Source organism: Amia ocellicauda, chromosome 21 (genome assembly GCF_036373705.1).
Source record: "Amia ocellicauda isolate fAmiCal2 chromosome 21, fAmiCal2.hap1, whole genome shotgun sequence".
Lineage (NCBI taxonomy): Eukaryota > Metazoa > Chordata > Actinopteri > Amiiformes > Amiidae > Amia > Amia ocellicauda.
Genome location: NC_089870.1, coordinates 16,847,657 through 16,919,745, shown reverse-complemented (window position 1 = coordinate 16,919,745; position 72,089 = coordinate 16,847,657). Strand labels below are relative to the sequence as shown.

Sequence of the window (72,089 nt, the reverse complement as noted above, 5' to 3'; positions counted from 1 at the left end):
CATTCAAATATGGAATTAAAGTCAAACTTTGAATTCCTGATTTAGACTTTAGGGGCGGAGTTCTTGCTCTACAATTATAATGTATTATGTTGCAATAACTCTGTGAATTTATATAAGTCTTAGTTGACAGGTGTGAATTAGATTATGCAAATATCACTTATGACATCCAATAGAACAAACTAGGTATTTTTATACTAGGAACATAAACCTTAAAGAAGATTAAATGGATCAATGCTTGTGGTTAATATTTGTAATTGCCCACATGACTCCAGAACGCCTGTGCATTGCTTTCACTGGAGCAGCTCAGCCATGCTTCATTTGTTCTCTCACTTCATCAGACCAGCTTGTTTTCATTTGCATTTTACATAAAGGTATCTGGAATCTGCAAGCCTGTGTACTGTCTACTGTGCCAGTGAAACATTAGGAAATGTCAGGCTGCTGCCGAAGGCCTAGAGGGAAGAGATGTAAAAGCCTGAGACAAATCTGGCATCAGACTCCCAGCTCTTGTGTAAAATGACAGAATATCTTAAATTGAACTTCTGTGGGACTCGTATTGCTTATTCCTGTCACAATAATTAGGAGATGCTGCCAATTAAAAATAATTTCACCATAGCTGTGCTCTAGAAAGCTTAATCACTGATATCATGTATTCAGCATTCAGATAAAGATAAGTCTCAGACCCAAAATGTTTACTCCCTGTAGCTTATGATTCCAACCTCCTGTTTCTTTTGGCATAACTGAATTAAGATAAATCTGTGACAAAGGTTTAATAATGTTTTAAATTCTATTTATATCAGACATCTCGGCACATTGGGTTTAGAGTACAGATTCTCTCAGAATAAGATATCTGATATGTCTCACCATGAGTAATCTGACCCCGAAACCATAGAATTCAGTCATTTGCTTTGGGGTCCTAACGAAATACCATCTTGAGTGCTATCACACGGACAGTTTACAGAGCAATTTACCTAAACAGAATTTGCTTCCAAAGTAGCCTATATGGCACATATATGTATAGTAGGAATAAGAGAAATGTTAAACCAAAGGCAATACTTGTGTATTTATGTAGCTTGTACAAAGCATCACTCCTGCTTTGGATGCTCAAACAAGATGGTGGGACACCACGTTCATTTAAAATAAATTAATTGTATTCCTCACCCAACAAATAAATGTACATTGATAATAAATACAATACATACATTAAAACACCAATTTATGAAATAGTTTTTTTGCAGATTTGTAAATTCCCAATGTTTTGTGTGTCAAGTTCCTTCACTAGACTTCACTGCTTCTGGTGCATTGATCTTTTTATATGAAACAAAATAATAAAAAGTAATTTATTTGATGCTGCTTGGTCATCAAAATCAGATACACTGAGTGCTTTTATAAGTTATTGAAGTGAATCGCCTGGCGGTTGATCTTTGTATATTTTTCATAGACTCATAAAGAAGCCCTCTGGCCAGCACTTACGATTAAGGATTGCTTCCTACTTCAAAAAAGACGGATTAAATCAGGACAGCAACTTAAATTTAACTGAGTCTTCCTGGTTGGTTCTGGGGTTCAATTGAGGATAAAACAAAATGTGTATGATTTTGTTGTACCATTATTTTTCTTATATTTTAATGCATTGTAACTGTTTTAGTTTAGTTTTATTCTCTCTCACCAAACCTCTCACCAAATTAGACCAAACTAAACACGGTAGTACATTTAACTGTACACTCAGGGCTACACTGACAGGTTTGTGAATCCTTATTTCAGCATGATTCCTCAATTAAGTGTTCAGTGTCTGTATGCATACACATATACACTCCTTAACGTTGACTGACTCAGCAGGTTCGCCGTAATAAGCAGGGAAACAAAGTCCCACCTCTTTCCCTTTTTTGCAGAATTCAGTTTCAAGGTTTAATCTAATTCTCTGTGGACAGATCAGCTCTCTCAATCACAACACAACATTAATAACACCAAGGTGTTGTAGCATCAGAATTGATTACACTTCCTAAATATTCAAGATATTCAACACCTATTAGAAAGGGTCAAACCTGAAAATAAGTTTGAAAGGCACACCGCAGAGGCATATGAAATACTAAAATGCCTTTCATGGAAATAAGCCCAGAAAACGTTTTATTCGGCATCTCATATTTGTGTTTATGAGATCACTGAAAAGATCAAGGACTTGGCTACTGAAATTGGAAGTCCTCTGTGCTTCATGGGACGCAGTCTTGCGGTAGTATTTTATCACATTTTGACATCGACTTCAGGGCTGATTGTGAGAGCTTGTTTATAATATCTAGCTGCTGATGTCTGCTACATCTGAAACTACTGCAGATTAAACTAAATGGCTTTGAATCAGCAAACTTGCACACACTGTTATAAGTAGCTTATCGTATTCCTAGAGTAGATTACCCAGCTAAAGTAAAAGTCCATAGATGTTACCATTAGACCACTACAATTTTAATCTGCAGCACTAATTAAACCTCAGCATGTTCAAATTTAAAAATGTTATGACAACCCCATGTTATTTGGAGTAGGACAGTCAAAACTAGTGCTAATTGAGGTCTCTTTATCCAGTTGTAAGTGTATCAATAAGCGTATTTTGTAACAGTAATGACATGGTAATTATATGATTAGATAAACAGGTTTAGTTTTTTAGTATGTTGATTGTCCAGGGTTTATCTTTTGATTATAGAGCCGGGGACTGTGGTTTGGTTTATTCTATTGCAGGAGGACAGGTAAGGTGCTTAATTTACTGTGGTGTTATAATATGTAGCTATTTATTATCATTACTTTAAATGGGCTGTTAGGAATGACTCGCTGTAACATATGACATGACAATATAAGCTTCTCAACCGGTCCACTGGGGAAACCAAACATTTCTGTCAAAGTTCAATGAAATGTCTGAAATCTATATCCACACAGCAGAAAAAACTAAAATTAAGACATTCATGAAGAATAAATATTACATTTCAAATCAAACTTCAAATAGAAACTTCATAGTTACAGTATTGCTAATATCCAACACGCATTGTGACAGAACAATAACTGTATACATCTCCTTCCTCAGGGGAATGTTTTGCTTGGGTTTCAATTGAGAAAACAAAGACGGCTCTTTACCTTTAATCTGTATTCTGCATCATTGATGAAGAGGGGCTTTCATTTGGATCAAACATAAATAGTGATGCAATAGCACTGGACACCTGTTGTCTCTTTAATAACAAACAAGAAGATAACATTGATGTTTGTTTCATTTCATCTTCAGTTGTTGAACAAACACAATCGGTCTTTATTTTGGTTCCAGCTGAAGTCCTTAAACAATCATTTACTGTTCTATCCAGCGAAAACAAAAGAGGGACCCTGACGGTGGATTGACGTCTTCAGATATGATTTAGAGCACGGCATAATTGTTTAATCATTCTTAGAGTAATTAATCATGATTTGTTTAATTGAAAATGGTGTGGAGTCGAAAGTGATAAAATTGAATCAGCACAGCGTTTCAATACGTACTACGTGCTTCATAAGATCTTGAATGAAATCCTTCCCAAACCTGAAATAAATGTTCTAATCATCAATTATAAATAGAAGAAAAATCCTTACCAAATTTCTAACAGAGAGACCTTCTGTATATAAAACCTTGACTGGATTAATTCATTTAATTCATGTTATATGTACCATGACTGTAGTGAATATATATATATATATATATATATATATATATATATATATATATATATATATATATATATATTGTGCCTACTGAGCAATTAGCAGAGGTTGTTTAAAAGTCACTTTTTAAGAGTTCCACTGAGATGCAAGGATGGGGTTTAATTTTCTGATTATGACATTTAAACTAAGGAAAGCAAATCCAGCAGGAGACATCAAGCAGCGTTTATTCATTCACCAAGGGAAGAATGAGCAAAATTAGAATGAATGACCTTGACAAAATTAAATTCTGCTGTGCCTTCAAAAAAAAGATGTATAAAGAATGTTTGCATAATTACAGGAAAGCTCTTTTAACATGACTGACGTTTTGACTATGATTAATTATGTTAATATTTACTTGGGGCTGTGGTACAGTACAGTATGATTAAAGAGCTTTACTTCATCCATTGGCCTTGTTTGCTTTTAATCCACTACATCTTTGCTGATATATATTATTTATTTATTCAATTAGGTATTTTATCAGACGTTATATGGTATTAAGCTTTTTATAAACTATATTGTTATGATTATTAATAGTAATATTGTTGAAATTTCCTTTATTTTATTAAATGTTGGTATCAAATCATTTGTTATATTACAAAAAACGCATTTTCTGCATTGATTCAATACAATACTTAGAACACAAGGAAATATTAAACATGGTATTTGTATATAGAATGTGCCTACTAAAAACGTTCTGGTTGCATTACTTAGACATGCTGAAAGTCTACTATATTTAATGTGTGACAGTTCTTAGATTATAGAATAATTAGTCTTGCACATAAACACTGTGACAAAACGTCTTAATGTACATTGCGATATGTAATAAATTGTATATTAACACACCATTAAAAGTAACAGTCCAAAACTCCAATGAATTATATATTTTTTTGTAGCCTGTTAATGTTTAACTTTGCAAAGAAATGTAAGCATATGAAAGTGCTCTCAGCAGGGTCCATTTTGATGAAAAGGCTCAAGATGCCATCTTCCAATTCAGTTACATCCATCTTTCATTATTCGTCTTTTGCTTACTTACTATTACAAACAATGGTAATAGCCCAGGTAAACACCAGGTAAGTTACTTTGAAATCTGAGGACGTGCATATTTCCTCCCACAGCTGCAAGTATTGTTAAAACAGACCCTGTTTTCTAAAAGCTTGCAATTCTGGTCTAAACACCCTGTCAATAGATCATGATATAAAGTATTAGGACTCTCATAATGCAGACATTGTAGTGTTAGGGTTAGATGCACATTTGAGATCTTCTTTTATAAGCACTCAGGGTACATATAAATATGTATACTATTCATTGGGTAGATGCTAGAAACCTCCCACAAACAGGAAGTGGCTGTCTGTTCCCTCAGCCAAGCAGGTTAAACCCAATATCTCCATTACTTCAATCAAATCTTCGTCCACCTACTTCTACAGGAGTTGTCTGAACTACTGAATTTATTTAATCTATGCCTTAGTTTAGGAATGTATGTTGAAATGTTCATGTCTGGTTGAAAACAAACTATACAGGGATGGGTTAAGGATTAAAGTTAAGGATGAGAAAATGTGGAGCCTGAAATAGCATAATTTATGTATCAGGTTCTGATAAAGGGATTATGTTTATGACAAAATATAATTGATCATTGATTAATGATATGAATTATACTGTGTAATTAAAAAAGTCTTAGCTCTGCCAAGGTTCAGCTATAATTACAATGACATTATGATGGTAATTAAGAATTATATTATTATACTTAACCCTGGGTCGGTGTGGCATTATCTGATCTTGTTTTGATGGACGATTCAGTAATGTACAATAATGAGAAAACATTTAAATTCACCGTACGTAACTTATAAACATACGACCAACAGCACATGTAGGTGTCTGATCTGATCTGACTAACTATAAAGAAGTCAATGGCACTGGGATTTAATATAAAAGTGATATAAAGGGCTGACTCCACAAAGTACAGATTCCTTCTAAGGATGTTCATAATTGGACCTGGGATCTGCACATAGTAACCGGTCATTTCCGCCTGAGAGAATGTGTTATCCTACTGAAATGCCTCGAGGAACTGATTATCAGCTTTATGATCCCTGTAGGTTATTAAATTTAATCTCTTTCAGCCTCGATCAGATAAACCTGACACCCCCTCTCTATCTAGGATTACAAACATCAGGCTGGGCCAATGTAAATGTGCCAATGCAGAAGATGTATGTATAAATCACATATTTATAAAGTGAGAAAGTTATGCTGATATAATTATCTAGCAATGGGAGTAACTTTTAAATAATTTAAACTGTACATGTACAGTTCCAAAGTCCTGACATATTATAATTTACAAATAGCCTTTTTAAATTGTACTTTGATGGCAAACCAGGCTCTGTCAGGGTAAATGTAGCCTATAAAAGCAGTAGCTATATGAGTCTAATGGCATTCCTGCATTGAAATATGCAGAAAGCATAACAAATAGTGTAATTTATAAAGGATATAAATGTAATGTAGTATTTCTGTATAATTATATCTTTCTCATAAAAAAATACAACTCAAGGTCAAACTCCTAGAGGTTTGAAGTGAAGTGATCAAAGGTCAAAAACTACTTTCATAGCTGTGTGAAAGACCCACTCAGATGGAGAATAGTCAGCATTGATCTACATTTGAGAAAAATTGTAGAATTCGATATGGAAACTCCAGGACATACTTTATACCGAACTTGATATTGCTTTGTTCAGAGACGAGTTCATTAATTAAAGTAATAAAGGCCTATGTTAATTTGGCTGCTGCTTGAGCCTAATGAGTTCGTCAATGTAATTTGTTCCAGACAAAGACATAAGAATTTGACTTAATTGTTGTTAATTGTGTAAAAGAGTGTTAGATATCTCTCTCATTTCTCACAGACATACTTCATCTGTGGATTCATAATGCCTCCGATCTATAAAGCACAGAAATAACTAGGGAGAGAAGAAATAGTCTTTTCATGTATGCATTTTCCTAAATGGCCAGTAAGATTCCCCCATATTAGGAGAAAAGAAGCAATTGATAGGCACATCAATAATTATGGGGAAATATGACATAATTAATGTATAGCTTTGTTTCCTGTTTCAGCTATGCGACACACTGCCATCTACAGGCGTTAACACTTTTGTTGTATTACGTGTTATGCAGTTTGGCATATATTTTAAATGCATTTTTATGGTGGCTGTAGGCAACTGTGTTTGATAATTATTTGTTGCTTCTAATAAGTTACATGATGTACAATAGCTTTCATTATGGGGAGGAACGTGGAATTTCAAACGACATACGTAGACTGGCAAAGCATAAAACAGAGAAACTATAACCAACCATCTTGCCCAGGGCCAGAGAAAGAGGAGGGAGAGACCTCAAAGGCCATGCATGTTGTTTTTCAATAAGCTCTCCTTAGGGTTGTAGGATATAACTTAATAATCATCATCACCATCATAATAGCTTCATTCTATAGCAAAATGTAACATAGGTAGTCCCAGAAATTTTCAAAATTAATAGACTGGTGACCTCTAGTGCAACACAAAGGAACAGCAGAAGCTTGTGTCTTTCTTATGATTAATATATGGCTGAAATACTACAAGAGATTGGTAGGCTCAGAACCGAAGATTGGAGGAAGCATCACAGAGGAGATGAAGACAGACATGCATACCTTATATAAAGCACCGATAGCCATCATCTGGAAAGCAGAGAAAGCCTCCCAGCCTGCTTTATTAACACATTTTTTCTTTGTTTGTAAATGTCCTCTCCTTGTTTACATACACGGAAATGAACCCTTTCTCTTTGGTCAGGCAATTAATCATGATTACAGATTACAGTACCTCATTGAATATTTCCTGTTCACAATGCTTTTTCACATTACATTTTTATAACATAAAATGGGTGGTAACACTTTGCATTGCCTCCCTAATTACTGTGTATTTACACTGTAAATACTTGTTAGTGTAAATACACATAATTTCACTGGTAGTTACCAAGTAAATACACAGTAATTAGGGACACTAAATGTAAAGGTACCCTAGTACAGTAAAAACATTGTAACCATGCACAATTACAGTGTGAATACAGTGTAAATAGGCCTAATTACACTGGTAGTTACCAAGTAAGTACAGTGTAAATACACAGTAATTAGGGATACTTCATGTAAAGCATTACCAAATGGGTTCTCATTAATCTCTGAACCAAACCAAATGAATGAACCTGGTTGACGCTTATTAATGCGTAGGGAGAGCATTATGAATAGGAGGATTTTATTCTGTTTGTCATTTAAAAAGGCTAGTTATGCATTTCCAAGGCATGTCACACCCGAACAGCACAATGAGATGTGACCTGCGTGTTTCAGGTATGTTTCTGTTCGAGGTGAGTATCTCGGATGAGTCACTAGTGGAGGTATTACGTGAAAGTAGGTCGAAACATGCACTTATACGAAAGACTTGAAGGCATCTATAGTTCACATACATAGCACGAGACCTACATTTTTCCATAGGTACATCAGTATTGTGTATATGTTGTTATGGCAAAAGCTAAATGACACTTCATTTGTAATACATATATTTCATACTACAAAATGCTGGTGTCTGAAGCCATAACTGGCAGTGACACAGTAGCAGTGCTGGACACCATTTAGGTATTATTATATATTATCTATTACAATTATTATATTTCTTAGCAGACACCCTTATACGATTGTTACAGTTTATCAGATTATTTTTACATACAATTACCCATTCATACAGCTGTTTTTTACTGGAGCAGTGGAGGTAAAGTATCTTGCTCAAGGGTACAACAGCAGCATCCCCCACCTGGTAGATTCCAGAAAACATTTGGATATAAAAGTGGGACACCTGTATTTCATAGCACAGGTAAATTAATACGCAGGGAATGCTATGCAAAACACAAAGCCTTCGGAAATGCACAGCATGATCAATTATGTTCATTTGTGTTTGTCTTTATGGACTATCCCTAGCTCCGAGGCATTATTTCTTTCCCAATTAGCAGCTGGAGAGAGCACTGAGAGATGCGTAGGGAGTTTTGAACAATATGGTGCATGCCCATCTTGGATGTAATCCAGGGTAACGTGGGTAAATGAAAAATGAGGATGAGTCTCTGACACATAGGGGAAATTAACTATGATGACTGCCTGGGATTCCTGTGAGGCGTTAAAGCTCGTTAAAGCTTAATATACTAGTCCTGAACATGAATCCAATGGCTGGCGCTCCCTCTCTCTAATAGCCTGTGATCCTCACCTATACTAGTATACTTGTTATTACAATTAATCAGATTACATAAACTAAATGATCAAGATATCGACAGGGGCTGGAATCAATTATATTCTGATTTCCGGTTAAGTGTGTTATCAAGCATCTATGATGGAGATTTGACATTGGGAACTTCAACATTTAAGGTATATGAGTTTGGTTTGTTGAACAGAACGGAAATTGAAATATGAAGAATGTATAGACGACTGTAATCCAGGTTTCCTATACTGCCTTTCTATTAAGAGCTTCAATTAAACTTAGTTTGTTAACAGTTATATAAACTATATGTTTATTGGTGCTAAAAAAACAGAGGAGGATCGCTCTCTCCTCCTACTTATCTATCTAGAATTTGCTGAACTCTTAGGATGCAATTCATGCATGACTTATAAATTATTAAGTTATTAAGCCAATATTAATAACCTGACACATCTGCGATAGCGTACATGTACATAAAGCAAAAGAACACCTGCAGTAATCTGCATTTCAGAAAATCTAAATTAGTGCTCAAACTCAGTTCTCTCTCTGTTGTGGAGAACTATGGTTATAGCTCATGACAAAAATTAGACAAGACAATGCTTCAGCCGGGTATTTTAAATTCACCCCCCAGGGGAACACAAATTAGATTAATTGAGCCAATGATTTCAGGTTAATTACTGATGGTAATAAGACTATTCCAAAGTCTGAAGTAAACCAAAGTCTTAGATCGGACTTTAAGAAATTCTGTAGTGTCATTTTATCATCCTTTCCATTGTCTATGCTTGATGTGGAGAAAAGTGATTCACGTCTACATTTAATTAAACTGCTATGCTCTGCTGGTGCATCTACAAAATATACTTATTGTAGTATATTCATAATAGTGCTGTATGGGATTTAACATGCAAAAGTAAGCATGATCGTATAGCTGTAATTTAAGCATCTATTCAGTGGCTAGCAGGTTAACACCACACTGAGCACAATATCTCTCTGCTTACTTTCAAGGTCCTAATTAATGGCCTGGGCCCAGCCTACATTAAGCTTGTTTTCTGTTATTATGAGCCACAAGAGAGCTTCAAATCTGCTTTCTGTCTGAACCAAAGACAGCGTTACACAATAACAATAACTCCAGAACTGCCAGTTGATGGTTTTATCACGATTTTACATGTTGTGTTTAACATTGGAGTTATATGGGAAATAAATATTTATACACATACATGCATACATACATATATATACAGTGCTGTGCAAAAGTTTTAGGCAGGTGTGAAAAAATGCTGTAAAGTAAGAATGCTTTCAAAAATAGACACGTTAATAGATTATATTTATCAATTAACTAAATGCAATGTGTGACCGGCCTTTGCCTTCAAAACAGCATCAATTCTTCTAGGTACACTTGCAGTCAGGGATTTTGCAGGCATATAGTCAGGTGTCTGATTAAACAATTATACCAAACAGGTGCTAATGATCATCAATTCAATATGTAGGTTGAAACACAATCATTAACTGAAACAGAAACAGCTGTGTAGGAGGAATAAAACTGGGTGAGGAACAGCCAAACTCAGCTAACAAGGTGAGGTTTCTGAAGACAGTTTACTGTCAAAAGTCAGACACCATGGCAAGACTGAGCACAGCAACAAGACACAAGGTAGTTCTACTGCATCAGCAAGGTCTCTCCCAGGCAGACATTTCAAGGCAGACAGGGGTTTCCAGATGTGCTGTCCAAGCTCTTTTGAAGAAGCACAAAGAAACAGGCAATGTTGAGGACCGTAGACGCAGTGGTCGGCCAAGGAAACTTACTGCAGCAGATGAGACGCATCATGCTTACTTCCCTTCGCAATCCGAAGATGTCCAGCAGTGCCATCAGCTCAGAATTGGCAGAAAACAGTGGGACCCTGGTACACCCATCTACTGTCCGGAGAAGTCTGGCCAGAAGTGGCCTTCATGGAAGACTTGTGGCCAAAAAGCCATACCTCCAACATTGCAACAAGGCCAAGCGACTCAACTATGCATGAAAACACAGGAACTGGGGTGCAGAAAAATGGCAGCAGGTGCTCTGGACTGATGAGTCAGCATTTCTGCAAATGGAGTTGAGGATTTGGTCAGAATCAATGGTCTCCTCAATGCTGAGAAGTACAGGCAGATACTTAACCATCATGCAATACCATCAGGGAGGCATGTGATTGGCCCCAGATTTATTCTGCAGCATGACAACGACCCCAAACATACAGCGACAGTCATTAAGAACTATCTTCAGCGTAAAGAAGAACAAGGAGTCCTGGAAGTGATGGTATGGCCCCCACAGAGCCCTGATCTCAACATCATCCAGTCTGTCTGGGATTAGAGAAGCAACTGAGGCTGCCTAAATCCACAGAAGAACTGTGGTTAGTTCTCCAAGATGTTTGGGCCAACCTACCTGCCGAGTTCCAAGTGTACCTAGAAGAATTGATGCTGTTTTGAAGGCAAAGGGTGGTCACACCAAATATGGATTTGATGTAGATTTTTCTTCTGTTCACTCACTTTGCATTTAGTTCATTGATAAATATAATATATTAACATGTCTATTTTTGAAAGCATTCTTACTTTACAGCATTTTTTCAAAACTGCCAAAAAATTTTGCACAGCACTGTACATACATATATTGTAACTCCGTGAGGGGTTGGCACGGTCCTGGGCTCTTGATATAGATGGGATCTGGGGAAACAGATGTACAAGATAGGGCAGATGGGTACAAAGCCTCTCTCCAAAGCACCCAGCAAGGTGCCATGTTGGAGGAGGCCTGGTACTGCAGGCTTTCAGCTGTCTGGGACACAGGACTGTAGGACCTGTCGTAAGGAATTTGCTGTATGGCCTCTGAAAGGTTTTCACTTTTAACCAGAAATATCTTTAGTTTTTACCTGTATTTGGCTGACCTGTAATTGCTCTCTCTCTCTCTATTTCTCACTCTCTGTAGCTCTCTCTCATATATATATGTTTACAATAATAAAACTATTCCAATTTGAATTTCACACTGAAATTATACTGAGAGATGAAAAGTAAGGAAAGAGTTGTAGGTCTCTTAACTATTTAGTTAAAGCAATTCAGTCACTGGAAAATGTAGGTTGGCTCTGACTTACATCAACTTGTCTAACAGAACACAATGTGACATTGTGTGGTACCAGCATGCAACCGAGAGAAGTTAGTTTACTAAAACAGTACTAGGACATTCATTAAGTGACACGTTTTATGCACCAATGCAACAGAACAGTAGATGTACACACTGGGATAGCACAATAAAGATTCTGCTAAAAGGAAGCAATACTTAGTATTACATGAAATGTTTTTTTTAATCTAAAATGTTCTTTTGCTGATTTAACTTAAATACAATAATAATGACAGGCTTTTGTCAACTGGCTTATTGTAGATATTGTTTTTTATCCCTGGGACTTAAAAAGGGAAAACCCACTGCACAGAAAATAAAATATATAACCGTGCACAATATAGGTAGCTTCCAACTTCAGTAACATTCATAATGGAGTATAGAGTGATTGGCACATATACTTATTATTATTATTATTATTATTATTATTATTATTATTATTATGAAGTCCGTAAAATGTGCTAAATAAATTGGCTTTTTATTACATAAAGGTCTGTTCAACAGAATATTGTGGAATTCAGTTTACCCTTCAGCTCTTCATTTCACTTAATGTGAATATTCCATAATCAGCACAGTGCAGCTAACCTTAACAGCAAGATTAAGGATGAGTTTCACAGTGTTCAAATGATATTCTTTCCAGAGATGCTCACTCTATGAAGTCGGCACTCTGATGAAATTACCGTCCTTAAACAACTTGTTATCTCTGGAAATTCTGTTCGGTCTCCTCAACAGATTATTGCCCGTCATTTATCTAAGTGAAGAGTCCAGCGATAAAAACAATATCGCCAGGTTGGTATTGTAAATCATGTTACCACTTGGAGGCAGAGAAAGATTAGCTAACAATCGAGTGATTGGAGGGGTCCCAACCTGCTCGATTGTTTACAGTTCACCGTGCTTGTTCGGTAGAACCCCTGTGGTCTTGGGAACTGTTAATCACAAGCCTCAATCTCACATATTTATTTACAATTGCATTTCAGTGTGATGTGGTACATTGCTTGTGACAAATCCTTTTGGAATGAATACATTTCCCTTGACTTGAAATAGTACTTAGATATTCTAACCCTTATTAATGACATGCCTTCACATTTCTTCAAGCAGTAGGGTAATCAATTAAAGCTATATAAAACATAAACATATATATATATATACACTCACCTAAAGGATTATTAGGAACACCTGTTCAATTTCTCATTAATGCAATTATCTAACCAACCAATCACATGGCAGTTGCTTCAATGCATTTAGGGGTGTGGTCCTGGTCAAGACAATCTCCTGAACTTCAAACTGAATGTCTGAATGGGAAAGAAAGGTGATTTAAGCAATTTTGAGCGTGGCATGGTTGTTGGTGCCAGACGGGCCGGTCTGAGTATTTCACAATCTGCTCAGTTACTGGGATTTTCACGCACAACCATTTCTAGGGTTTACAAAGAATGGTGTGAAAAGGGAAAAACATCCAGTATGCGGCAGTCCTGTGGGCGAAAATGCCTTGTTGATGCTAGAGGTCAGAGGAGAATGGGCCGACTGATTCAAGCTGATAGAAGAGCAACTTTGACTGAAATAACCACTCGTTACAACCGAGGTATGCAGCAAAGCATTTGTGAAGCCACAACACGTACAACCTTGAGGCGGATGGGCTACAACAGCAGAAGACCCCACCGGGTACCACTCATCTCCACTACAAATAGGAAAAAGAGGCTACAATTTGCACAAGCTCACCAAAATTGGACAGTTGAAGACTGGAAAAATGTTGTCTGGTCTGATGAGTCTCGATTTCTGTTGAGACATTCAGATGGTAGAGTCAGAATTTGGCGTAAACAGAATGAGAACATGGATCCATCATGCCTTGTTACCACTGTGCAGGCTGGTGATGGTGGTGTAATGGTGTGGGGGATGTTTTCTTGGCACACTTTAGGCCCCTTAGTGCCAATTGGGCATCGTTTAAATGCCACGGCCTACCTGAGCATTGTTTCTGACCATGTCCATCCCTTTATGACCACCATGTACCCATCCTCTGATGGCTACTTCCAGCAGGATAATGCACCATGTCACAAAGGTCGAATCATTTCAAATTGGTTTCTTGAACATGACAATGAGTTCACTGTACTAAACTGGCCCCCACAGTCACCAGATCTCAACCCAATAGAGCATCTTTGGGATGTGGTGGAACGGGAGCTTCGTGCCCTGGATGTGCATCCCACAAATCTCCATCAACTGCAAGATGCTATCCTATCAATATGGGCCAACATTTCTAAAGAATGCTTTCAGCACCTTGTTGAATCAATGCCACGTAGAATTAAGGCAGTTCTGAAGGCGAAAGGGGGTCAAACACAGTATTAGTATGGTGTTCCTAATAATCCTTTAGGTGAGTGTATATATATATATATATATATATATATATATATATATATAAAATATCATACATTAATGTGTGGATACTTGGATGAGAAACAGTAAATCCAGAAATGAGGCGATTGCTGAGCGAATGCAAGGTTTCCTATGTTGTAACAACAGGATTGATATGGTTGTATATTAATAAATTTATTTATTTGACTTATTTAGCTTAATTACATTAAATATACCATATGTGCCACCCTTTATAAAACCACTGTAATCATCTGCCTTAGGCATCATGCATAGCAGATAAATATGCCCTATCTCAATAGGACTGTAAACACTTAAATGTGTTCTACATACAGTGAGGGAAAAAAGTATTTGATCCCCTGCTGATTTTGTACGTTTGCCCACTGACAAAGAAATGATCAGTCTATAATTTTAATGGTAGGTGTATTTGAACAGTGAGAGACAGAATAACAACAAAAAAATCAAGAAAAACGCATTTCAAAAAAGTTATAAATTGATTTGCATGTTAATGAGGGAAATAAGTATTTGATCCCCTATCAATCAGCAAGATTTCTGGCTCCCAGGTGTCTTTTATACAGGTAACGAGCTGAGATTAGGAGCACTCTCTTAAAGGGAGTGCTCCTAATCTCAGCTCGTTACCTGTATAAAAGACACCTGTCCACAGAAGCAATCAATCAATCCGATTCCAAACTCTCCACCATGGCCAAGACCAAAGAGCTGTCCAAGGATGTCAGGGACAAGATTGTAGACATACACAAGGCTGGAATGGGCTACAAGACCATCGCCAAGCAGCTTGGTGAGAAGGTGACAACAGTTGGTGCGATTATTCGCAAATGGAAGAAACACAAAATAACTGTCAGTCTCCCTCGGTCTGGGGCTCCATGCAAAATCTCACCTCGTGGAGTTTCAATGATCATGAGAACGGTGAGGAATCAGCCCATAACTACACGGGAGGATCTTGTTCATGATCTTAAGGCAGCTGGGACCATAGTCACCAAGAAAACAATTGGTAACACACTATGCCGTGAAGGACTGAAACCCTGCAGCGCCTGCAAGGTCCCCCTGCTCAAGAAAGCACATGTACAGGCCCGTCTGAAGTTTGCTAATGAACATCTGAATGATTCAGAGGAGTGTTGTGGTCAGATGAGACCAAAATCGAGCTCTTTGGCATCAACTCAACTTGTCGTGTTTGGAGGAGGAGGAATGACCCCAAGAACACCATCCCCACCGTCAAACATGGAGGTGGAAACATTATGCTTTTGGGGTGTTTTTCTGCTAAGGGGACAGGACAACTGCACCGCATCAAAGGGACGATGGACGGGGCCATGTACCGTCAAATCTTGGGTGAGAACCTCCTTCCCTCAGCCAGGGCATTGAAAATGGGTCGTGGATGGGTATTCCAGCATGACAATGACCCAAAACACACAGCCAAGGCAACAAAGGAGTGGCTCAAGAAGAAGCACATTAAGGTCCTGGAGTGGCCTAGCCAGTCTCAAGACCTTAATCCCATAGAAAATCTGTGGAGGGAGCTGAAGGTTCGAGTTGCCAAACGTCAGCCTCGAAACCTTAATGACTTGGAGAGGATCTGCAAAGAGGAGTGGGACAAAATCCCTCCTGAGATGTGTGCAAACCTGGTGGCCAACTACAAGAAACATCTGACCTCTGTGATTGCCAACAAGGGTTTTGCCACCAAGTACTAAGTCGAAGGGGTCAAATACTTATTTCCCTCATTAACATGCAAATCAATGTATAACTTTTTTGAAATGCGTTTTTCTGGATTGTTTTGTTGTTATTCTGTCTCTCACTGTTAAAATACACCTACCATTACAATTATAGACTGATCATTTCTTTGTCAGTGGGCAAACGTACAAAATCAGCAGGGGATCAAATACTTTTTTCCCTCACTGTATATTGTTAAAATACAAGTAGGAGTATAATAGTCCAAGACAAGGCCCATGTGTCATATTACAATGCTGTTTAATATCTTTATGTTTTTACTGTGATAGACCTTAAAATGAACTACTTAAACATTTATGATTCATACATACATACATATAGTTAAACGCTTGACTTGAGACGCCCATGTACACAGGGGGGGTTTAATGGTAAAATGGATGTCCTACACATAAATGTCAACCAAGAAGCTAAACAGAATGGACAATTGCTGTTTTATTTGCACCCTTTTAAGTCCAAGGTAATTTTTTTAATGCAGGTGGGGAAGCCAATGTCCTCCCAAAATATAGATTGCTTCATTGCACAACAAGCTCTCTTTGGGCTTTTTTTCAGGGTGTCATCTGTACCTCAGACACGCATCCTCCTCTTCACTGTAATTTAATATTTTCAGACAACCCTGGCACAAAGGGTGGCAGATGGGTGTTTTTTTGAGACGCGTTCAAATTGAAAATGAGAATCATTATTACAGGACCATCAGCCAAAGTGAGAATGAAGGATTGGCCTCCCAGGGTCAAGTCAGCTATTAGCCTGGTATAGATCCTTTGAGTGTAATTTCTGAATTTGATGGTTTTCCATGCATCCTTCACCCAAATGGTCAAGTGAGTCATTCAGCAGTCCTGCAGTTTTCCAGTTTTTAAATACATGTTCGTATACTGTTGAGCTATATTTTATCTTTTGTTCTTTATCATCGGAAATAGAGATGGTAGCTCTTTTTTTGTATCACTGGGGATTTGTACACAAAAATATTGTCTACTGTAAAAGTGATTCTGATGGACGGACAGTGTTCTATGCACACATTAACATAGAAAGCAACAATATGTATCACTCAAAGACTGATATGGTACAAGATATGGTACACGAGGAACTGAAATTGAATTACAATGGCCAATTGATGTACAGTATCTCTCAGGATTACGATCATTCTCCAGGATAGCTAAGGGGCATGCACTGTAAAAGGGAAAGGAAAATATCCCCCTCACAATTCTCAGTACAGCAGCTGTACAGCTACACCACGGCTCTCTACAAACCCATCATAAGCAGTGTTTCTCTTAAAGCACACTGACATTGCCTTCTGTAAATTACAGCTGCAGAGTACAAATTATCCCCAAGTAAAACCTCGAAGAGTCAACACCATGATTTGTAATTCATTGTAGTCCAAACAGATTCTCTCAAAAGGCCAATAAAAAAACTTTATGTTTACGCGGAAATCAGGTCAACATCTAGATGGTATTGGGAAGCTTTATGTGAATAAAAATCTGGAGAACATGGAGGAGGGAGTACACACTCCAAACAATGCCTAGTCCATGAAAATAGAATGTAGTCATAGTAATATACAGCTCTGTCAGGATGGATATAATATCTGGCAAGTATAACTGGATTACTCATGCTTTTCAGTTATGACTCCATCATAACCTGCCAAATTAGATCCCAATTTGGCTCAGGCCCCCTGGGATGAAACTGAGTGATGGACAAGGTTACCCCCCCAAACACAGGGAAGAAGAAACCCTCACTGTCTTATGGAACGCACCATTGTAGAAGTGGAGGTTAGTGCATAGTCCATGGGTTTTGTTACTGAAGGCACTTATTTAATTGTTTATTATTATTATCAGTAGTAGTAGTAGTGGATGAACTTACATGGTTTACAAATACGCTACATTACAAGGGTAACATTCCTACAGAAACTCATCTACTACACAAACAATTTAGGATAATATTATGCCATTACAGAATTTAAAGACACCAGTGATAACTATATAGCTTCAGCAAATGTACTGTAATCAACCAAACTTGATAATAGACTGCTGAAGCAATTAAATACTCAAGGGTATACAGAGATCATTCATGGTCCAAATCTCTTCCAAATGAACGTAATGAAAGATACTTTGGAGTGGTTGATGCATACAAGTAGAAAAGGTACTGTCTCTGTATGCATATATAAATGCCATGAGACATATATTCACTAAGAATAATGTCCATGGTTACAGTTAAAGAAGACAACTAAAAATACTGGATCAGTTTAAATAGAAATCCTTGTAAGTGTGATATGTGCTTTACTTATTCCCTGTTCATCTAGGACTGGCATTGCTTCTCAATGTTTCTTCACACTCTTGGTTTGGTGTTTTTAAACATGTGGTACAGCAACAGTTTCACACACTGGTTCAGGAGTCAATATGGATAGAGAAATGGTACAGCTGGCAAAAGTCCAATCACTGAAGATTGCCTTATTAAGCACACTAATACACAAGCATAACAACCTGCCAATAGCCCATGGCATCTGTAGATGAATCTGGAAAATACCATTTAAATACTATGGCCTTAACTGCTCTATGATCATGTCACTCATCTCCTATATGTCAGGGTTTAACAAGGCCCATCAAAAAGGCTACATTTCTGAAACATAAGCTTGTAAGAATTGCTAGTCATAGTAACAAATATATATATTTCATCATTTGTATTTATTTGCATAGAGGATTGTTCAAATTGCTAACATCTAGGTGTTTGCAATGATTTCCACAATGCCCTACAACATGCACAATGGCTGAAATATTAATCTATGCACCAAAAGATGTATATTTCTTCAGAGTTTTTACATGATGTCCTTATTTTGTCTTTTGCCCTAATTTCATAGACTTATTAATATCTTAACACTCAGCTTGAGGTCCCCACTCTTGCTTCTCAATTAAAAGTAAATGGTTTGGCTGTATCTCTTATTTCAATGTGCTGTTTTGTATAATTGCATTTCATAAGTCAACATAAACATTAGTGTTTGTTTTATTTTCCTCATGCATTAAGAAAATGGGTAAAACGTTTCTTTAAATATTAAGAAATTGCTGTGAATGCCTGATCTAATATATATTATAAAATTGTACACACACATAAACATATGAAATAAAGACCATACAGTACATACCCAGGTAAACAAATCTAATCAATGGCATTTAGATCAACATAAACAGAAAGAATATTACAGACCTTTCTATTATAAGGAAAATTTGCAAAGTAATTCATGCTCAGTAAGGGGATCAAGAAAGATGCAGGTATCTTGCGATGAATTCTGTTTTCCCAACTGTATTGACTACAGATAACAAACAGTTACTGACAGCTAAACAGAAATCAGACAGGAACGTGATGCCTAGAAACCAAGTGACCTTCAGCCATGCTGTGTCTGACAGGACTTGAAAACCTTTAATGGAATTGCTGCCCTGTAGTCGATGCCCAGCAATTCATTTTACTCGAACACTATTTAGCTATTCCTCCCAGCCCCTGATGACGGCGACTGGGAGAGCATTTTTATGCCAGCCGTGTCTCTATTACATGGAGATTTATAGAGAAGATCTTAGACCACTCTGGATGCAAAGACAAAGAGCCATTACACAGCTGGTACTAAAGGATGTCAGGAGCATTTAGTGGTTGTCTTTGGAATAACCAGAAAAAAAAAAAGAATCAATTTGTGTCCAGTGCCAAAAAAAAAAAGGTTAGAAAAAATACAGGTTGTGTTTTGCCTTGATATGACAGACACTACACTAAACTACTATGGGAAGCTGTCCTCAGGCCTCAGTAGTTAGACTAATTCATAACTAGAAGCCCAAAATAATTCCTGAATACGTTACAAAAGGTCAACGACTTGTGTGTCTGCTCTCAGAATCTTCAACAGCCTAGAAATTGTACACATTGTAGACATTTACACCAAAAGATATTTTAATAAATGTACAAAGTCATCCCAGTCCCCCCAATGGCAGACGGACACTCCCAGAGGGACTTTCTGATCTTCAAATTGCCTGTTTATGTTACATCGCCTGGAGGGGAGGCAGCCATTAGGCCTAGGTCTTAAGCCGTGAACCCCCAGAGATTTATAATCGTCTACAACATTCTATCTTCCTGGAGGGGTTTTCCTTTTTCTCTCCTCCGTGTCTATTTATAATTTAGTTATATTCTTTTATTCTGTGAAGCACTCTGGCACCCTCACAAATGACACTACACCAAATAAGAATTGATTAATTGATTGACTGATTTGGAAACCTTTTGGAGCTACTTTCTCTGTTTTTAATTAGTAATGTGTAATGACACATGCATTTTCAAATAACTGCAAAGCCTGAACCCTGACACTTCTTTACCTTCCGTTAATCCTCATGCTTCTCCCACCAGCTTCACCGTATGATGGGCACTTCCCCTCACTGAACTTCATGGCACCGGGATATTTGACATTCGACTTGAGCATTAAGATAATTATATCAAGGAATTTCATAAGATGGTACGCTATACGGTATTCATATCTGCCCCTGTCAGGCTATATTTCTCTTTCTGATGCATTTCTGTAATAAAGCCAGCACTGCATGATCATTGGGCAAAAGGTCTCCAGACAAGAAATGGCAACATCAGTTGAGTGAATACAGTTTTATAAAGGATGACAGGGTGTTTACAGGAAGCCTCGCCTTAGTGCTGTTTTTTCAGCCATTAGAAATATGACTGATGTGCTCAGGGATGTTTAAAAAAAGATTTGATGATTGTAAGCAAATGCTTTTTATCTTGAAAAAATACAATATAAAAACAAGCAACAAAAAAAAAAACATGTAACAGTCTTGGTGACACAATATTTACAGATGTTCATTTCATTTTCCTAAATTGTTGATTTGAGGAATTCATGCAAAATATACACTAAATCTCTCATTTAATGTGGATACAGTGGTCTAGTATTACATAGGCATATGCTTTTGATCTATTTTAATGTGTTACTAAGAACCTGGAGCACATGGGCTTTTGCTATTTTCATAAAAGCTGCTGTGCACATGCTATGCAAGTGTTTGAAAGTGGGATTGCCTCAGCAGAGCCAAAACAGCACTGGACACAGCTGGAGTGTAAAGTTTAACCTTGCCAAGCATTTATTAAGCCAATTTTACAATGGGCGAGCATCCTTACAGAGCACACTGGAGCTTGGAAACCTTTCCTCACTGTCCCTCATCTGCCATCAGATATCAGCCTGGTCCTGAAGGCCGCATATTTTACATTTCTTATCAATGCTGCACAAACTGCATTGGATATAAAATGAACACATTAACCCACATTTAATCTCTTTGTTCACGCACAAGCTAATGTGGAAAACAGTTAGGTAAATTGTCTGGGGAAATTTCCCTTCTACAGCCCTGAAATGAACACCACTTCATTTAATGAGCCTGTAATTGCTGACTCGCACCCGCCTTTTCTAGGCAAAATGAACGCAAAATCAAACTTATGGGGAAACTATTCGTTTCCCGCACATTTCAATGCACAACGTTCGAGAGTGACTCAGGAATCACACCAAGATTCCCATTACGAGATACAGTTTACTGATTTCACTCAAATTAAATCAAAGTTTAGCGATAGCACTGCAGTAGCCATAAATATCTTACAGCTTTATTCACACACCATTTATCATGAGGCAAACATAAAGCGAGAGACTTCAACAAAAGCGCCTGAAATAAACAAAAACAAAAAAACAAAGACATAAGTATAAAGTATTCAGATGACTCTCCTGCAAAAGTGATGAGGCAACATGGCTCCTTCCTAAAAGATGAGGCCGTGAGGCATGTTTATCTGTGACAGATTTTTTTTTTCTTTCTTATATCAAACTGATCAGGGCTACCTAGTTTCCAATCCCCTAGCAGTAATAATATTCATAGGCTTTCTTCCCACACAACTGCCTCAGTCAAATTAGCACACAACAGAAGTCCCAGAAGATTAAGAATGGTTAGAGGTATCTCTGAGGCAGTGTGACAACCCTGTAAAGCACATTCATATATCAAATCAATGTCTGTTGGCTTTTGTCTCATCTGTATCTCAGTGAGGAGTTGCACCTGTGGCCGAACACATTAAGAAGGCAGCAGCAAAGGTCGGACCTTATTTTCCTGAAGAACCACAACAGTCTATCTGTAAAAGCTTTTCTGGGGACTGTTGCATGCTGGGAGGGACACCCATGTAACCACATCAGTTTTGTGGTAGTCGGTGTGTTTAAGAAAACCTTGCAATTTAATGTATTGTCTTTCACAGACCTACATGTTTATACATCTCACATGCTGCTGTGCAGGCATGCAATTTATCATCTAGCAACATATAATATGCATTAAGCCAATTAAAATTGAATGAGATTTTATGCTGCCTCCTCTGAAAAACATAATACTTTGTCAACTAATAACACAATGTCATATCATGCTGTCTTGACAGCCAGAATATTCTTATTCTTGTATATCTTAATGTATGCAATAAATAGTTTTGCCTGATGATAGATCGTACAAAGACTCTACCAACACCCTGCTGAGAACAAAAACGCTATCCGGCTCTTGCACAGAGGTTCCAACTGAGAATTAAAATGCTATTTTGTACCTACTAGCATTTATAAAATAGATAAATAAATAGTTAAATACAATACAGATATTTAGACAAGGCTTTCTCCCCTGGATGCAGTCTATTTAGCTAGGAGTCTTTGATGCTGGGAATTAAATTGGGCAATTTCCTTTTAGTATTACAATTTTAATTGCAAACAGCTTTGTCCATTAAGGGACTTTGTCCTTAAAATAATGTATTGTTTTTTATTAATTAATATATCTACCACAAGTACCACAACAGACACCATCTTATAACATTAATATTGTGTATGGTAATATAGAAGGGTTAGTTTTAAACCCTTCTTGTCTAAGGTATCCAGGCAAACTACTGCTAAATTGTTTGATTGCAGGTTCACAGAGGAACAAATGGGCAGGATTTGATGCAAATGACAACAGACCTCCATCCCCTGAGGTCTAAATGTATTCAGAATACTATAGAGGCCTTTCCCAAATCTTAAAATGAAATGATTTAATCTATATAATCCATTAAATGTGAGTACAATTGAAAATCAGTAAGGTTCCTGTTAAACTGGTTGCCCCACACATTAGCAAAGCTTGTGCTGACCTGCACTTAACCCTGTATCAAACCCTAAACACCAAGCTTAGATCTACGAAGAACACCCTATCCTGGTTCAATATTGTGTACCTTCATGTTACCAAAAACACTAACAGTTATTTCCATATCCATTCTTCCTAGGTAATCCATTTGAGTGTTATCAATTTTGTATTTAATAATTTGAATCCATTAAAGATCAATCCACACATTATAATATTGCACGTTGCATGTCATCATTGGACTGTCCAAGGCTTTGTCAGTGATGCCTTGCTTAAAATGGATCCAAATCAATAGACTACAAAGAAAAAAACATGTCAAATCTGATGCCATTGTGATTTCACAATGATTTTCCCCATGTTTGTTTTTTCTGTTTATGCGCCTGACATTATGGATTTCACTAAAGAACAATATCATCTGGTTAATGAAAATGAGCTATGGTTTTTCACGTTAGTATATTGCAGAAAGAAGGAATCATCTATATTGCTTCATCTGTGTCTTTGTTCGAATGTAATTTTTCATAAACACGTCAAAGCTCATTCTGAAAGCTCCCTTTTGCCCTAGCCATATATTTATAATCATTAGCAACACTACCAGGAAGAAGTGAAGCGTGACATTTAGCTACTATTTGGCCTTATGATATATATAATAACAGGCATATTTTCTATATTTTGATTTATAGGTTTTAATTATGAATATGTGCCAGATTTATATAGCTACTTTTGATTGTTCTCTCCAGAATTTTGCAAAGTTACAGAAGTAATTATTCATCATTGTACCAGTAGATTAGTAAATTAGAATTGTTCAGCTAAGAAATATGTTTTAACGTAATTGTTTGTGGGTCTCTGTGTATGTGCTACATTGATGTGGGTAATTATAAAAATAACTAGCAGTTGGTGAGACAGAGAAAATGCAAGTAGTTCTCAAACATAGTGTAAACCACTTAAATGTACTGAATTTAGAGGAATAAATAAATAAAAATACCTTTCTAAGTCTAATCTGTATTTATATGTACAACCAAACCCCTGATGTTTCAGAGGCTGTGATAGCTGAGGGTTATTCTGCCACAGTTACATCACTGCACTGATGTCATGAGCAAATATCTACCCACATCCAGCAGCATCTTTCCACTGTTGAAGAACTGTAACTCTGCCACTATTACACACGACTGAAATGAAACAGTGCCTCTACTCTTGGCATTACCTAACCATTTTCCCTCCTCAAATACATTACATCAGCAAGGATATAAACAAACAAACACAAATTGTCTTTTAGTGCTTTTAACACACTAAGAGACATATCTCTTTCATAAATGAACAGTGTGGATTTATTACAAAGGTGTTTTTTTGGTTTTATTTTCTTTGTTTAAAACTTCCAGGACTAAAACAGTGCAAATATTTGTGGCACATATAACTCTTGAGTTTGCCCTATGAGTATACATTATATTCTGCATATGCTCTCTTTTTTTGAGATGAGTGAAAACCAAATAATATTTTTCATTATGGCATTTTACATTCATCTTACCTATTGTGAAAAGAAAACAACATTGTTGCCATCTAATGAATATGTTCAAAATTGATTTGATGGTGTTATTAACTAATAGGTTCTACATGTGGTCCCAGCAGGTGGTTTCACAGACCCAGATTAGCACTAACCTTCAAAAACAGCTTTCACAGACCTGTCATTTTAAATACATTTTGTTTTTTTAAGTTTGCTTCAACATAAATGGTTCAGAGCAAACATTTCCTAAATAACACATTTGCTTATATCAATGAACCCACTATACATTACCTCAGACCTTGGGGTTTGCATTCCTCGTTGGTTTCACCTCCATTTCTCCAGTCCCTGGCTGCTCAGCTGTTGTCAGGCTTCACTTCTCTCAGGGTCACAGCCTACAGGCGAGACCAGAGCTAAAGTCTGCGTCCAGATCAGACATCCCTCCTGTATTCTGGAGAGATTGCTATCTCTCTATTAAAATCTGTATACTAGTTACCCGTCTGCCAGAAGCATCTTTAAGACACTTTATCTTCATTGGTGTTGTGTTTTTGTAAATGCATTTCCCCACCATGAGCAAGAACCTGCATGAAGAGAGAATTGCATTTGCACCTGTAAACACGCAGCATACACACCTACCGAGAGAAAGGCAGCAAAATACAGCACACAAGTGGAGAAATGAGCCACATCCACTGTTTAACATTACACAACAAAGTAACACTTCGGTGGCAAAGTGAAAACACGCAAATGCTACATGCAGATTGCTTTCTTTGCGCACGACCGCGCATCATGTGCTCAGTAACAGGTAGCGATCAGTCCCACGGGGTGGGGTGGGTGGGGGCTGTCAATCATCCGACTGTCGCTCACACTGTTGTTCTCTCCCTCGACAACTCACTCGCCAGCACACGTCAACCGACAGATATCCAGAAGACACACGCATATGCATGTACGCCCCCTCACTCCCATTACCCCCTCTCTCTCCGCCTCCCCCCACCCTCATCCTCTCTCTCTCTCTCTCTCTCTCTCTGAACAGAGCACTGCCTTAAAACACTACCCAGCGGTGCAAGGCATGCATACGAGCTGGAGCCGAGATGCGATTTTAAAGGTGTAGGAAGAAATCGGGTGCTCTATGTGGGAATAAGACGTCTAGTTCCCGGTGTCTAATTTATTCTGGGCTGTGTTGACTGAACATCATGGATCTTTCGTTCATGGCTGCACAGGTAGGACATTGCTGTTTTGTACGTGCGCTGTTGCTGCACGCACGGTTTTTATTGCTCACTGGATGGCCATGGACATGGACATGGGAGATGGCACAGACAAGTGGTGTGTCTGAACTTTGCGCGTATTGCACTCGGGCAAGGGCGTGCCCGGGGATACAAAGTTATTACAAAACAATCAATGCGCGATTCATGTTACACACCTGTCCGCTCAGTTCACACTGCTTTGCTTGCCCATCCAGTTTAAAGCCGCTGGCCATGCATGCTTTCGCAGTCTGCTTTGTGTCAGATGCACGCCGTGATATTTGTAGATGCTATGTAGACAATCGCAGTATAAATAAGGCTTGACCCATCATGCATATCTATGACTTACTTTGCTCTTCTTTTGCATTTCATCCTGTGTAAGTGGTCGGTTTAAGGAGCTGTCCCTTCTGATGTTTGCATTTTCTTATTCCGTTTAGGTTGATCACAAATCGTCGTATTTCTTATAGGATTTCCTAAAATGACCTTAGATCACTTTTGCATTGGGCATTTGCCATGGATCTACACGTCTTCTTTGAAAGCGTCCTGGTTATGAATACTGTATGCAAATTACTACATGAACTTTGAAAGTGCTTTCATTCAGAGTACATAGACTAACTATAGTCCGCCCTATCTTATGTAGTCCAGACCAACATACGACAGAAATAGTGAAAGCACTCAGATCAGTGGCTTTAATTCTAGTTATATATTGTTTGTATATGAGCCTATACTGATGTGTAATATGTGCTATTGGAGTCATTCTGGTTGTATGCTATTGTTTCCCAATAATAAAGTCATCCTACAGGTAACTACATAATCTAAGCAAAGAATCCATATTTGTATTGTTTTTAAAAATCACATTTTAAATGATGCTGTATTACAGTAAATCCATCTCATACCCACTACAAACTACAATATCCATGAGCTGCAAATGGGTGCGAATGTAGTTACAGTGGTTTTTCATCCTAATCCTAATTATGTTCTGACTGCAGAAGGCAAAATGGTATATTTTACCTATGGGTTATTAGTATCAATTTTGATTGATTGTAATTAAATAAGGTACTCTAGCTGAAAGTCAATTTTCATACATACATTGATTGGATGTTTTACTAATTTATCTGATAATCATCAATATAGAAGTGTACAGTTCCATATATTGTCTGTAATACATTTATTTGTAACTTTGCAAAGTTTCTGAAAGTGACACCCAGGAGTCCTATTTAATTATTATTTTAATGGGAAAATACATTAAGCAGAACCAAACAGAACCAAATGCATTCAATTAATTGCAAAGTGAATTTAATTTAAATTTAATTAAATATTGATACCTTTATTCAGCTGCTTTCTTTGAAACAGATGTCTGTTTTCACTTTTTGGTTTTGCCAATTATCATTGTTTTGCTTGTTTATTTATATTTTCAGTGTTGAAAGCTCTCTTCGTTAAATATACAATACATTTTGGTGTAAGTGTCTAATCTCATCTCCTGAAGAATTCATTTAATTTAACTAAAATCCATCTTCTAATAGCAGTCATATATCAATTGATTCATATTGTAAGCAACCAAGTTCAATTCTGCTGGTGGAAATAAATGTTTTTCACACATTCTTTACAAATATACTCTTGCTGGCCAGCTTGCCACCACCTTATGTTCAGTTTAGGTTTTCTGTGGAGTGCTGTGATAAATGTGCTTACTTATATATGAAAATGGTATTAAATTTAGGAATGCATCTGTTTCCTTTCAAGGTTAGGGCTAAAGAAAGACAATTGTAATTAAATTGCCCTAAATTATTATTATAGTACAGCTTCAAGGGGAAATGTAAATGAGCAGCATCCCCAGAATGCTTTATTAAAAATCTTTGCTGTCCTTCTGAATTTTTACCCTCATAAATCTGAAAGGGTGACTTCTGATGCTCTCTGGCTGGTATTCATCCAAGGTTGGAAGTGAAATTGTGCTGGTTTGTATATTCATTAGAGTAATTCAGTGTCACTGACCTTTGAGTTGATGAATCAGTGGGCCTATTTCTGTGTTTTCTTGTTGTTCTTAATTCCATTTAGATGCATTTCAGATGGAAAAAGAATGTACAAAATGATGCATTTTCCCGTGATAAATGCTGCCTTGCTGCCAATGGTTGTTCCATAGATAATTTGTAGAATAATATGAGGGCAGCTGTAATTAATCATTTTTAATCCTGGTGTCACTATGTTCAGCAATTACAATGCAAAATGAAAATGGTACATTCAAGGCCATTTCTCTTTAATTACCGACGCAATGGTACAAAGTCAGTCAGTTACCAAATTACTAACATCACAATATAATCTGAAATCTAATCATTAAATAATTTAAACCCAGGATTCATATGAGGAAATGTGTAACATAAATCAGTAAAGAAAGGAGAAACGAGCATTTTATTTTTTCTGTCGCTCATTTCTTAAAAAATGAAATGAAACGTCACAAAGTAGGGAAACATGTTGCACTCGGAGGCCCCAGGAATAAGTCTGTCTTTTTAGAATATCTTCTGTTTCAAGCTAGTTGTCACAAATATAAGTCTACTTGCATAAATGCCTAAAAGGGTTTCTTTAAGGGTTAAATGTTAGACTGGAGTAGTAATATTATTTATTTATTTGACTTACAAAATATAAGAGCAATATTACATTTACAATAGATGTACAGTGCTCAATTCATTTCATGACAAAATGTATAACATTTTTTAATTCACACAAAAGAAAATCAGTATCCTAATAAGATTGGAATTGCCGATTAGTCATTTCAGTCTAGATAAAATGACTCCTCACTTCTTGCTTGTAGAGCTTTAATCACTGTCAAATCATCAAAAAGTGACACATTTGCTAAGCAAATCTGGAAATCATTTGTTCTCATTTTCGTTTTTAAAATTCCTACCTACCACTGCTTCACAGAGGGTGACTAATTGTGTCATAACTTTTCTCAGTGTTGAGAAAAGAGTCATGAAGCCTAGCTAGTTAGTGGTCTGAAGCGGAAGGGTTTTTCCATGCTGACAGCATAGTAGAGTCAGATAAATTAGGGATTTAGGGTAATATTGGGAGCACTTTTGACACAGCTGATAAATGAGTTTGAGATGAGATGAAAAAGTGTTTATTTATTTACAGTTTAAAAGAGCTGCAACAAAATGATAGGGTACCTTTGATAGCTGTTGACAGCTGTGCAACAGTGTTGAGCTGCCAGTGGGCATCTTAAAGGGTTGCACTGTAGACCTGCCACAAGCTGTAAAGGAACATCCCATTAATACTTGTCAAAAGCATCATGGCAGGTTCCTCTCTTGTGTCACTGAATACTGACAGTAAAGATGAAATTGCTATAATATTAATGCAGCAGGGTCCATGGTCTTTACTAGGGAAGTTTTCAGGTGGAAGATTCAAGTCAAAAAAATACACCATTAGCACCATTTCAAGTTCTTGTTCGACATTTAAAAGACACAAAAAAAGTTTCCGTAAGACTTCTTGCAGTGATTCAATTGGCCTTTAGTTTCTGTTTTACTTTTAACCTCCATGTAGTAGCTCCAGCATTAGTTTATAACTGACATAATCCCAAAACCAGTCAACTCTAGAGTGCAGGCTATTGAGCTCGATAGAAGATATTCATGATGTTGAATTATATTACCATATCGGAATTAGAAAACTAAAAAGGAAAAGGATTTCAGATCATTTAGTATGGTCAACTGATGAAAACAAGTTCATATATTGAAGGTTTTCAGATGTTTTTTCTTTGGATCTTGACATAGATTATGGAAGGTTTTTGGGTTTCAGACACTTTTTCTTGGAGCAGGTGATGAATCAGGTGATTTATCTCAGTGTTTCGCGATTTCAACTTTGTTATCTTGTGATAATGGCTGGTAATGTTGACATCCTGAGGTATGCTGTCCCATTATCATGAGATAATAAAGACCTTTTTGTTTAATTAGAAGGAAGAGGTTTCATGCCAAGCGCACTGATCGCCTGCAGGAGCGCTGAGGTTCTGTTGTGTAATCCGTGCTGAAAGCAAGATGGGAGCACTCTGGTTGAGAGATGTTGCATTGTTACAAATCATTTAAACTGTTCTCACAGAATCCTGAATATTCTAATTTAGCTAATTCGAATTAGTGCTCCTCACCAGGAGACATCAGTGGCTGCTGGTTTTTGTTCCACCTGAGTTAATTATATTAACAATGCTAGACCTGAAGTGGGCAGAATTGCTTATACATAATGTCATATTGTTTTATTACACCTCTTCTGTGTCATTAGTGGTGTTAACAAAGCACTCTGTAAAGTTCTGGAGAGGTATTCTAGTGACATTCATGTGAAACAGGCTCCCTTTGGTAAATCTGTGCAAACTAAAAACTAAACAAATAATTGGAATTGTATGAAATGTCTACAAGAAAAATGATAACCGAAAAATGTATATTCTTTCTGTCCCTCCTAAAAGTAGGGTTACCATTCAATACTGTGTTACATACAGCAGACTAAGGATATGGTTTTCTTAAACTTGACTGTGCTACAGTAGTTTTTTTTTCCTCTCTTTTGCTTAGTATAACAGTGAATGTAAGTGTTAAACTGCAAACACACACACAGAATTAATCTCACACTCTCTCGAATATGATACTAAGCTGTTTTTTGCTTTTTTCAACTTGACATCCAGCTGCTTCCATTCCTCTATGACTAATTTTGTCTTTTGGTGAGTGCTTTTGCTTATAATGAAAAATCAATTACTTCTCTTTTAAAATTAAATGCATAGATTGCCAGGGATGTGAAATGTAAACTCATAGTTCATTAGGTCTAATGTAATAGGATAGGTCAAAAATCATTTTCAAAATTAACATGGGCTGTCTAACGAGAAAGTAATCACGTTTACAAGTCTTTGTTGAACATTCCTGGTTGGTCGTGAGTAAATGGGGGAAAATTTGAGAGCGCTCAGCTGTGATGTCATCTGCCTTTTGTCACCAGTGGTAAGCAGATTGATATCACCTTAATTTATTTTTTCAAGAATCGAAAGAGAATACTGACAGACGTTAGTGATTGAAGTCTTGAACCACAAATGTCAATTCACTTTGAGAATGTTTCAGATCTGTTGAAAAGGAAGAGAAAGATAGAAAGGCGTACTTATTTTTGATGTGTTAGATGTTTTTAGAATGTTTTTTTTTTCCACCAACATGGAAACATGAAACATGGAAACATTTTCTTAGTTATAGTGATCAAGCATAATTTTACCTTTTTATATTTAAATGTAATTGCCGGTTGGAACCATGAATTTACAGTGAGGGAAAAAAGTATTTGTTCCCCTGCTGATTTTGTACGTTTGCCCACTGACAAAGAAATGATCAGTCTATAATTTTAATGGTAGGTGTATTTTAACAGTGAGAGACAGAATAACAACAAAAAAATCAAGAAAAACGCATTTCAAAAAAGTTATAAATTGATTTGCATGTTAATGAGGGAAATAAGTATTTGACCCCTTCGACTTAGTACTTGGTGGCAAAACCCTTGTTGGCAATCACAGAGGTCAGACGTTTCTTGTAGTTGGCCACCAGGTTTGCACACATCTCAGGAGGGATTTTGTCCCACTCCTCTTTGCAGATCCTCTCCAAGTCACTAAGGTTTCGAGGCTGACGTTTGGCAACTCGAACCTTCAGCTCCCTCCACAGATTTTCTATGGGATTAAGGTCTGGAGACTGGCTAGGCCACTCCAGGACCTTAATGTGCTTCTTCTTGAGCCACTCCTTTGTTGCCTTGGCTGTGTGTTTTGGGTCATTGTCATGCTGGAATACCCATCCACGACCCATTTTCAATGCCCTGGCTGAGGGAAGGAGGTTCTCACCCAAGATTTGACGGTACATGGCCCCGTCCATCGTCCCTTTGATGCGGTGCAGTTGTCCTGTCCCCTTAGCAGAAAAACACCCCCAAAGCATAATGTTTCCACCTCCATGTTTGACGGTGGGGATGGTGTTCTTGGGGTCATTCCTCCTCCTCCAAACACGGTGAGTTGAGTTGATGACAAAGAGCTCGATTTTGGTCTCATCTGACCACAACACTTTCACCCAGTTCTCCTCTGAATCATTCAGATGTTCATTAGCAAACTTCAGACGGGCCTGTACATGTGCTTTCTTGAGCAGGGGGACCTTGCGGGCGCTGCAGGATTTCAGTCCTTCACGGCGTAGTGTGTTACCAATTGTTTTCTTGGTGACTATGGTCCCAGCTGCCTTGAGATCATTAACAAGATCCTCCCGTGTAGTTCTGGGCTGATTCCTCACTGTTCTCATGATCATTGAAACTCCACGAGGTGAGATCTTGCATGAAGCCCCAGACCGAGGGAGACTGGCAGTTATTTTGGGTTTCTTCCATTTGCGAATAATCGCACCAACTGTTGTCACCTTCTCACCAAGCTGCTTGGCGATGGTCTTGTAGCCCATTCCAGCCTTGTGTAGGTCTACAATCTTGTCCCTGACATCCTTGGACAGCTCTTTGGTCTTGGCCATGGTGGAGAGTTTGGAATCTGATTGATTGTTTGCTTCTGTGGACAGGTGTCTTTTATACAGGTAACGAGCTGAGATTAGGAGCACTCCCTTTAAGAGAGTGCTCCTAATCTCAGCTCGTTACCTGTATAAAAGACACCTGGGAGCCAGAAATCTTGCTGATTGATAGGGGATCAAATAATAATTTCACTCATTAACATGCAAATCAATTTATATCTTTTTTGAAATGCGTTTTTCTGGATTTTTTGGTTGTTATTCTGTCTCTCATTGTTAAAATACACCTACCATTAAAATTATAGACTGATCATTTCTTTGTCAGTGGGCAAACGTACAAAGTCAGCAGGGGATCAAATAATTTTTTCCCTCACTGTATGTTGAATAGAGAATATTATAAACACATTTGTTTTCTTGTATATGAAGTAGGCTATTTTCACAAAATATCTCAGAAATAAACAAGTACAAGATTAATGAAATAATGCAACCATCATTCTCCTCACAAGAAGGGAGACAAAACATATCAAAAGAACTAGGGCTGGGCAATATGACTTAAAAATTATATCTCGATATTTTTAGAAGTTTGGGCAATACACGATATATCAATATGTCTTGTTTTTATCCAGTCAAGCTACAAAATAAGACCAAAGACATTCAAACTTGTATTTTGTTAATCATTAAATATACAAAACTAACAAATACCACATGCAGGCTGTCATGGTAAATATATGCAGAATGCAACACATTACAGCGCAAGTGTTGTGTGATTACTATTACGTGTGTTATGTTGTTATGGGATATACACTCACCTAAAGGATTATTAGGAACACCTGTTCAATTTCTCATTAATGCAATTATCTAACCAACCAATCACATGGCAGTTGCTTCAATGCATTTAGGGGTGTGGTCCTGGTCAAGACAATCTCCTGAACTCCAAACTGAATGTCTGAATGGGAAAGAAAGGTGATTTAAGCAATTTTGAGCGTGGCATGGTTGTTGGTGCCAGACGGGCCGGTCTGAGTATTTCACAATCTGCTCAGTTACTGGGATTTTCACGCACAACCATTTCTAGGGTTTACAAAGAATGGTGTGAAAAGGGAAAAACATCCAGTATGCGGCAGTCCTGTGGGCGAAAATGCCTTGTTGATGCTAGAGGTCAGAGGAGAATGGGCCGACTGATTCAAGCTGATAGAAGAGCAACTTTGTCTGAAATAACCACTCGTTACAACCGAGGTATGCAGCAAAGCATTTGTGAAGCCACAACACATACAACCTTCTTGAACATGACAATGAGTTCACTGTACTAAACTGGCCCCCACAGTCACCAGATCTCAACCCAATAGAGCATCTTTGGGATGTGGTGGAACGGGAGCTTCGTGCCCTGGATGTGCATCCCACAAATCTCCATCAACTGCAAGATGCTATCCTATCAATATGGGCCAACATTTCTAAAGAATGCTTTCAGCACCTTGTTGAATCAATGCCACGTAGAATTAATGCAGTTCTGAAGGCGAAAGGGGGTCAAACACAGTATTAGTATGGTGTTCCTAATAATCCTTTAGGTGAGTGTGTGTGTATATATATATACATATATGCTATAATTTGCCATAACATGGTTTGTGCAGTATTTTTATTACAAGTTGGTATATTTTAATTTAATTGATAAACTATGATTGCACCCTTGCATTTCTGCTGTTAAATCATCTATTTGTTATTCTTCTTCGATGGTATATGCTGGATTGTATCTGGAGGCCACAGTGTGTGTATATATAGCTAAACTATATATATATATATAATATTGTTTACCTAACCTTCAGAAATAGCTGAATAGGCAGGGGATATGCAGAATTATGTTTTCACAATGTAGATTTAAGTCAGTTTTGAAGCTGTATTGTTTGCCTTTCAGTGCTTCTAATCTATAAGCTATTCAGAAATTCAATATAAAGGAGCCTAAAATAGAATGCTTCATCTCCCCTGTCACTAATTACCAAACAACAAGACAACCTACAGCTAAGGCAAGTTAAATCTACTCTTGATTGGAGAGAATCAATCTGATGCACAGGTACCAGAGAAGGACACTTGATTATTAGGCAGGATGTTCCCTCTAAATGCATAGTAATTAGAAGTACGTGGTGGTTTAGCAAGCTTGGCCATTTATATTTTAATATTTAATGTTTTGTCATTTCGGTTTCTTGATGTCTTTCGTCAATTGTAGCTCCTAGGGATCAGCTACTGTTGGTGAAAGGATAAAAACAGATTATCTAGAATTATTTCTTACAAACAGAGATGCAATATGAAGGGCTAATGAATTGAGAACATACATTTTTGTAGGTAATCAAAAGTAATGGTAAAATCTGCATATGTGCTCTGCTATATTGCAAACATTTCAAACCCCATACAACTATGGTGTCAGTCTGTAAAAAGCCTGGAATGTGACCTACACTGAACTCTTTTTCTCTAACAATACAAATAATGTTTCTCGGACAGACATTATTATATATTTTTTTGTAGCTATAGCTGTTCGTTTTCAAATAGTATATCTTACAGGATTTCTCAAGTATTGATGCATTTAAATTATGGGCAACATTAAAAAATGCTGTTGGTTCTTAACATCAGGTAATGTCTACTTTATCCATGCATCAAAATAAGAGATTGATCAGGGCTCTATCTTGAGGTAAAATAAAGTGATACAAATATTCACATTTTAGTGCCTTGTACTGCAGCTTAGCAACCAAAGTGCTGAGCAGCGGTCACTGTCATTTCATCCACAGACACCCGTTTGGGAGCATTTCATGAGACACTGCACAGTCTTATGAAGACCAAAAGGAAAATGTAAGCACTGGTGATAATGAAGAATCATAGCCTAAGTATCTGTAATGAGATCTCCGCAGCAGCAAAGAGTTCAATATAGCCTGGGGCTAATAGAAGAAATACCAAATAGTTCAACAATATGACATTATTTCGGTTTGCATGCTAGGGCTGACACTAATGCTCATTCACAACTAAATATGGATTTAATGTTGTTTTGAAATACCTTTTGGTGGCCACAGACACGTGTAATGCTTTACTGGCCATGCCTGTCATCCCAACCTTGATTTTAAGCTATTATTCGACTTCAGCATCAATAGCCTGTGCTCTTCCATTTACAAAACTAATTTGCAGAATCCCTTGCAGATCAAAGACAATGACATATAACACACACACCATACCTGCTTATCAAACACCGTCATCTGTGTGATTGCTGAACTGAAACCTTATTTTTCTTGTTTTGCATAATTTAAGCAGAATACTGCTCTCATCTTATAGAAAAGGAAATACGTGAGAAAAGATTTGTCAGTAAAAGGTGAAGCCGTAGGACTCCTACAGGATATGGTGTTGGGCTGATGCTGTCTCATGTAAGCATGCTCAAGTAAAAGCAGTACAGCACTAGTAAGATGTGGGGGGTGCCGATGGCTTTACCCTCAGGAAAACAAACCACTTCAGGTCATTTTTAACTTGACTGCTGTTTGAGAAGAACTCTAATATCTGCAGACATCTTATCTTATTTTGGCATTTACAGGAGAGGTGGTCTGCAGTGTATCATAAAAATATATGCAGGCAGGTGGTGATGTGGTTTCTAGTCGAAGCAATTCAAGTAAATTACCACAAGCAGGGTCTCTTCTAGGTCTTACACATTTGCCCATATGCACACCATACACACCCAATATATATCACCAAATGCAATATGACAAGGCAGGCTCTTCTAGTAATAGTTAAAACTGTTAAAGCAGTCATTAATGCCTAGGGTGACAAATCTTACAGATTATGAACAGCTGTCTTTTGTCTGTTGGCTCAAGAATTTTTGAAACTATATTATATATTCTCTCCAGGGGACCCTGACTGACACACACACACACACACACACACACACACACACACACACACACACATAGATATTTGCCCCTGCAAATATATGATGGTTCGGTAAAAACATACATATAAACTATGAAGTATTACATAATTTGGCTGTAAACTCACTACTTGCTTTCAACTATACTGGTAAAATGATTTCAAAGTGCTGTTTGACCTGGAAAAGTCACTCACTGTTGTAGTAAGTTGTCTCGTATAAAATTAATTAGTTTCAGGTACAGAATGATTAATACAATATATATCCTACCTAACAGGTCATTTTCTTTCATTAAACTTTAATTATTTTAAAACATGTATTTGTTTGTTTATTTTAAGTATCAAACATTTAGTCAGTTAAATTCACATTAATTATATATCAATCCACTGCTGGATGAAGGGTCCCCAAGATGTCTCCTCTTGCTGAGTTTATAATTTCATCTTCCCATCTTCTATGTGGTCGTCATCTAGGTCTTTTTTTCATCTCTTGGTATCCATTCAACAGCTTCCTTTGTCTGTCTTTCATCTATTCTTCCTACAATGTGTCAGGTCCACTGCCATTTTAACATTTTCACCTTATCAATGATGTCACATTTTCGTTTGTTCTCAGATCCATTCATTTTTTCTCTGTCTCTTCTTGTTATTCCAAGCACACATCTTCCCCTGCTTCTTTGTATCGTCTGGAGACTGTATCATTTTTGGTAAGGCTTTATATTTCAGTGTCATTAATAAATGATTGATAAATAGCTTATAAAACCATTAGGAACATTATTAATTCAATTCAATAAACCTTATTAATATATGATTTTTCATTGATATTAAAACATGAATCAAAATAGTGTTTTGGGAGCTGCCAAAATACTGTTTTATTTCAAATCTTTATTATAAATGTGAGAGATCTTGAAATTGAAGTTGCATCTCATTAGGGGTTTTTGTAAATATGACAATGTCATCGACAAATCGTAAGCTGTTTAAGTTCTGTTTTTCTTCCCAGTCCTAAGTATTAAACACTTCTTCAAGAGTTGCTGTGAAGGGTTTTGGAGAGATTGTGTCTCCTTTACGTAATCCTTTACAAGTCTTGATCTGGTCAGTGTCTTGGTGGAGTTGGATTGTTGATGTAGCATTTTTGTAGATATATTTAATAAGAGTTGTATAGGTTTCCTCAATGTTTAGATTTTTTAGAGCCCTGATGACTGAGCTTGTATATTGAATAAAATGCTTTCTCAGTCAATAAAACCCAGTCACAGAGGAAGCTTATATTCTCGGCATCGTTCCAATACTTCTCTGACAACTTGTATAAGATCCATCTTGTTGTATCCACTTCTGAATGTTGCTTGTTCTCTTGGTTGGGGTGAAGTCCAGTGTGTCTTGAAGTCGATGTGTTTATATCATTGTAAATACTTTGTTCAAGATGGTAAGTAGACTAATGGGACTATAGTTATTTTTAGGGCTGTGCAATATGACAATATATATCGTGTGAAGATAGAAAAAAGTCTATCGTTTCATATTATTCTCTTATCGTTTATTTTGTTGTCGCAAATCCCACTCTTTACGGCAATATTTTTCATCATTTGGACGACGCCTTGTGTTCTTCCCGGTTCTTCCACACATGCCGGATCAGGCAAGAAGTGTGCATCAGAAACACAAACAGACATGCAGTAGAGTGAACTTGACACAGAATAACCACAATAACGAAAAGACACTTTAATGCACAAGCACACACGTTGCGCCCCGCTCTCATCGCCGGGCTAAACTCGATCTGCAAGCACCCCCGACAATATGCCATTGCACCCCCCACCCCTGCTAATTTAGATGTATATAATTTGTATAAAATTAAAGAATAATAAAGTTTGTTTGCATTTTAATAAATTGGAAAGCAATACAAACAGATGCAGAAAGTTTCATTTTCTTTTTATTAAGAACAGTTCTTCTTCTTCTTCTTCTTCTTCTTCTTCTTATAATTATAACTATTTTGTATTAACAGTCAGAGAAGAAATGTCCCTGTCTAGCAGATGTTAAATGTGCCACTATAAACCCGGGTGTGGTAAATCTACCTGAATCTATACCATTTTACAGCACGTGTTGCATGATTACTATTAATTGTGTTATTGTTGTTATGTGACAGTAAATCTTACTGTGTATATATATGTATATATATATATATACACACACACTCACCTAAAGGATTATTAGGAACACCATACTAATACTGTGTTTGACCCCCTTTCGCCTTCAGAACTGCCTTAATTCTACGTGGCATTGATTCAACAAGGTGCTGAAAGCATTCTTTAGAAATGTTGGCCCATATTGATAGGATAGCATCTTGCAGTTGATGGAGATTTGTGGGATGCACATCCAGGGCACGAAGCTCCCGTTCCACCACATCCCAAAGATGCTCTATTGAGTTGAGATCTGGTGACTGTGGGGGCCAGTTTAGTACAGTGAACTCATTGTCATGTTCAAGAAACCAATTTGAAATGATTCGACCTTTGTGACATGGTGCATTATCCTGCTGGAAGTAGCCATCAGAGGATGGGTACATGGTGGTCATAAAGGGATGGACATGGTCAGAAACAATGCTCAGGTAGGCCGTGGCATTTAAACGATGCCCAATTGGCACTAAGGGGCCTAAAGTGTCCCAAGAAAACATCCCCCACACCATTACACCACCACCACCAGCCTGCACAGTGGTAACAAGGCATGATGGATCCATGTTCTCATTCTGTTTACGCCAAATTCTGACTCTACCATCTGAATGTCTCAACAGAAATCGAGACTCATCAGACCAGGCAACATTTTTCCAGTCTTCAACTGTCCAATTTTGGTGAGCTTGTGCAAATTGTAGCCTCTTTTTCCTATTTGTAGTGGAGATGAGTGGTACCCGGTGGGGTCTTCTGCTGTTGTAGCCCATCCGCCTCAAGGTTGTACGTGTTGTGGCTTCACAAATGCTTTGCTGCATACCTCGGTTGTAACGAGTGGTTATTTCAGTCAAAGTTGCTCTTCTATCAGCTTGAATCAGTCGGCTCATTCTCCTCTGACCTCTAGCATCAACAAGGCATTTTCGCCCACAGGACTGCCGCATACTGGATGTTTTTCCCTTTTCACACCATTCTTTGTAAACCCTAGAAATGGTTGTGCGTGAAAATCCCAGTAACTGAGCAGATTGTGAAATACTCAGACCGGCCCGTCTGGCACCAACAACCATGCCACGCTCAAAATTGCTTAAATCACCTTTCTTTCCCATTCAGACATTCAGTTTGGAGTTCAGGAGATTCTTGACCAGGACCACACCCCTAAATGCATTGAAGCAACTGCCATGTGATTGGTTGGTTAGATAATTGCATTAATGAGAAATTGAACAGGTGTTGCTAATAATCCTTTAGGTGAGTGTATATATGTATATATATATAAATACACACACAATTGTCATCATTTTGGGTCTGTATGCCACCACAATGGATTTGAAAGGAAGATGTGCTTTAAGTGTAGACTTTCATCTTTAATTTGAGGGTAGTTAAATCCAAATTGGGTGAATGGTGTAGGAATTACACCCCTTTTTATATGTGGTCCCCACAATTTTAGGGGCTCAAAAGTAATTGGACAATTGGCTGCTCAGCTGTCTCAGCTGTTCCATGGCCAGGTGTGTGTATTTCCCTAAAATTGGGGGGACCACATAAAAAAAGGGGTGTAATTCCTACACCATTCACCCAATTTGGATGTAACTACCCTCAAATTAAAGATGAAAGTCTACACTTTCAAATCCATTGTGGTGGCGTACAGAGCCAAAATGATGACAATTGTGTCACTGTCCAAAAACTGTATATCACAAGAAGAACAGATCACAGATGAGCACAGGAATTTATCAAATGGATCCCAAGAGACCTAAAAGATGACCACATAAAAGATTACATAATGATCTTTGTAGCCGTGACATAAAAAAGGGAATCTACAGAGGCCTTCATCCAGCAGTGGATCGATATACTGTTTATTTGGTTAAGTATTTTACATTTTACATGAATAAAAACAATTCAATTTTTTTTAATACTTATGATTAAAATCTTTAAAAAAAAAGGGAAATCTTCTATCCGGCTGGTCTCCTGGGCAGATCTCATCTGGCTACAGATGGTCTTATAATCCCAGGAGGCCAGCACGACTTTATGGAGGCCTACTTCGAGCGCAAAGGCTCGGAGCGCCCTGTAGAACGGCGGGGGATCCCACGAGTGCGGCCTGGTGTTGTCCATGGCGCAGAGGCCGAATGGTCTCAGGCTGCTGGCAAAATAAAAGCGGTTCATAAAACTCACTTTCTTGCCAGCAGCCTGGATGTTCTTTACCACATAGGCCAGCCCCTGCGCCTTTATCAGCCGCACAACGTCCGGGACCCCCCTGCCTCCATCCAGGGTACCCTTCACCATCTGTACTCTTTTCAGCCTCTCCATTTTGCTCCCCCAGACAAACCGAAATATAATTCGGGTCACTAATTTTGCGATGACCTTGTCTGGGGGGAAGATCATTCCTACGTAGAGGAGTATCGGGAAGAGGATGGCCTTTACGACCAGCACCTTACCAGCCATCGTCAAGGTCCTTGTGCTCCAGCCGTGGATCTTCCTTTGGACCTTCGCTATGGCCTCCTCCCAGCTCCGGGTGCCCGTGTTGGTCCCGTCGATCGTGATCCCCAGAACCTTGATAGACGGCTTCACAGGGAACACGGTCGGCGGGCCCCGGCCGACAGGCCATGCCCTGGAGAGGTAGACCTCGCTCTTGGCCTTGTTCACAGCGGCCCCCGTCGCCCTGCAGAAGCCGTCCAGCAGTTCCTCGACCCTGGCCACGGACGGAGCGTCCGTGCAGACCACGGCCACGTCGTCCATATAGGCCAGGGCCTTCAGTTGCTCTCCGCCGGAACCCGGGAGATGGAATCCTGTCACCCGGACGTCCCGGCGGATCGCCTGCATGAACGGCTCCAAGCAGAGGACGTACAGCAGGGCCGACAGGGGACAACCCTGCCGGACCCCCGACCTGACCGGAAATGGTTCGGTCAGGTGGCGGTTCACAAGGACCCTGCTGCTTAGGCCGCTGTAGATGATCTTGACCCACTTCCTCAGACCAAGAGCGAGACCCATCCTCTCCATGACGAGCTGCAGGTATTCGTGGCCCACTCTGTCGAAGGCTTTCTCCTGGTCCAAGCTGATTAGGACCAGGGGAAGCCCTCTCTCGTTCGAGTAGGCCACGACATCCCTGAGCAGCATGGCGTTGTCGGCCGCCGATCTCCCCTGGGCACCACAGACCTGGTCGGGACCCACGACTTGAGGGAGTGGCCGCTGCAGCCGGAGCGTCAGTGCTTTGGCCAGTATCTTGTAGTCGGTGCACAGGAGGCTGACTGGCCGCCAGTTCCTCAGATCTTTTTGGTCTCCATTCTTGTGAAGAAGGGAGAGGATACTCTTCTTCATAGAAGGGGCCAATCTGCCCTCTCTGTACATCGACCCCAAGACCTGGCCTAAATCTTCCTTAAGCACCTCCCAAAAGATCTTATAGAACTCAGCAGGGATCCCGTCGGGACCCGGTGTCCTTCCAGAGTTAAGACTCTTTATCACCTGGGAGAGTTCAATGGTGGTGATCTCTGGATCCTACTCCTCCTCCTCGTCCCCCTCATTGCGGGACTCCAACAGGGACAGAAAGTGATGGATCAGATCGGCTGCATTTCTCATCGTCCTCCATGATGCGGACCCTGGAAAGGACCTTGATCTTCTCTTGCTCCTCCCGATAGAGGGCGGAGAGACTCAGTTTGACCCGGGCCACCTCCTCAGCTAGGTCGAAGCCTCTGAGCTGTAAAAGACTCTGGCGCTGGAGGCGGGCGTTTAGATGGGAATATCTCGCCCGCCTCTCACGAGCTTTCCGTTTCCCCAGCTGAATGAAGTAGCCCTTGGTTCTTTTCTTCACCATCTCCCACCACTCTATGGGAGAATCAAAAAGGTCCTTCAGGGTCCTCCACTCCTCGAGGCGTCTGCTAAAGGTCTTAATAACACGAGGGTCATCGAGCAGAGAGGTGTTGAGCTTCCAGACCCCAGGCCCCGACTCCCGTGTGCTCGGGATGAGCACCTCTGTCGTCAGGAGCCTGTGGTCTGAAAAGAAGACCGCCTCCGAAGACATGGCGGTCCTCTCCAGTGGCTTACTGAGGAGGACGAGATCTATCCTGGAGAAGGAGGAGCCAGAAGAACTCACCCAGGTGAACAAGGGGACCAGGTCCCGACCTGCGTCGCAGAGTTCAAAGTCCTCCACGAACGCAGCGAGGTCCCTGCTGGATCTATCGTTGCGGGGCTTACTCCAGTCTACATCCCTCAGAGCACAGTTGAAATCATCTGAAATGATAACTGGCAAGGTGCCGATCAGGAGCGGGCGTAGCTGAGGGAGAAAGAGGACTCTCTCTCTCTGGCTGGTGGGGGCATAGACATTGACCAGCCTCAATACAGCCCCCTTGTATTTTAAATCGAGGCTGGCCAGTCTGCCCGCCTCTATTACCTTAAATGTTTTAACTATTATGAAGGGGTTTTTCAGGAGTACGGCAATCCCGTCCGCTCGGGACACATTGGACCCCGACCAGAAGGATTCTCCTAGGGTCCAAGTGTCCCGAAGATCTTTATATTCTTTTTGGAACGGGATGCCGCACTCCTGCAAACAAATAATATCTGCCTTCATTCTAGCCAGAGAGTTTAAAACATCGGTCCTCTTTTTCATTTCAATCATTTGCCTCACCGCTTGATCCTCTAGGAAGACTATGGGGGGGGCTCGGCTCCCGCCACCCGGTAAGGCTGGCGAAACTCCACTGGGCTCAGGGCCCGTGGTGCTGGAGGTTCTCCCTGGTTCCTTTGAGGCCGAGGCCCGACGAACAGATGGCAGGGCAGAGGCTTTATGTACAACTGGGGAGAAAACTGTGTAGACCCCGCTAGTTGTTCTTTTAACTAATGGTGGGGGAGGGGGTGGTCTCTCCCTTCCCGGCTGTCTGCCGCCGCAGGCCTCCTCCCCCAGCGCCAGTGACCTTGCCATTACTTCCCTGATGTCTTTCTGGGAAAGGACACTGGCGCCGACTCTCGTCTCTTGAGGACCTGCGGCTCTCCCACTACTGCCGGGAGGGCATACCTGGCCCCTCACCTGGGAGAGTCTCAGTTGTGGGGCAGGAGGAATGTTCTTTCTAGGGGGCCTCTCATCCACCAGGCTGCCCACTCGGGGCAGTGGAGAAAGCCCACTGCTCTCCTCTCCGGAGTCAGAGTGGGGCATGTAAAAATTAGAGGGAGAGGTCTCTGCAGCGGGGGAGGAGCCGGCAGGGGGGGGAGAATCTGCAGAATGGATCCTTTTCTTCATCATACCCCCCCTACCCATGCTCCTCTTCTCTGCCCTCCTCCTCTTCCCCGCTACCACTGTCCACTCCCCCTCTGCCTCCACTTCTGACCCAGAGTCAGAGAGGGAGCCTATGAGGCTCCTGAGGATTGTTTCCTCTCTACCCCCATCTTGGGGTATCACCTTTGGAGGAGCCTCCACTTGATTTTCTCTCTCTCCACCACCCCCGAGGGCCCGCGCCCTATTTGCATAGGAGGAGGGACAATTCCTAAAGAGATGCCCTCCCCCACCGCACAGGTTGCAGGCCCTCTCCTGCTTGCAGGCCCTGGTCTGATGTTCTCCGCCGCAGACCTTGCACTTGACAACAGTACAGGCTGCGGCTAAATGACCCAGGGCCCCGCAGTTCCTACATAATTTGGGCATGCCATGGTAGAAGACAAGCCCCCTATTTGCTCCTAATACCACGGTGCTCGGCAGATGGCGTACTCCGCCGATGGCGGCCACTTCCACCTGCAGGCGCACCTGCCACCGCCGAGCACCGGTCCAGACCCCATCCTCATCATTAACTCTCCTACTTTCAGACAGGATCTCACAGTGTCTCCTCAGCCATACTTCTACGTCGTACTCTGCCACTGCTTCATTATAGAACTGAATAGTTACTATTTTAATCTCTCTATCTGTCAGGGCGTCGACCACAAAGTCACTCAGGGGCATACTATCTTTTTTCTCCCTAAACAAATTCCAAAAACTCTCCAGCACTTGAGGGTTCTTAAAGCTCACCTCAAACACGTCCCTAGGTCCAGGCAGTTTAACCACACAGTTCAGCTCAGAAGGGGCAAAGCCCAGGCCCCTCTGCAGCACGGACCTGCTGAACTCCAGCCGGGTGAGGGCCGCGGTCTCGGCTCCAGCCTCACGGCTGAAGCGCACCGCATTATGGCGCCTCACACCGGCGGTTCGCTGGGCCATGCTGCGCTTTCCTACCTGGGAGAAGGGTCGGGAGGCTCTCAATCCGGAGGTCGGGGCAAGTCCACCTGGCTGGGGAGCAGCTTCCACCTCCGGGGCTCTTGCAGGGAGCGGGCCTTGCGGGGAGAAGTCCGGGCCCTGGCTGCAGGAGGCCTCCCTCAGGGACGTTGCCGATCGGCCTGGTCGGTACCTGGAATCCGAGGCCTCTCCTGGATCCTGGCTGGTGACGTCAGCAGGGAGCAGTCCTGGTCAGGCCGGGCTCCGGGTAGATGGTCGGCCGGGCTTCTAGGTGGGACCCACTCCGTGAGGAGTCCTCCGACTCCTCTGGCTAGGTCCCCTGTCGCTCCCGGTCCGTCCCAATCTCCACTCGCCTCGGCCTCCGGACCGCTCCAAGGACCCAGGACTCTGCAGCTCTGTCAACCGGCACCTCCCCGTCTCGTCTGGTCTGGCCTGATGGATCAGCTCCCTGCAAGGAAAAGAAAAAGACTGTCAAATACAGCTCAAAGCCCCCTGCTGGACAAAGGTTTCTCTCACTATTGGAGGGAAACCCGAGTCCAGTGGATCGATATAGGCTGATGATGATGATGATGAATATATATTAGAGGTCTTCAGGGGACCTGACCCGGGACCGTACGGGTTCGGGTCCATATTTTAAACGGTCAGCCGGGTCCGGTTCGGGTCCCATTCTTGTACTTCGGGTCCCGGGTCTGTTTAACATTGTGTGTGATACCCGAGTGATGCAATGACTTTACCAATTGACGATTGGCTCTTTAATTTAGAAGGCGGGACTTATTCCACCATTTCGGTGTTTGACAGATGACGTAAACCGAAGTGCATTGTGGGCGTCGGCGCGATTTTTGAGATGTCGTGGTTGGAGTTCGTTCGCTTTGTATCTAAAATCTATGGCCGACGCGTCTCAGAGCACAATGACAGCACATTAGCAATGCTAACGTCAGCGGCCTGGCACTGAACGAGCAGTCGCTATTATAGTTCAAAAGGGCGAACAGTGGAAGTTATCGTATTATGCGAGATACAAAAAACCGCAAAGCTGCAAAGTCGCATTTGTCCTCCGCCACCGTGACAGCAAGTGGACTTTTGAAGCTGAAATAACGAGTGGATTATACATGGATGCATGGACAACATGGATGTCATTTTACCAGCTGTCCTGGCGAGGAGGACGGACTGTGTGCGTCACGGCCAGGTACAGGAGAGAAGCTACTAGCGTTACATTAGGTAAGACACAAAGTTTTCTTTTCACAACTTGTAAATGTACTTGTTAATTACAATTAGCTGTGGGATCTGTGCCGATCGGATTCAATCGGGTCTGTATGTCCCGGCCGGGTCTGGGTCCTAATTTCAAATAATAGACGAGTCCGAGTCGGTTCCAGGTAGTACATTTAGCGAATTTCTCGGTTCTGCACGGGTCCGGGTCCAAACTTTCAACTAATAGACGGGTCTGGGTCGGTCCCGGATACCATATTTCCGGGTCTCTTCGGGTTCGGCACACATTTTTGGAACCATGAAGGCCTCTAATATATATGTGTGGTATTTCTGGACAGTTTACAGTATGTCCTTTGAAGTACATTCTATAGATTAACACATCAACGTGAAACAGGATGACGTTGCATTTTTGCATTTTTCACAATCCTGCGTATGAGTTATTCTGAAACACTTTATTTTATGACATAGTGTCAAGTAACTGATCTGTTCAAATCTTATGCCAAATGTGATTTTCCATGGTCCACGTTTGAAGTGACTGCAAAGAAGCTATGGAGTTATGAGCTATCTGAGTGACTCGAGTGCTGCTTCAGTCCTGCTAAATTAGTATGACAGGCACTGCTAGCAGATATATTGCCTCCGGTGAGATATTGTTAAAACTAATTTTTAAACCTTATTGGTATTCAGTATTTTATTCTGCTTGGTGTGATTTCAGATCACATCCAATAAAAAGTTGAGGAGGGAAAGAGGAGTTTTATTGCCACTGAAGGACACTATAATAATTGGACACTTGGTAAGGATCCAGAGAATCTAGGGTGAGACACTTCGTATAATTCATATTGGGATTTAAATTGTGCTCATTGACACAGACAAGTGGATAATATGTTTCTGAAATAAAGCCACCTTAATTTCATTTTGACCAAGATGTGTCTGAGTGGAGCTGAGATCATCCGTAAAAATGGGTTCCAGGTTTCAGAGCTAAAATTGTCATTCTGTGAAAAAAAAAATGTCTTGTCATTATAATTGCTTGGGGACATTTTTGGAAGGAACAAAGAATCGGAGAAAATATACATGTAAATGCAATTTTCAAAAATAATTCTCCCAAGCTTTTCATTTTAACAATTCTTTGAGGTGTGTTTTTTGGAAAATTGACTTTGAGCAGTTGCCTTTGTGGCTGGGATTGTTATAGATTTGTTTTACACACACAAAATGTAAGACATTTTAGTTCTTTCTGAGTTTGTTTGTTTGTATATTTTGCATTGCATATGAATAGTTAACACTTCACAGCTAAGGGCATTGTGGTTCTGTTGTTTAAAGATCATACTGTATCAGCTACTACTGCTGGCTTATTTATTCCCCAACATACGTAATCTGTTTCCATTTTAATTAAAACTCTGGGACAAACATTTAACTTTGAATATTTATAACCTTCAGTTGCCAGACCAGGATTACAAAAAGTACCTTCCTTATTTGTGTTTTTAATTCAGCTGTAAATAAAAAACAAATATGTCTCTCATTTGTCAATTATGATAATCTGTGATTTTTTAAAATTGTTTTTGTCCTCTACTTAAATGTGTTGATCTCTGTGATCAATGAATATGTAAATGTTAATTGCAATGGCACATTATGATAATGTTCTACTAAATCTTATCAAAGCATCACAGTGTTGGTTTTCATAACAAATATATGAACATACTGTTTTAATTACTTACTATTATGGAATGTTTCCATCTTTTAAAATGAGTTGCATGTCAGGGTCACATTTGTGTTAACAATATTGAATAAAATGTGTCCTAATGCAGTTCCCCCTTATAATAATATAAATAATTTCATAAGTAATATTTATTTACTTTGATATACAATGCTTACAATGTTGTGTCTGACTGTCCTATGAGTGTCATGTTTAAAGGGAAAGGAACAAGTTAACCAAAAATTATGTTTGTATGTGTCTTTAAGTGTAGCTATAGTGTATTAGTATAGCACTCTTCCAGATAGAATCTATCATATAAGCAACTGTTAAAACGTACTTTTCCCTTTAAAGGATGGCTATGCAATCCACTTAAAGATGTTTTTCTCAAGGAATGACCTTGGATAATTTTAGATATTGCAGCCTTTAGCTTGTGGAAAGACTGATGTGAGTGTGGCTGTGTATCAGTTTTCCTTTATCATCTTCGGCACCAGTCCCGTACACAGAACCTAGATTAAAATCTCTACCTCAGCAACAGTTAACTAGTTTCTTTAGCAGCGAATTAACTTAGTGTATTCCCCTGCCAAGAGTTTATCTGGCCGCTAGTGTTCTCCTCCGGCACAGCCAGGCTGATTAAGTTCTCTGAAAGTGATCATTTCCTCTTAAAGATTGCTAACAGGCATTCTGAGCAAAAGAGGTGAGTGGGGAAAAAGTAATAAGGCAAAGTCTTGACAATCATGATAGATATGGTTATAACTTTGCCCGTAATTACAAGTGTTCTTTCAACCAGTCATAAAGTCCTGAAATCTTCAGGGAAGTGTTTTTATCTTATGGTAATGGTATGAGTAATGGTACTATCGGTTTTCCTTTGCTGGAGCACTTTACATTGAGAACAGTATCTTCAGTGTTGATGCTGCATACAGTTCAGCTTTACTTTATTACATACACTTTGGGATCCATCAGCCAAGTTGGCTAAAAGCAAAATATTTCATTTTTTTAATTTAATGCAGTGAGGTTGTCTGAAGCCCCTGAATATATGTAGCGTTGTTGGATATGTGGGAGTCAGGAATGGTCCACAGATCTTGGGTACCAAGTCCATTAAAAAAAGGCAATGACAAAGCAAAAGAAAAATTGTTATAAACTACCCAAAATACAACAGCTAAACAAAAGTGACATGGTATTTGAAGTACACACAGAACTGAACTGAAATGAACTTAAAAGTGAACTGATCTCTACTCAGCCATAACTCCAGGCCTCTGCTCTGGCTTTTAATTTTGCTGCAGGTATGTTGAATGTAACAGCATCCTGATGCCAACCAGTCTATCAGACACATCCTAGCAGACAGCCAGGGCAAACTGTTAAGGGCAGGGCACAATGCCTGTATATTCATTTATTTCTTTTAGGTTGAGGCAGCATACACAGATTTATGTTCTTAATGTGGGTCGCTAAATTAAGCACTGTTGAACTGAAATCCTTGTTAATGTCAGTGCTCATGCATGTGACTGACTGTGTGTGAATCTCTTGAAACCTTTACTGTGGCGTTTCTTCGGAGGCAGAGGCAACCAAGAAAAGAGCTCAAGGTTAGAAGAATTTGCTTTGTGTTGATTTTTTCTGGGTCTGCACTGCAGGCCTGAAGTTGTAAAAATAGTTTTTAAAAAGCTACTAAAAGTAGGCTGGTAGTTGTACAATACACAGGTCATGACGTTACCATGGCAGATCTATTTTTAATAAAGCACCCTGACCTACACCTAAATCATCAAAGGAGTTAATGGAAATAAAAACTCTGATTCAGTTTCATAGAAATGTGAAGCTGACATAAGTAACCAGCAGTCATAATACTGAAATCAGTATTATTATTTATCAGTATTACTTAGGTTTAGGCTTTACTATAAATGACTGTGCATGCTTTAATATCCGTCATGTATATTATAAAAAGGGGAAAATGGATTTTCATGCTACATTTGACTGTTATTGTGTAAACTACCTGCAAACTATGTTAATTAAATCAATTCCCCAGTGTATGTGGCCTTATTACAAATTACACTGTATTTTTTGGTGAAAATCCTCAAGCTTTATATTTTAATATATTGGATCCTGAATACTATAAATAAAAACAATGAAACATAGCTTGGAAACAGTGAACATTAAACTATTTTTGTTCTGTTATACTGTATTCTATTCATCTACTCATCTATTCATTTACTAGGTTATACGATCTCATATAAAAAGCATGTAATTTTCCAAGTTCTCCAGTTTTTCCTTTGTTTTTTGCTTTCATAATCTTCATAACTGCTAGAATGCAAGCAGTTGAAATCTGACCGATTTGTGGTTTTATTGGTTTGTTGATTGGTTTCAGTACAACTGTAGTTTACTTTTTGTTGGCAAAACAAAATATTTTGTTTCAGAGATTACAGGTGAATGAACTGAAATGCTAGATAATATTGTTACTTTTTGCAGGATACTAGTTTACAAATGTCCTATTTTCCTTTCTGTAATATATCTTGTATTTCATACATTAATTAAGATGCAAAACACTGCATTACAGTTAGAAACTGACACTTTGCATTAATGGCTGAGTGGTCAAAAGTATCCATTCACCAACTAGAGAGAGGAACTACATAAAACCACGTATAGCAGTATGACGAAAAATCGGATTCTTTATTTCACATTAGTGTCGTTCTCATCTCATTTGTCCATGTTGTACACCACATAACAAAAAGTTTCAACTTAGTAACGCAACTAGAAATCACTGACATCGAAGATTTTAAGAACAGGACTTGGAACAATAGTGCTGACAAAGATGTATTCCTTACAGCTCAGGAGAGATCCTTTAAATATTTTAGATAGTTACATAAAATAATCATTCTTCAATGACTCGTACAACTCTTGGTCCATTTTCAGCTCTGTACAAATATCAGATGAGCCATAATTTGAGCAAGAAGATTGTCATGAATATGAGAGACTTGTAATGACTGACTCTAATCTTCTAATCTAACTCTAATCTTCTCAAGGAGCCTTTATCCTTGGCAGTACTGAAAGGTTTACCATGCTTCCTTGTTTGTTCAGGAAAATCTTTTAGGTTTCTTTGTTGCTTTTGCCAAAACAAATGACTTTTGTATCTGTGATGTAAACAAAGGGAATAAAAGTGAACATTATACGTTTGTATAATGTACACTCACCTAAAGGATTATTAGGAACACCATACTAATACTGTGTTTGACCCCCTTTCGCCTTCAGAACTGCCTTAATTCTACGTGACATTGATTCAACAAGGTGCTGAAAGCATTCTTTAGAAATGTTGGCCCATATTGATAGGATAGCATCTTGCAGTTGATGGAGATTTGTGGGATGCACATCCAGGGCACGAAGCTCCCGTTCCACCACATCCCAAAGATGCTCTATTGGGTTGAGATCTGGTGACTGTGGGGGCCAGTTTAGTACAGTGAACTCATTTTCATGTTCAAGAAACCAATTTGAAATGATTCGACCTTTGTGACATGGTGCATTATCCTGCTGGAAGTAGCCATCAGAGGATGGGTACATGGTGGTCATAAAGGGATGGACATGGTCAGAAACAATGCTCAGGTAGGCCGTGGCATTTAAACGATGCCCAATTGGCACTAAGGGGCCTAAAGTGTGCCAAGAAAACATCCCCCACACCATTACACCACCACCACCAGCCTGCACAGTGGTAACAAGGCATGATGGATCCATGTTCTCATTCTGTTTACGCCAAATTCTGACTCTACCATCTGAATGTCTCAACAGAAACCGAGACTCATCAGACCAGGCAACATTTTTCCAGTCTTCAACTGTCCAATTTTGGTGAGCTTGTGCAAATTGTAGCCTCTTTTTCCTATTTGTAGTGGAGATGAGTGGTACCCGGTGGGGTCTTCTGCTGTTGTAGCCCATCCGCCTCAAGGTTGTACGTGTTGTGGCTCCACAAATGCTTTGCTGCATACCTCGGTTGTAACGAGTGGTTATTTCAGTCAAAGTTGCTCTTCTATCAGCTTGAATCAGTCGGCCCATTCTCCTCTGACCTCTAGCATCAACAAGGCATTTTCGCCCACAGGACTGCCGCATACTGGATGTTTTTCCCTTTTCACACCATTCTTTGTAAACCCTAGAAATGGTTGTGCATGAAAATCCCAGTAACTGAGCAGATTGTGAAATACTCAGACCGGCCCGTCTGGCACCAACAACCATGCCACGCTCAAAATTGCTTAAATCACCTTTCTTTCCCATTCAGACATTCAGTTTGGAGTTCAGGAGATTGTCTTGACCAGGACCACACCCCTAAATGCATTGAAGCAACTGCCATGTGATTGGTTGGTTAGATAATTGCATTAATGAGAAATTGAACAGGTGTTCCTAATAATCCTTTAGGTGAGTGTATGTTATAACATGAAACACCAATGTATCAAAGCATTTCAGTTCAGGATTTCTTAAGGTTTCCTAAGCCTGTGAGGTGAGATGAAGGAGAATCCTTTTCTCTAAATGAAAATAGGATACAGAGCAACAGTACACTAATAAGGTGTCCCACCGTTTGATCGCTGCAGCATGTTTGGATAAGCTTGGATATGACAAAAAAGAGCTGCCACCGCAGATCAGAGAAAAGCATAATTGTAAAAGAACATGGAAAAATAATTCACTACATGAATCTATTCTCGGTTTCTGCTATTATTAAACACTTTATTTCAAGTAATTGGTGCTGCCTTTGTGTTGTCCACAGTGACACTCTTTAAGAGTGCAGGAAAACAGCCAAAGAGGAGCTAAATTAATGCAGGAGTCTAGCTGGCAGGACAGAAACTGTAACAATAGTTATGTGAGTTTGCTGAAACAGTAATGAACAGAGAACCTAATGGTCAAAAATGTAGTGTTATAAATAGAGGTCATGTAAGTTCTAGCAAGCTGTGCCTTGAAAAATCTTATATGGCTTTCCTGTCCTCTGAGATGACGTCTTATTCTAAAGCGCTGTTAAAATTAAATGCATGTACTGCCCCCAAAAAAGGAGAATAGTGTAATATATTTTCATACTCTTGGCTGGTGATTTTATCTTAATTCTGAAAGCCCCTATTCATCAGTAACAGGCAGCTGGTACAAGACAAACATTAAGCTCCCTGGAGCTTTATCTGAGCCAGAATTATTTTGAAACAAAATGAAATTGAGAATAACATTTGACAAGAATGTAAATTTACAAGAGTTGCGGTTTACATTGAAAGTGTTCCACATCACGTAGTTTGACAGGCAGGGCAGGTGTCACCATGCAAAAGCATGTCCAGCACACCGCTGGAGGTTATATCCATTGTTGTGAGCCTTACTTGCACATTTCATTTTGTTTTATGTTGATTTTAGGAGTTATTTTATTTGCTCAGCTTCCCCAAAAAGACAAGAGAACCAGAGCAGATGAAAGTTGCCATCAAAGCTTGTCAACATTGATAGTCAGGAAGATGTCCCTTGGTCACAAACGGCCAGTAACTGAACACACTGAAATCCATTAGGACTCTGTGGAAGTGAAAACAGTCAACAGTAAAATGACAAGGAAAACCCAATGTGAATAATTTTGGACACACCCAGATCCTACTGTTTTAGTGCTTATGTTTGCTAATGTCAAGTAATTTGAAATAGTAACATGTCATTCCCTATAGATCTGTTACAACAAAGCTACACTGAATTAACACTAACAAGTCTATATCTAGTTGGAAGGCCCTTGTTTTGTTACAATTTGTAAGCAGTATTTGGAAGCACTGCTGAAACAATGCATAAGAGGTCAAAAAATTGCTGGTATATCCAACATAGCACGATACTGGAATTGAAGGATAGGTATGTCTTGGACAGTAAAATATATCAGTCTTCAATCTGAGGTTATGGTAGTTTGTCATTTATAAAATATGTGTTTAAGTAAATATGTAATTTTTGTGGTATGTATTTTAGTTGTGGAATACTTCCCATGTCAACCAACAAAACATTTATTGTCAAAGTATGTCATTCTCAAAATGCGAGTTCAAAATCTGTTTTGCTCATAAAAGAATTGCAGGCCTGTCTCTACCTATCTATTTCTACAGTTCTAAATCTAAAATGCTTCAGGGATAAATATCTATTTTTCTTGATATACATTTGTCAGTCCAAGGGCGGTCATTCAAACAGAACCCATGACCACAGAGTAAGTACTCCATTACATGTATTTGTTCAAGGTTATTGTAGGGGAGATAAGAAAGTAACAGCTTGATTTAAAAAAAAATGCCTGTTGTAGTAACCTCAATGAGGACATTGACAGAGCTGTTGGGTAAAATGCAGTTTGAAATACTGTTCTTATATATGCATCTTTCATGAAATATCAATATTAAAAACAAAAAATATTTCTATACTTTAAACAGCCTTCTGTTTTCAAAATAAGCAAGCATATCTCAGCGTGGTGAATACGTATTCACAACAGGGCAAATAAAGATTGAGATTTCAATACAAGTAATTATCCTCCTGAGATCTGCATATGTTCTAATGAAATATATTGCATTGAGTTAGTTTGAGGTTGTGAGCGAGACACTGTTGTGCAATCTGATCAACAAAGTAACTGAACTGAGGGTGGCGGGCTTGTTAATTGATTGCGAGTGATCTGGGAGGACCTGAGGCGAGCTGCAGGATTGACTGAGAAACCACACATTGCAACTGTCAATGTTGTTTGTGTCCTGGATGAGAGACAATATTCCAACTCCTTCGGGGCCTGGGGACATTTCAAGCAGTCACATGTGAACACAGTACTCTGCCCAAACACTGCCGAATGCAATCTGCCGACAACAGCACTTCCAACAAACTATTTTTAAAAAGTAACTTTGACATCAATTGCATTTCCATACAAGCATATTCACTTTCCATCGTTCCTTCCTGACAAGGCTTCAGAATAACATGAACTCATCCTGTGATCTTTTTCTCAAGACCCACTACTGGCAGTACTGAATTATTTGTCGTTTTCCTTCAGTCCAAGAGTAACTTCTGAAAAAAGGTGCATCGGTGAAATCAGTCCGATACGGTAGAAATGTACAGCAATAACACTGAGAAAATAAAGGGTTAATTTAAATGCAGTGGTGTGTCTGTAAAGTTTTGGTAACACGTGTAGTTTTGTTTTACATAACTAGAAAATAAAGTAAAAACTATGTATGGCCTCAGACAGGATTGACATGTACTTAAATATTTATCTTTTTCATGAAGGCATTTATGTTCCACTAGAGAATTATCCTATAATCCTATAATGCATCTCATTACACTGTCTTTGGTTCTTTTAACACACAACCCAGTCTTTGGCAGTTTGCAATTCCATTGTTATATCAAAACTATGCAAAGATAATTGAATAGTCTCCTCTATCTTTAGATGCCGCTGGGCTGAATCTGTCATAAACACAACTGTGAACAGCAAAAGTGAAGCATCACTTCCATTAGCAGGAAATTTATAACCAAATAAAATCCCACTTAAATTAAAACGTAATGTAACTTTTCCATTAGTTTCTAATTTCTCTGTCTTACATGGATTCACACTACGAGCACACACTTGCCAGAACTTCAGACTTAGAAAGCACAATCTCTTTTCATTTGAGTTTAATTATCAACTCATTTTCTGCCAGTAGACAGATGGCTTTCAGATTGAAGGACCTAGAATGTGCAACTGTCTTTTGCCAAAGAGATCCTGAGAGAATTAAGCGAAGCATAAACAGAGCACAAATATATATGCTTCAGCGTGCCATATAATGAGTATAGACTGCACATAAACATATATAAAAAGGTTTGTGATCTGTGACATGAGAGGTGCATTCCTCCTGTTTATATCAAAATGTAACATTCTGTATTTCAAACAGTATTTAAAAAATATATAAAAGAAAATAAATTCCAACAATTACTACAGATTCTGCTGGAATTTGGGCTTGTCAGAACTCAGTCCCTGAAACAATGAAAACTGAAATCACAGGCAATTAATTCTTTATCTGGGTAACGCTTATGTCAAAAGCATTATAAGTTTATAATACAGCTTTAATGTTTAATGGATAAAGATGTCTGCCAAATAAAATATTAACACTCTACTGTATTCCCTCTGCAAAGATTTACAATACTTCAGGACAGTATTACCGAACAAAACAAAATGTACAAAAAATGAATAACAATCTGTACAAAAACATTAATCTTAGGATAAAATGTATTTCAAGTGCTGAAAAATAAATACATCTCCACTCTCCACTCCACTTCTGTATGAATAACAAAATTAATTGAAAACAACAATTAATGATTGTCATTTTGATTTGAATATCTAATATGGACACTGCATATATATATATATATATATATATATATATATATATATGAGTGAGAAAGAGAGAGAGAGAAAGATTGTGTTTTGTTTGTTTGTAGCTTGAAACAATATGGAGAAACGCCCACCCTGACAGAAGAACGTGCTCTGAGAAAAGAACAAAAGGAAACATAAATAAGTAATCACCCGTATCCACACATCGCTGTGGTCATTTATTGAGCTGTGAGATTTACATGTAAATACCTTCAGGCTTTCAGGAAGAAAAGAAAACAGATTGAATTGCTACACATTGTAAACCTAGACAACATAACCACCTTGAGTCTGAAGTTACTTCTGAAATGGAAATGGTAAGAAGCTGGGGTGACCTCTCTCTGCTGAAATGGGTTTGCAACGGGATCCTAGATACAGGTTAACATACTCGCTCTGTCGTACATAATATAAACCACTTTCTGAAAACCAGACTCAGAAAAATGCATGGTCCATGTACCATGTAAAACATAATGCCAGTTTCTTGAATTACATATTACTTACTTTGATATGCAAAGTATGCTTTTAAAACATCTTCAGACTCGGGGTTGTTTTTGTTCTCAGAGTAAGTCCTCTATAGTTGTTCCAGCAGTTTGTTTGGCTGAAGTCCTCAACCTTAATGTGTTTAATACATTAGGTGGTTTTGACAAATGCATTTCAAAAGCCATTACTGGTAGCTTTAAGCTACTGAGACAGATGTCTTTATTAGCTACCAAACAACATTTTAATGGGTAGTAAGAATTGGAGGCTGTGAGATATTGGTTGGGTTTGTATCCGAGTGAACGTGTTCAGGGGTTCTTGCGAGTGAAGCACATTAATTAACTTCTTTTAAAGCCTCACATGTTTCGGAACCAAAATTGTATATTTTTAATTTGACACTTAATTGAAAGAATAGCGCATCCTGCTTTTCCTGAAAAGACTGGAACCTATTCTGAATTCACTGATAGCTCCGCCGCAAAATATGGCCTGCTTTTTCACCCATCCCTCTTTAAAGAAATCACTTAACTACTTTCTCTTATGTATCTGTGTATCATCTGTACACAAAACCATTAGAGACCCTCTGAAGCAATAAGCTACTGGCAGTCAATTCCATTAATGCTCAGCAGTTGCCCTTTCCCAATGTGTTTCTGTTATTGAAGAACATATATTTTGGGCCGCCAGTGTTGACTACTCAAACACAAATTCAGGGAGCTTTTCATTAACATTTTCATTTTAAAGACTAAATGGTATTTATTTGTATTCCCATGATGTTGCTACAGTCCTGGTTATGCGTGTGGCACTACAGGTTTTACATCTTTAAACTCATCATAACAATACAAGTTCTTTGTTTCATGCTATTTTATGTTCTTCAGTGAGTGAATGACATGGGCATGAAAGACACGTATTAACCTGACAGAGTTAGCTAGGTTCCCATATCTCTAATAGGATCCCTTGTGTTTCATTTTTAAAGCCTCATGTGTTTCTTACTTCCTCCTCATTGATTTCCTATGAAACATGTTGAGTAGTAGAACACTCTCTAACCTACATCATATTTTTACTTCTAGATCATGGAACTTCTACCACAAAAATACTGAAATATAGGATCTGACAAGTACTGCCTCTACTGTAGCTGCAGTCTGTAGACATATTTCTCTTTTCGTTTTTCTCTTTGTCAACAAGTTAATATCCAATGTGGCAAAGCATTCAGTAGAGTTTTTCCCCCATGTGCAACAAGGCTTAGATATCAGGTGTTAAGTAAAATCACTTTCTAGGAATCTGCAGATAGTGTCAACATAGGATTCATGCATGTGAGTTGTAGAAATATCACTTTGTTAAAGTCAATGTAAAAATATCAGGTCAGGTTTCTGCTAAAGTTAGCTTTATTAGCTCTTAACTCATTCAGGAGTAAGCAAGACACCGAGTGTGTTTTGTTGTCATCTTTTTAATTTCTGCGTTAAGTGCTCTTTAAATATAATCCGCTGTGAGTGGATTGTAAGTGCAGTATTGAACTGAGTAAACTAATCATACGGTGGAATCTAGAGTAGAGAGGGAAAAGGAGTGTCTTCACATATTTAGGATGCTCATATATTGTATATTATGGTCAACTGATATTCTCACAAGCAAGTACTGTCCTATTTGATATTTATTATTCATTCTTTTACATTTTTCAATGGGTTTTCACACATTTAGACGCTGCATTCACACAGAAGTGTTATAACTGACTATTATATATTGAAGAGATGAGTGGGTGCTGGAGGGGGGTGTTATGGCACTGACTGGGATATAACTGCCTCCAGTTAAGGGTACAGGAGCATGAGTTAGAGTAGAAAGATGGCCATCCATCCATCCCGAGTGCTGTGCACATTTAAGTAAATCCTTGCTTCTGCCTGAGTAATCACACGGGAGATTCTCAGGTTACTGCCAAAATGCATTTGTGCACGTCTGCTCGTATCAGGCTCACATGAAAAATTGGGTCTCAACTGGATTTGTCATTGTTTGCCATGAGCGAGTGATAGTTAAAGCTGCGGGCTCCCTGTTTTACACAATGCAAGCACATGCAAGAATGCTTTTTCTTGGTCTGTTCTGTATTTGTATTTGTCATTATTTGCAATGCTTGTTTTTTTGCCGTTTTTGGATCCTTATTAAATGTTTTCTTCCCTCACTGGGATTTGTATTTATTGAAAACATATATTTCACATTTTTTAGCTCCCCAGTCTATTTGTTTTCTAATTTGAACATAATGAACAGTACCATTGTCTCTTTGTACAGTACAGTTGATGCCTAAATAGAGGATAAGGTAGAAAGATAGCTCTGTCAGCAATCTGCTATTATCAGCACTATGGAGTTCCAATGCCTTCCTAATAAGTGGTTGAAATGGAATGTATTAGGATTTTCAAAATCTTTTGAGAGAGCCATGAAATATGTGCTTACAATTAAAATCTAAACTTAAATGTCATCCAAACCCTGCAGAATTCATTCATAATGCTTTGCCCCAGTGCATCGCGTTAGAAAAAAGCAAGTAATTGGTCTTGATACATTTCATGTGTCAAATACACATTCTCACACAATATACAAAATATGAAGAGGCTGTTGTGGGAAACAATGATCCATAGCCCTCCAATGGCTGTGTGATATAGCGAAGGCAACCCTATTAATCAACTAGGGTTTTTGTTCCCCCCACAATTCCCCACACAATGTTCTATGCATTTTACAGTGTGCATTGTGTCAGGTTTGTTATGGATTTGATTACGTCCTTGTATAATTATTACAGACTCAGATGCCTGCTTTTAAATATATAATCTTAATGTACCCATGGGACCTACCACCAATTACTAAATCATGCCGTAACTAAATTATTTGTAACTTAAAGAAAAGTCAGTCATTGTATTACAGTAAGAGCTTATTTTTTGCAATCTCAGAAAAAACATTTGCTTTTGAAGATCCAGTGAACTCTTTTCAAAGAAACTCTGAATATAAAATCTAATGTAACAACTTTCTTACAACATATAAGATCCTTTGTGCTTTGTAGTTTTTAACATGCTGAAGTTTGTAATTATTTATAAAAATGTAAATGCATAGCAGAAATACCGTTCCCCGGCAGAGAATCGCTGACTAGAGGTGACTGTCATAATTTGGATTGTGCTGTAAGCAAGTTATAAGCACTTTTGCTGAGAGATGGGCGTTTGCATATTTATAAATGTGAGGTTTGGAATGTGAAAAAGTTTCATGCTGTAATCTCAACATAAAATATTTAAAGTTTCTCTAGAAAGTGTCCATCTGCATTCAAATTTAATTAAAGTTTCTGGTCTCCTTTCTTGTCTCCTTCACAGATCCCTGTCATGGGAGGAGCCTTCATGGACTCACCCAATGATGATTACAGCGCAGATCACTCTTTGTTCAACTCCTCGGCAAGTGTCCACGCTGCTGCGATTACGGCCCAGAATCAACAGGAAGAGGCGCACTCAGTCTCCAGTGATGCAATCTGGCTTTGGATTGCCATTATTGCTACAATTGGAAATATTGTGGTTGTAGGGGTTGTCTATGCCTTCACCTTCTGAACACCAGAGCACACCAATATCTGGTCAACTGTGGACTTCCTGCTGTGGACTTCCTTTGAAGTTGAATTCTAGACATGGTAGCATGCATGAAATACTCCATTTAAAATGACTGGAAGATACAGTGAAGTGAGACACCATATGTAACTGTGATGGATCTCCATACTATAGTCTACTACGTTTAAAGTTTCATTTTGAATAGTTTCTGTCCTCACGTGCCAGTTTTGGACTATGGCGTTCAAACTATTTCTTGTAGAATAAACACTTTTTTTATTATTATTATTATTATTTTTGTTTTTTACATTTCTGAACTCTTACATCTGAAGAAGCTTGACACATTCCAGTGAATCACACAGTATCTGAACAAATTAAACAAAAAAACCTGCCAAGATGAATGCTGATTTAAATGAGGAGAGGTGAAATGAATAGTTTAGGCTGAAAATATAGTCTACCAACTAAAAAAACTAAAAACTAAAAAAACAGTTTGCATCATGTAGTGCACCAAGGGAATGGTTAATAATACCTGCCAAAGATTATAAAAGGTAGAAGAATGCTGTAACAGAGTTATTCTACAACAGATGTACATATTATATAAATGTCTAACTGTATCATTTACGAAAACATTATTCAAACCTAGCTTTAAAGTGTACATGTATTCACTCTTAATATGATGTTTTCAACCGCACATGTGGAGCACACTGTCAAATAGTTTTCCTTTCATTCCAGGCTGCTCTGTGTGCAATAATGACAATCTTTCTATTTTAAAAGTGAGTATCTATATCGTTTGTACAACATTTAGATTGATCAAATCTAGCTTTAAAATGCTCTGTGTGCACTAATAGTTTCTTGTGGTCTCAACATAACAACTAGTGCATCCATATCGCTTTACTCTTTTGCTGCATAAGACTGCTTCGTCAGCAGAAAAAAGAAGACAATCTTTTTTAATACAATCTAAGATGCACGCCATCATTTTGTAATCAGTCAAAATCGTAACAGAATATGCCGACTGAATACTCATGTACAAGTTTTCAGTTATTAAATATGTTTCTACTAAACAGCCTTTATCTTAGGGGTCTTCGGACTAATAACATCCCCCATGTTTATAGGGGTATACAGTTAGTATACCAGGTTACCTTAAAAGTCAAAAAGCTACACCATGATTCCCAATGCAGAACAAAAAGAACAATGTGACTTTTAGATTATTTAAACTTTTTCGTTTTTCATTTTGTTTCATTTAATTGGTTATATTTGTAAATTAAAGTCAATTACAAGGGAAATTATAATAAGGCACACTGTACAGGAGGCATATGTTGTCATGACAATTAAACCACCTCTTTGAAATTATTTGCAGCCCCCCCCCCCCCCCCCAAGCAAAAGGGGTATGTCTTGCAGTAGGTGCATCTCTGTTATGATTTTTGAATTTCACAAATCTGAAGGTTATGCTCTGACAGGTACTTTAATCCTTCCACTCACTGGGAGTGCTGGGAGTCTGGCCTTTGCATAAAATCAGTTTACATTCATGTAAATCAGTATACATTCACATCAAGAACTCACACCACTCCACCCCCACTGTAGCTTGTTTACACTGTACGTTTGGATGTGCTTTTGATTTGACAGCAGGCACAAAAGCAAAAATAACTTCAGAAATCACAAAGATTATTAACTCCATCCAGTGGGGGTATTGTTATTCAAAGGTTAATCAAATGACACTCAGTTTCAGTGTTTTGTCTTTACTGCGCCTTCTTCTAGGGCACTGATTTCTTGATAATCAACGCTAAGTTTCTGTGTGAACGTCAACAAATAACGTATTTGAGGATTTACGTATCTCGTCGTCAGCTTTGTCACTTTCATGTCTTTAGAAGCAAGGGAGTAAAGTTAACTATTGTATCTTACAGTCAAATATATCCTGTCTAGTTTTCAGCAATTAATCAACTGATAGTGTTTTTATTTTGTTTGCTTCGTTTGTTTATTTTTATAAATATCATTCTGAAGAAGTAAACAAAATGAGGTTTCAAATAATTTCCTGGTTATGATCGTCGCAATGAATGTTACGACGATCACGTTTAAGACATGGTTTTTGTTTTCAAATGATTTTCAATGTTTTAAATAATATTTTTTGTAATTATCAATTACTTAATTATTTTTGTAATTACTAAAAACTTAAGCTAAACTTAAAATAAACAATGTCTGTAAAAAAGATGGTTGAAATCCATATGAATGACTGACAGATATACAGTCAAATCAGGTTACATATATCTTCAGATTCTGTTAGCTTTGCAGTGTATAATCTCTCTCCATGTTTAAACTATACTCTGCTTATATTTAATATGTGAAGAGAATAACAATTGTGTTTTTTTTGTTTATTTGTTTGTTTTGTTCATATTTCGTGGTGGGATTTTTATTTCTGAATACATTCTGAAGAACAATAAAGTTTATAATCTTTCTGTAAGTACCTTATGTAAATAGCCACATATTTTGAGGAGAAAAAGATATAAAGGTTATTACTACTGCAAATATGAGATATTTGCTTATATAACAGGCTTAGTGAAAAATGCTGACATTTTAGAGTATTTGTAGAACATTTTATCAGAGCATATATTAAATAGAAATAAAAGATTTGTACGAGAAAGCTTTGGGTAGGATGTGCTGTACATACCTGAAGGAAGTTTATAATAGTGTTGAGAATTAAGGTCTTAAGAAGACCTATTATTTTTAATATGAGTTGGGTGGCAACGTGTTAAAACGCATTGTACTTCTCTTACACAGGAATATCTTTTTTGTAACTTAAGTACTTATTAATAAACGTTCATTATTAAATGTTACTTCTGTAGATGTCGTGCTTCTTGGAAATTAGTCATTACCAGCTGTTAAAAAGAGTACACACACACACCTACATATGCATATGCAATAGAAAATAATGTCACAATGATGTATTGAACTGTATAATTAACGTGTTTTGACTAATTGTCTAATTTGAACATCAGATTTCACTACTCGGGCAAATCCAAAGACAATAAGATATTTTGTTATCACAAATTAATGGCATTACTTTATTATTCTGTTCTGCTGCAGTTTTAAGTCTTAAATCATTATTTGTGGGGATGAATAATAAAACAATCAAACACATGTTTAGTGTAATGAAAGTCAATAGATTTAGTTTAAGAAGTTTAAATGACACAATGTGTAAATTACAATTACCTAAATTATGTAAAAAGTATAAGCGATTTATCATCTACAACTTAAGATGTCAAGACTGGAAACGTTCAGAGAGTGGGGAGTGGATTAAATGGAAAAATGGATAGTACGGACCCTGAGGTATTGTAACAACTTTGAATTTTGAAAATCCCTCTTGTAACTATATGCATTCTAAAGTCATTTTAGACACGGCCAGCAATGTACACTAAAACTTCAAAGTGTTAAGTGTTATATTCCCCATGGCAATCCTGCATGAATAAACATTCAATGAGGCAGAAAGTCTTGATAACAGAATTACTGGATTGAAATAATACACTTAAAAGACTTTTTTGAACATGTCAAGTCACTTTTCCGTTGAGCACAAGGCAATTGCCTTTGTACATTTACATCAAAGAGGAAGAAAGCTCAGGACAAGATAGGCGCCCTGCAGAACATTCATGCCTGGTTGTCTATATTACTGTGTGTCACAGTTCAAAAGGCTGAAGTGATTTGGAAGGTTACTGTGAACTAAATAAATGAGATGAGCCATCAAACGTGGCTATTTCATGACAATAATATTGGCTTGTCGACTGTAAAATTACTTCCAGTTCTAGTTATGATTTATGTATCTATGTTGTGTGGACTTATATAAGCTCCAGCTGCTTTTATACAACTTACAAATGTTTTTAAATGCACCACAAATACCTGATTATTATGATGAAATGAAACTGGCCTTATGCGTCAGACAATATTTTTCACACCTCTGACAGGGAAGACGCACAAGTCAATACACATGTGGCTTGCAAGTGTTTTCTCATCCAATCCTTACTGACAGTACTGTTGTAAGGTGGCGAATATGCTAATAAACACTACTCATTTAGACACCTTCATCAAAATATGTCAGGTCAGGTGAAGGAAGAAAAACAATTGGGCGACCCTGAATGTGATAGAACAAGGTCTGTGCAATATGACAGAGCAGTGGCGTGTTTGGAAGTACATAAAACAACTCTAAAATAAATTATAGTTATATTATAGACCTAATAGTTCCTCCAGATTTTATTCAAATTCAACATGTTCTGTGGTCTGCCTTCACTAAAACTAGTTAAAATGTAGGATTCTAACAGTTACAGGAAAAGAGAGAAATTAAAATCTCATACTGTTTTGAACTTTTGGTGACCTTTTTTTGTCTGTAAGCTGTGCAGAGCTGGCACCATAAAATAACTAGATTGACAGCTTTGCCAACCTTCTCTGCACCCTCTGACAGATCTCGTTAGATATTCTTCAATATCCTGCAGGAACCCAGGGAGTCCAGGCTGTATTACAGACAAGCCTTCCTAGTAACAAAAGAGCATGTGCAGAATAGACACTGTGGCACTAGAAGCAAAGTTCTCTCCATCCAGGTTTATCGATTTATCACAGATCACAGTCTGTCTGTATGCAGGTCACACATTTTCATTTAAGTCCTGTACTTAACTGTACTGACCTTTCCAATTTTTGCTCCCATACTGAATCCATTTGCAGGATCTGAAATGTCAACACAAGTAAACATGAACTGTTATTATCATTATTACTATTAAACATTATTATTGTTATTAAACAGCAGCTGATTGTAATTAGTTGATATTATAGTTTAAACGTTTCTTATTTGAAAAGCTTTTGATAAAAGGGATGACATAAGTGCTTTTTTTTTATCACTGCTGCACTTTGGCCTTCGTAATTATGCAAGATTTACATAATTTACAACAATCTGATACTGAAAAGTAAAATGTTTTGTATTTTGTGCTTAGGAAAGGAGGTAAAAAGATTGAAATGTCAATATCAAAATTTATGTCAGGATCGCCTATAACAGGTTAACAAAACAATACATCCACCCAGATACATTTCAAACACTTAAGTGTATCAGGAAGAGGTCAAACATCTGGCGGAAATGTTTCATTTCAACAGTGGTAAATGTTTTCTTAAATCGGTTTTAGCAGATTGTCTGGGAATCTTTTATTTTCTTCTGTAAATGATGCAAACCCACTGGCATATGAAGCAGAAACATGTATCACACTCCTCACAAACAGTTGTGCCAGTCCTCCATTGTGATGGGAAATCTACTCGGGTCATGTTCCTGTGGCACAGTGCCATCATGCACACAGCTGTTATTCATTAATCCTGATGGTCTCACCTTGTAATGCCATCTATGGTAAAGTGATCCTGAGGGTATGGCCTGAAATATAAAAAAGGAACCTCATAGCCTTTATGTATTATACTCCATTCACTAAATACCTTTCAGCACTAAGCCTCAGACCAAATCACAGCTTTAACCTACCCCTTGGAATCGCAAATTACAAACCTGTACCCCATTGGTGTGATACAGATTGGTGTGATACTTTCTGCTATTGATAGACGACATAATACACGACAGACTGCAGGACTGTAATTTGTGATTCACGAGTAGGTTAAAGTATTGATCTAGCCTAGTCTAAATTGCAAGAAGATTTGTCAGGAATGGGCAAGAAAGAACGGTTGAGAGCATGTACCAGTGCTACACATGCCTGGGAAAGCTATTGAAATATCCATATTTTGCACTTTATGTTCAATCTGCTTGCAATGTTCTAATTGCAGCAAGTACCACCTAGATAACTGCAGCTGATTGATGGTGCTATCCTGCACAACATCAATTTCCCATTACCGTGAAGTAAATTCCCATTATCAAGTGATTTGTTTGGCCTGCAAACTAACAGGGTACAGATTTGGTACACTACATTAAAAGATGAGGTAGCCAATTACCAGGAAACTCAGCAGCCTTTGTTACCAGGTTTGAATTCACCAGTTGTGTGTATTTTAAGTGTGGATAATACAGATTGTCCAGTTCTAAATGTGACAGAAAAATAACCACATCAACATAGCATTATTATTATTTATTGAATGTTAGGCTGTAAATTAACCAGACAGGCTTGCACATATTTTAACCTTTCCATTCCAGCAGAGGGCAGTATATGCTAAGTAACATGAACAAATACTACACAAATCTCCTCAAACTGTATTCATACTTTATTATTCAAATAAAGAATATGGTTTTGGCTAAAGTATACTGTTATATTATGGAATCCACCAGTCCCTAATGAAGATGCATTATAATGTGAAAAGCTATGGATCGGGACACCACTGTCAAAATGATTTGCATCCGTAAAAACATTTTGTACTTTTTACACATCAAAAATATGAGTACAAATAACTAAATATTACGAGTACAAGCTAAAAGTACAAATCAAAATTACGAATTGGAAAGAGCGCAAACTGTCAAAATAAATGTCACAAAGGTCACAGGCAGAGATTGTGGATTTTGGGAACAATCGATGAGGATTTAACAGCGCATGCGTTACGTTACACTTTTGTTCTATGTTTTTTACAGCTTCTTGTGCAAACCGTTCTTGCTATATGGTTTAAACTCGGAAACATAATGACTGCATACCATTACATGATTGGTTTACATACTCATACAGTATGTCATTACAGTATACACTCACCTAAAGGATTATTAGGAACACCTGTTCAATTTCTCATTAATGCAATTATCTAACCAACCAATCACATGGCAGTTGCTTCAATGCATTTAGGGGTGTGGTCCTGGTCAAGACAATCTCCTGAACTCCAAACTGAATGTCTGAATGGGAAAGAAAGGTGATTTAAGCAATTTTGAGCGTGGCATGGTTGTTGGTGCCAGACGGGCCGGTCTGAGTATTTCACAATCTGCTCAGTTACTGGGATTTTCACGCACAACCATTTCTAGGGTTTACAAAGAATGATGTGAAAAGGGAAAAACATCCAGTATGCGGCAGTCCTGTGGGCGAAAATGCCTTGTTGATGCTAGAGGTCAGAGGAGAATGGGCCGACTGATTCAAGCTGATAGAAGAGAAACTTTGACTGAAATAACCACTCATTACAACCGAGGTATGCAGCAAAGCATTTGTGAAGCCACAACACGTACAACCTTGAGGCGGATGGGCTACAACAGCAGAAGACCCCACCGGGTACCACTCATCTCCACTACAAATAGGAAAAAGAGGCTACAATTTGCACAAGCTCACCAAAATTGGACAGTTGAAGACTGGAAAAATGTTGCCTGGTCTGATGAGTCTCGATTTCTGTTGAGACATTCAGATGGTAGAGTCAGAATTTGGCGTAAACAGAATGAGAACATGGATCCATCATGCCTTGTTACCACTGTGCAGGCTGGTGGTGGTGGTGTAATGGTGTGGGGGATGTTTTCTTGGCACACTTTAGGCCCCTTAGTGCCAATTGGGCATCGTTTAAATGCCACAGCCTACCTGAGCATTGTTTCTGACCATGTCCATCCCTTTATGACCACCATGTACCCATCCTCTGATGGCTACTTCCAGCAGGATAATGCACCATGTCACAAAGGTCGAATCATTTCAAATTGGTTTCTTGAACATGACAATGAGTTCACTGTACTAAACTGGCCCCCACAGTCACCAGATCTCAACCCAATAGAGCATCTTTGGGATGTGGTGGAACGGGAGCTTCGTGCCCTGGATGTGCATCCCACAAATCTCCATCAACTGCAAGATGCTATCCTATCAATATGGGCCAACATTTCTAAAGAATGCTTTCAGCACCTTGTTGAATCAATGCCACGTAGAATTAAGGCAGTTCTGAAGGCGAAAGGGGGTCAAACACAGTATTAGTATGGTGTTCCTAATAATCCTTTAGGTGAGTGTATAAATAAAGTACGTGTGATTTTTCAGTTCCATTCTATCATTTTAGAAACTTTTAAAGCTTAAAAGTGTTCCCTTCATCAGAATCATGACTCATTTAAATCACCCAAAGCTACTTGATGCTTCCACCATTTAGGGACTGCAATACTTCCCCTTCAAAGGCGATATTGAGCAAAACAGATAAGAGTAGTGTTACCAGTCTTACGTTATTTGCCCACAACAGTTTGTAGAATTATTGATAACACTTCCCCTAAATTTGAGGGGAAAACCCTCCGAGGGAAGAAACACACATTTCCCCAACGTAGCATTATGAATCTCATGTAAAGGGTCAACTTTTATCTCTGGAAAAACAACATTTTGGTACATTTTATGCAATTTTACTACAAAGTACTTGTGTTCTAGGTTTGGTTTTAACTCAGCATTATTATGTGCTGACGTTATATATCGTATGCGGTCTTACTGTGTAGGCTTCTATATAATATTAACGCAATAAAATAATCACACAAAAATGGGATTTGCAGAAAAAATAACTCCACAACTCTCCTTGTGATGCAATCACCACTTTTGAATATTTGTTTAAAATGTTTGAGCGTGGGTCGAAGTTTGGTCTGGGTCTTGATCTTCTCACTAGTTATACACATGGAGTTTTTGGTAACAGAATGTTATTATGAATCACTTCAGTTTATTTACCTGTATTTAGACATTTATTCCAAACAGTTTACATAAAAAGGCTGGCTGAAAGAAAACAATATTTCCAGATTGTTGATTTCCTTGCCAGATCTAATTATGGGCAGCCATACGAGAAATTAAACCCACAATGTCAATGCTCAAGTATGCAACAAAATCACCAAAAAGTCTTGATAGAACCCATTAAAAGAAGGAAAAGTGATGCTGCAATTGCAACATTAAAAATAAACTAATGATGCTCTCTGATTAGATACAAATGACACATAAGAAACATTAGGAATGGGAGGTGTCCATCTGGCCCATCTTCGGGGGTTTTGGAGGAAGCTTCATTTTATTAATCTCATTATTTGTAAAGAAAGATATTAATATCTTTCTGGGGATTCCTGAAGTGGACTAGTGAAGCAGCGTGACTCCTCCTAGGACAGCAATGCCAAGTGAGAAAAAAGCTACTCATTCTGTTCCTAACAAGTAAAAGTAATGATAATAAAAATATATATATTCGTACTTGCTAAATTGATTTTCCTTTCTTGCTGAACATCATCTGCTAAAAGCAGCCTGTTCCAAGCATTACCTTTTCCGATGTATATGTCTGTTAATTTATGTTTTTTTTAACAATTCTCAAGCCCCAATGAGTCAGCCATTAAAATTAGTAAAATTAGACCATTATCATAAGCAGAATTCTTTCTCTGGTTCATATGTTCTATATGTCTACCTAAACCTCTGAGTTAAGCCTTCTAATCAAGAACCTCCGAAGTGCAGTGTGTATTTAATAATATTTCCTTTTACATTATATGCTGGGGTAGTAGACATAACACATTTTGACAGATTAGGAAATTACTGGGAAATATAAAAATGTGTAACAAGCATAAATGTGTGTGTGTGTGTGTGTGTGTGTGTGTGTATTTATAATTGAACATACAATATACAGTTAGGTCCATACATATTTGGACAGTGACACAATTGTCATTATTTTGGCTCTGTATGCCATCACAATGGATCACAAAGTGTTAATTTGAGGGTAGTTAGATCCAAATTAGGTGAACAGTGCAGGAATTACATTCATTGGTTATAGGTGCCCCCCCCAATTTTAGGGACTCAGAAGTATTTTGACACACTAACATAATCATGAATTAAATTGTGAGTTTTAATACTTGGCAAATCCTTTGCAGTCAATGACTACCTGAAGTCTGGAACCCATAGACATCACCAGATGTTGGGTTTCTTCCCTGGTGTTGCTCTGCCAGGCCTGCACTGCAGCTGTCTTTCTTTCCTGCTTGTTCGTTGGGTGTTTTGCCTTCAGTTTTGCCTTAGAAATCAAAACAAACCAATCAGAGAGATAGCAAAAACATTAGGTGTGGCCAAATCAACTATTTGGTACATTCAAGGCCCTGGTACATACAAGGCCCGGAAAACCATGGAAAACAACTGTGGTGGATGACAGAATAATTCTTTCCCTGGTGAAGAAAAACCCCTTCACAACAGTTGGCCAGATCAATAACACCCTCCAGGAAGTAGGCGTATCTGTGTCAAAGTCAACAATCAACAGAAGACTTCACCAGAGTAAATTCAGAGGGTTTACCACAAGATGTAAACAGGAAAAAGGACGACCAGATTAGAGTTTGCCAAAAAACATCTAAAGAAGATCAACTTGGAATGGACCAGAATGGAAGGGAAGGAACTGCTCATGATTCGAAGCATACCATCTCATCTGTGAAGCATGTTATGGCATGGGCATGTATGGCTGACAAGGGAACTGGTTCCCTTGTATTTATTGAAGATGTGACTGCTGACAAAAGCAGCAGGATGAATTCTGAAGTGTTTAGGGCTATATTGTCTGCTCAGATTCAGCCAAATGCTTCAAAACTCATTGGCCGGCGCTTCACAGTGCAGATGGACAATGACCTGAAGAATACTGCGAAAGCAACCCAAGACTTTTATAAGTGGAAGTGTTCTGCAATGGCCAAGTCAATCACCTGACCTGAATCCAATTGAGCAGCATTTCACTTGCTGAGGTAAAACTGAAAGCAAAACACCCCAAGAACAAGCAGGAACTAAAGACCACAGCCGTACATCACCAGGGAAGAAACCCAGCATCTGGTGATGTCTATGGGTTCCAGACTTCAGGCAGTCATTGACTGCAAAGGATTTGCAACCAAGTATTGAAACTCACAATTTAATTAATGATTATGTTAGTTTGTCCAAATACTTTTGAGCCCCTAAAATTGGGGGGGCCACATATAAAAATGGGTGTAATTCCTACATCGTTCTCATAATTTGGATGTAACTACCTTCAAATTAAAGCTGAAAGTCTACACTTTCAAATGCATTGTGGTGGCGTACAGAGCCAAAATGATGACAATTGTGTCACTGTCCAAATATTTATGGACCTAACTGTAGATCTGTTTGTTGTGAAGAAAAAATGTGCTAAGAAGCAAGAAGATTTGGTTGAAAACAATTTGAGAACTAAAACAAAATCCACTCTTACGCAATTTAAATATGATTGTGCAAAAGACAGCATTTTAGTTGAACTGTGTTTTTAAAACTGGAGGTTCTTCACATGTTTACAACATACCCACACAGCCTCTTAACAAAATAACAAAACCAATGGCGCTTAATATAATTCATTTGAAGATGTTTAAGATCATAACGTCTTTTTGTTTTCGTTTTACCGACAAATAAGATCCAGATGTAAGCACTTAATTGCATGGGTTTGCCTGTGCGTGTGTGTATGGGTTGCTAATTTAGCGAAGGAAAAATACTATTCTCCTAAGAAAAATCCTGTAAACCTTGAATAGGATGATATAAAAGAAGTAGTGAGTGGCTTAACATATTTGTCTACAAGAGAAAGTCACTTGAACTCTGATTAGATAAAAATCGTAACCTACCCAGCATCACTTGCAACTTTCTTTTTTCCAAGAGGCTCTTTATTGGCAAACAAAAGAAAGCATCAAGTATTTATTTTGAAGTTTGTGGTAGATGGATGAAGCTTTGTCTGACAGGACAATATTGGGATTTGTTGGTTATTTAAATATTTTGTCTGAATAATCACCACACACAGCACTGCAACAGCTTGGTTGGGTTTTGAACATCATATAATTAATCTAATGGTCAAGGACAATAAACACAAAGCTAAGATGAAACCCATATTCCTATATTCAGTAGCTTTGGAAACATCTGTTACTTAGCTCACTGCATGGAAAGGGAAGCATGGGCTCAGGGGGGATATCCCTGTTGATCCCTGCTTCTTTCAACTACACAGGCAGGATACAAAGAGGCGATTATATAATTACACCTTAACCCAAACCGGTCTTTAATGAGGTCAAATACAAAAAAAAAAACTTGATATATAATGACATGGAAAAGGTTTAGTTTTACGTGTAATTAACTTTAGAACCTTAAATGAGTTCAAACATTGTCATTAATGTCTTTTTGCGGTTTACATTTTGTTGCAAAGCAGCAGTTGTAGCTCACGGATCATATAAACTTTAATCGCCCTGTTTGCTCTGCATTTCTCCTGTTTATATTAAAGTTGTGTGGGTGTCATGTCCTCTCC

At 38.5% G+C, this 72,089-nt stretch overlaps 1 protein-coding gene across 1 annotated transcript; it reads left to right on the top strand.

The window, feature by feature from the left end:
* The first annotated feature begins 25,720 nt into the window (after positions 1-25,720).
* LOC136717147 (uncharacterized protein C14orf132) lies at positions 25,721-62,770 on the top strand. Its single transcript, XM_066694630.1, has 2 exons — positions 25,721-26,018; positions 59,724-62,770. Exons 1-2 carry the CDS (start codon positions 25,992-25,994, stop codon positions 59,949-59,951), a joined length of 255 nt encoding a protein of 84 aa, XP_066550727.1. The 5' UTR covers positions 25,721-25,991; the 3' UTR covers positions 59,952-62,770.
* The last annotated feature ends 9,319 nt before the right edge of the window (positions 62,771-72,089 follow it).

Bases quoted from the DNA above. Each gene is read 5' to 3' on its own strand.
- LOC136717147 (XM_066694630.1), top strand. From the start codon at position 25,992: ATGGATCTTTCGTTCATGGCTGCACAG. The intron at 26,019-59,723 runs GTAGGACATTGC...TCTCCTTCACAG, and splicing joins TTTCGTTCATGGCTGCACAG to ATCCCTGTCATGGGAGGAGC.